The sequence below is a fragment of the Vanellus vanellus genome (assembly GCF_965231255.1).
Source record: "Vanellus vanellus genome assembly, chromosome: 16".
Lineage (NCBI taxonomy): Eukaryota > Metazoa > Chordata > Aves > Charadriiformes > Charadriidae > Vanellus > Vanellus vanellus.
This window is the reverse complement of record NC_138921.1, coordinates 2,487,682-2,557,756: the sequence shown is the minus strand read 5'-3', so window position 1 is coordinate 2,557,756 and position 70,075 is coordinate 2,487,682. Positions and strand designations below refer to the sequence as shown.

General features: G+C 55.0%; 2 protein-coding genes across 4 annotated transcripts in view; both read right to left on the bottom strand.

The window, feature by feature from the left end:
- The window catches only part of FBXO21 (F-box protein 21), a gene marked incomplete at its 5' end in the record, with an annotated part of 20,729 nt that extends 18,792 nt beyond the window's left edge, over positions 1-1,937 (bottom strand). The window contains one exon of one of the 2 annotated variants that reach the window (XM_082491532.1): positions 1,714-1,937. In XM_082491532.1, the coding sequence (XP_082347658.1) occupies positions 1,714-1,937 (224 nt within the window). The remainder of the gene's footprint in view (positions 1-1,713) is intronic. The other variant, XM_082491533.1, reaches the window with a different exon arrangement.
- A 10,621-nt stretch (positions 1,938-12,558) lies between these two features.
- On the bottom strand, positions 12,559-51,311 carry NOS1 (nitric oxide synthase 1; the record flags this gene model as incomplete). Of its 2 annotated transcripts, none has more annotated exons than XM_082491530.1 (27): positions 50,454-51,311; positions 40,893-41,025; positions 35,128-35,265; positions 34,514-34,659; positions 34,013-34,175; positions 32,675-32,766; positions 31,960-32,101; positions 31,107-31,246; positions 30,498-30,672; positions 29,312-29,413; positions 28,337-28,531; positions 27,096-27,181; positions 24,088-24,232; positions 23,548-23,652; positions 23,037-23,095; positions 20,166-20,282; positions 19,768-19,942; positions 19,224-19,362; positions 18,350-18,428; positions 17,605-17,798; positions 16,811-16,980; positions 16,345-16,555; positions 15,569-15,656; positions 15,164-15,285; positions 14,469-14,617; positions 13,637-13,831; positions 12,559-12,681 (listed from the first exon to the last, which is right to left on the bottom strand). In XM_082491530.1, exons 1-27 carry the CDS (start codon positions 51,179-51,181, stop codon positions 12,559-12,561), a joined length of 4,311 nt encoding a protein of 1,436 aa, XP_082347656.1. In that variant the 5' UTR covers positions 51,182-51,311. The 2 variants fall into 2 exon arrangements, with proteins under 2 accessions (XP_082347656.1, XP_082347657.1); XM_082491531.1 differs by having other exon boundaries at positions 40,893-41,019.
- Between the last annotated feature and the right edge of the window lie 18,764 nt (positions 51,312-70,075).

Genomic DNA, 70,075 nt, shown 5'->3' with positions numbered 1-70,075 from the left:
CTTTTGTATATCTATATATTTTTATTTTTATAAATAGAGAAAAGGCTAAATGTTTAAGTCACTAATTCTGTATAATGATTATTACCAAATGACCAAAAGGCACAGTTGTGTCTGTCCACACATGGAAGATATTTTACCACCAGTTAATAATAAAACTACACTGCAACTGCAGTTACAAAATAAAGTCAAAGACTAAGCAAATAACTTTACATTATATAACAACCTCTCTCCTCATGGATCCCTAGCCTTTCATCTACCGCTGAAACGCAGCCACATCGTAATAACAATTACAATCATTTATTTTAGGATGAGAAAGAGTAATTTCTTGGGTTGAAATTATATTGAAAATTTTAGGAAGATAAAGTGCAATTACTCACAGTGGAATCCAGCCAGGACGACGAGGTCAATGTGCAATCTCCTGCCAAAAGTTCTATTATCAAAGACAGAGGAGGACAGCAGCTTGTGCTAATCACCTACCACACTGCATTTCAGCTGTTGGATCTGAACCATTTTTAAACTTTCAGGTTCACTTCAGAAATTAGAGCCACTGAATTGGTGAAAGGATCTGGCCAGCCATCCCAAGCCATAGCTCAGTGAATTGGGGAAGCTGTAATTGTTCAGTAGCCTTTTTCACTGGAGGAAAGAGAATAATCCTCTCATTTGAGCCATGCTAAATTTTAGAAGCCAACTGGCAATTAGAGAAAGCAATATCGCTACTTTTCCTGTGCCAAAACACAGACAAAACCAGGTAGCAGATGAGCGTGCCCTATTCTAGACAGGCTGGCAGCCCCCGTGAAGGAGTGGTGTTTCTAGAACTGCTGAAATCACCGTGGCATAAGCACAATCAACAATTAACGCTCATGCTTTATTCCCAGCTCAAGTATTAACAGTTTCACTGGCTGCAACACAGCTACGTCCTCATCAGGTGCCCTGTGCCTACCTATGGGGGGAACTAAACTCACAAGCAGCAAAAGCCAACCCAAAGGATTTTGGTTTCTGTTGAAGACAGCCCTCCCAAAAGCACTATAATTAAACACCTCTCTTTGCCGTAAAGCATTAGCCCTGTGACATGAGAAGCCTTGACAGTTGTTTTGGAAGCTGCTAGCTAGCACTGCCTACCTTAGTGGGAGAAGGGAGGTGAACCAACAACCCCAGCGTGCATGTGGCCCTGTGTCCACACCACTGCCAGACCCCAGGTTGGATCTGGAGCCTTGCAGGTAATCCAAGTGCCTGGCTGGGGAAGGGGCCGCAGATATCGACCTCCTTTGAGCAGGGGGCCGCAGAGACTGACCCGCTCCCAGTGGCAGGCTCAGCCTGGTCCCATCCTGTGGGATTTGGGAGGGGAAGCAAGCCTTGCAGCAGCCCCTGCCATCCCTGCTTGGGAAGGGCTTCTCCTCGCCCGTTAGACACACAGCAGAAAGCCGCAGGGCTCGTCCGCACCCGGGAGGGGTTCCGCATGCACCTTGCGGGGCCGGCAAGAGAAGAAAGGCAAAGATGGGGTGGTGTGTGGGGACGCACATCCACCCGCCAAGCGCACCCGGGCCAAGGGGACCGAGGGCACCGTCCCCGCTGAACCCCTCCGGGGAGGGGCCCGGCCTGGCCTGACAGGGCCCGCCCGGCCCCGGGCCGCTGAGGAGACCCGTGGGGACCCCTCGCCCTTCCCCTCAGCCCCCCGGAGGGCCGTGCCGAGCCGTGCGGGGCGGCGGTGCCCACCTGAGGCGAAAGCGCTCCCGCCACACCTTGCCGCGGGGCTGGCACGCCTCACGCAGCCGGCGGCAGGTGCACGACACCCGTCCGATGTCGGCGGCTCCCAGCACGTCGCAGCAGAGGATCAGCTCCAGCAGCTCGCCCGGCAAGTCCGTCAGGCCCATCCCGTCGGCGTCGGCCTCCGCCGCGCCCCGCGGCCCCTCCGGGCCCGGGCTCTCCGCCGCCGCCATCTTGGATGTTTACCTGAGCGTACCCCCCCCCCCCGCGCGGGCGGGGTTAGGGAGCGTCTGCCACTTCCGGCGCAGAGGGAAGGCGGAGGAACGGCCCGGGGAGCGTCTGCCAAGTGCCGCCGCGCCGCAAAGCGCAGAGCGGAGCGGCGCCCAGCCCGTGGAGGCGCTAGGGAGCGTCTGCCAAGTGCGGCGGCGCAGGGGGGAGCGCGCCGCCTCGCCAGGCCAAAGGCAGCGGCGGGGCTTAGGGAGCGTCTGCAAAGTTCCTGCCCCACCCCTCAGGGTCGGGACGCGACGCGGGCCCCCCCGGTCCCCTCAAACGTCGCCGGGCCGCCCCGGCGGACCGTCCGAGGCCAGGGCCGACCCCGGGTCCCGGGGAGGCTGCGGGGAGCCAGGTGGACGCAAGAGCTTTGTGCCCGTCTGCCCTGGGCCTGGGGGGGGGGGGGGGGGGGGGGGGACGGACGACAGAGGGGAAGCCTTGAGGGAATGTGGCCGCCATGTCTGCGCGGGGACTGAGGTGACACCCGCAGGGTGTGCGGGGTGACGGCAGGGTGTGTGCTGCGGGTCTGGGGTGAGAGCGGGGCGAGGTCTGAAGCAATGCCACTGCCGTGTCTGAGGTCACACCATCGTCATCTCTGAGGTCACCCTGCTGCTGTCCTTCAGTTAACACCACCACCGCCTCTGAGGTCACACTACGATGGTGTCTGAGGTCACACCATGATGGTCTCTCAGGTCACACCACTGCTGTGTCTGAGGTCACAGTATGGTGGTATCTGAGGTCACACCATGGTGGTCTCTCAGGTCACACCACTGCCATGTCTGAGGTAACACTGCTGCCATGTCTCAGGTGACAGCACAGAGACTGAGGTGACACCACTGCCATGTCTGAGGTCACACCATGGTGGTCTCTCAGGTCACACCACTGCCATGTCTGAGGTCAGACCACTGCCACGTCTGAGGTCACAGTATGGTGGTCTCTGAGGTGACACCACTGCCATGTCTGAGGTCAGACCACTGCCACGTCTGAGGTCACAGTATGGTGGTCTCTGAGGTGACACCACTGCCATGTCTGAGGTCAGACCACTGCCACGTCTGAGGTCACAGTATGGTGGTCTCTGAGGTGACACCACTGCCATGTCTGAGGTCAGACCACTGCCACGTCTGAGGTCACAGTATGGTGGTCTCTGAGGTGACACCACTGCCATGTCTGAGGTCAGACCACTGCCACGTCTGAGGTCACAGTATGGTGGTCTCTGAGGTGACACCACTGCCATGTCTGAGGTCAGACCACTGCCACGTCTGAGGTCACAGTATGGTGGTCTCTGAGGTGACACCACTGCCATGTCTGAGGTCAGACCACTGCCACGTCTGAGGTCACAGTATGGTGGTCTCTGAGGTGACACCACTGCCATGTCTGAGGTCACATCATGGTGGTCTCTGAGGCCACACCACTGCCATGTCTGAGGCCACACCATGATGGTGCCTGAGGTGACCCCACTGCCGTGTCAGAGGTCACACCGACGCTGTGCCAGAGGTGTAACCGCAGCAGTGCCCGAGGCAGAACCACCGCCATGCCCCAGGGAACCCGGCAGCCGCGCTCCCCTCAGGCCAGCCTGCCGCTGCAGCCCTTCGCTCTGCGCCCCCATGCCCTTCACCCCCCGCCTGCTCCCTGCGGACGGCTTCGGGTCTCCCTGCCCTGGTCCCATCCACATCCTGCTGCTTGTCGGGGAGCGCTATGAAGCGATCTGTTTAAATAAAGGCACGTTGGTACCCCCTCGCGACAGCACGCTATGTTTCTGTGTAAAAAGCCGTACTCCTGGCTCGTTCCCCGGGCCACGTGCAGCTGTTCTTTTTCGCTCAGATCCCTCAGGTCCTCCCTGGAGTAACGCTCCTCTGTTCCTGGGGCTCCAGCATCAAAAATTGGCCTGGGATTGTGTGCAAACAGCCCTCCTTGCTCGACTGTGGCATTTTCCCCTGTGGACATGGTATAAACGATGTGAGACATGGTATAAACAACGTGAAAGGTGTAACGCCGTGACTCAAGCAACCTTACAAGAAATTGTCTCTGTCTTGCAGATAAATTGATATTGCTGATCGACGCCACCACCCTAATTTATGGTGCTCTGGCACTACAGGTAGCAAAGCAGAGCAAGGAGAGGCTTTTCAGCGTTAAAAACCCGGAGATAAGAGAAGAACAGGGTCCACGAGGTTTTAGTTCACTTTTTTATTTTGACTGTAATGCAAACAGGCATAAGTATTCCATAAAATCAGAAGATCGGAACTATACAGAAAGAGGTGCATGCTTTAGAACGACGTGGATATCTTGCGAACAGAGCCAGAGCCAGTCCGAGAGAGGGGGCTGGAGTACATTGGACGAATGGCAGAGATTTTTAGCAGCATCGAGAGCTCAGAGGTAGGGGAAAACCGTGTTTTCTGACCGCTTAAAGCACTGATATGATCAAACACAACGCCGGCTCACCCCTGCTCCCACCGTTGTCCTCCCCTCCCCTCTTTACTCCTCAGAAGAAATCTACCTAAGGATCACACGAAAAGCTACAAAACAAGCTAAACCCCCCACTCCACACATACCTGGTCGTATGGGATGCAAAGTGAGAGTAAAGACAACGTGCCAGGCTTAAATCGTGGCATCATTTTATAAACCAAACGAAGGCACAGTGACATGAGGAGGTGCTGAGGGGAGGGAGGAAGGAGCGGGTGGACCAGAGAGCAGCCAGAGGTCGGAGTCCCATCAAGCAGAGCAGAACTGACCCACGTCTGAAGGGTTTAGAAAACCTCTGCAATGGAAAGTTTGTGAGTTGCCTTCCCCAAAAGCTGCTGCTACCCTTCGCGGACCGGTCCCCGTTTCTCATCTCGGCACTGCTGCTCTGCGGGAAAAAGGCCACCAGAGAAAAAAAAAAAAAAAAAAATAACCCAAACCAACCTTTGAGGCTTACGCTTTTCAAAGGTGCCTAAGGGAATCGAGGGAATAAATCCCCGTTCCTATTACAAAAATTAATTGGCACTGAATATCAAATTCCCTGGGCGGCTGGCAGAACTCATGTTTCTAAGCTAAAAAGCGATGAGTCCCGGCTGAAAGTCATCTTACCCTGTCCGCCTCCTGCCTGGGGAATCGCGTACGCTCTACGAGAGCTGGGGATGTCGCTGCCGCCTGGGGAACCTGTTCTCAAGCTCTTTTCAGCACGCAGATCCCAGGGTTTGTGGTTTTGTTTTTTTTTTTTTTGAAGGCGTCTCAAGGCAGCAGAGCATGTTTAGCCTCGGGATTTGTGGCCGTTTGCCTGTTTTGGAGAATTCTAGCAAAGCAGAAGTTTTGCATTGAATTTCATTGGCGTCAAAGCCATCACTTCAATGCTGGGCACGGGGAGATTCTGAAACGCTGCCTTGTGTTTCTGGAGATCCTGTTGAGTACTGCAAAGTGTATTTTGTTAAGACGCGATTCCATGCCATGATCACACAGGGAGAAAAATAAATAAATAGAAAAAAAAGCAGGTTCAGAAGCGAGCAGCGCTAACGCCTCGTGTTGGAGTCGAATACACGTGAAGGCGGTTCTGTTGCCCTTGGGAAATTTAAAAATCCCCATTAGCTATTATTGTGGGGACAAAATATTCAATTCCATCCAAAACAATTTGACACACACGGGGAGTCCACCCGCAGCCCAGCCCCGCGCTCCCGCTCTTCCACCACCCTGGAGCAGCTCCTCGAGCTTTGGCCGGCGGATAAAAGAGAAGCCCCTGGTGTCTTGCCCCCTTCCCCGCCATGGTCACGAGGAGTTAGCTGCAGAGCCTTGGCTTGTAGGCTCCTGATAAGCGAGGGATTCTCAGGACAAGGCTCGCAGGTTCGATTTTCTCGCTTTTGAAGTGTTTCCTCCCTCCCTGCGATCTGGCCGGGTCGGTACACGAATGAGTAAGGCAGGAGAGCAGCCGCTCGCGCTGCTGCACAAGCTGCGGCTGCTCAGCTATGAACTCGCTATCTGGGGTTCTTTGTTGGTTGTTTTTTGTTGGTTTTGCTTTTTTTTTTTTTTCTTTTTTTTATTGTGATTTCGATGGTTCAAACTTCCATCACAGCCAAACATCTGTAGGGGTGGAGGCCAAGAGGTCCTAGTCCGCTTCTTTCCTGGCACAGCAGGAAAAAAACCCAACAAGGTATATCTGCATTACAATGCTTAAATATTTCATGAGTTGCCCTCGTACCTCGTGCTAAAATCAAGCCAATTTCAACCTCTGGTCAGGTGTGTTTTAATTCTAGAACCGAATGCTTTAACGCAGCAATCTCGTTAGCTTTCTCCACCTCCCCTGATGTCCCGGTACAATACGCGCGGCCGCATGGAAGAAGCTAGAGCCCAGATCCCCTCATCGAGGGCAGGATTCAAATGGATTACCAGGGTCGTGCATCGCAGGCAAGTGCCAGTGCAGATTGACACGTGCAAAAATCCTGCCCTCGGGAAACTGCTGCCGCCGCCGCTGCGAAAGCCTGATCCTGCGAGCTGCTGAAATCCCCAACGCCGCTGAAGCCGGCGGGCGTGGAAGGCAGTTCAGACGCGAGAAAGACGCAGATTCTAGACTAATTTTGTCCAAGTTCGGCAATACAGTTTTCGAGAGCGTTCAGCGCTGGCCGAATTTTGCGCCTCCTGTTATGCCAGGAGAAATCGTTATGACAAAGACAGAGTTACAGCGAAGTCGAATGGTCCTGAAAACGCATCTCCATCTGTTCCGTAAAGGGACTGCGCTCCCCTCCGGAACCATCAAAGCAATTGCAAAGTTATCAGAGCAATTCTGAAGCTGGGAACTGGTCCCCAGCGAAGGCAGGAACAAAATTTAGTTTGGAGCGTAAAATTCTCCTTCCACAAAACGCTGGGAACTCTCGGCAGCTTCTCCACGGGTATAAATCAGGGGACTGCAATGGCTTCAGCGGTCGTTAAGTCGGGAGGCAGCAGCTTGGGCTTGGTGCGAGTCCGTCAGGCTTCGGCACAAACATGCCCCTCGCCCCCAAACCAGCTTAATAAAAACGTGGTCTCCGGTACGTGGAAGGTGTTCCCAGACCCGTGGTGCTTGCAGAAGGTGGCGTCCAGTTTGCACCCACACGTTAACCCTGCGCAGCTTCCAAACCCTTATAAAAACCCCATCACCGGGAGCTTAATCGCAGAGCACGGCTGAGCAGGGCTGTAAGTTTGCTCTCAGTTACCCCGGGGGCAATTTGCCCACCAAGAATTTCACTCGTAAAATGAAGCCATCCGTTCCCCTCGTCCCCCAGTCTCTGCGTGCTGGGAGCATCTCTGGAGAGAGCAGGAAGGGGAGGGCAACCCCAGTGCGACAGTCTCTTCCCAGCACAAGGCACTGTAAGTCCGTTGCCACCCCCTGCACCCATCCTTGCGGAGCACCCTTTGGCTGGGCAGACGGGGCTGGGGAGGAGAAAGGAGCTTGGGACGGGGCGAGAGACGTCGTGTACTAACGGTGAAGGAACTAACGGAGCAATCATGGTTAGACCGGACACAGGTTCATGCAGCTCCTGCCTCTTCCCGTCTCCTCTTCCGCATAGGTGCAATCACGTTGGCGCAGAACATAACTGCATGTTTGCCGGTCATGCTCAGACACGTCAGCTCACGCTGCTCTGGGTGCAAACAGAGTCCCCTGTTCGGCCCTGGGGACGTGTGGGCACAGGACAGGGGACAGGGAGCTCGGACAGCCCAAACTCAAACCTCGTTTCTCTGGCCAGTATGAATGCGACTGGCTCGGTTCCTCTCGTGCAACTACCCACCATCGTGGAGGTGTCATCTTCGCGACTCTACTCCTGATGGCAGAAGTCTCATTATTTTCCCGCTGTCTCTCATAAATAGAAGAACAACAAACTCCCAGGCAGTCCTTCTGGGGAGATGAAACCTTTGAAGTCATCAACAACACAGGCAGTAGCTACCCTTGCACTGAACGAACAAATTATTTTTCCCTGCTAGTGGACACAGCGGGTTGGGAAAAAAGAGAACTGTTTCCCATGAGTTTTCAAGTTCATATATAACTTTCTGTGGACATTCAAAAAAACCTACGAATTAAAATCTTTGAGAAAAGAACCCTCGCTTCATGGCGTCTTGAAAATCAAATCTCCTCTTTTGAGAAAAGCCTTTGTGTTTAAATCCTGGGGCCCGAAAAGGAGCTGAGCTGCTGCAAAACAGGCGGTGGTGGACATCCTCCAGGAGAGGGACTGGGACATTGGACCAGGCTGGGTGTCCATCAGGTCCAGGAGGCAGGAGCTGTGTGGGGCTGTGCAGGAGCCTGGATGGGCAGCAGTGACCCGGAGGTGACAAATTTGTGAACTGAGAGCCCGAGAGGCACAACCCCTTCCATGCACGACACCCCCGAGCAGCTCATGGCACCGGTCTACAGCAGACCCCACCTTGCTCTCCGCCGTTTATGCATGCTGGAGATAGCGTAGCTACAGCCGCACGTCAGAAACGTCACACTGAGATGAGCAGAGTCTCGACAACTGGTGGAAGAGACGCGTTTGCGGAATGATAAAGCAGACCTGCAAGTTTATTTTCCCCCTTTGCTGTGGGAGAAAATTAAGCTTGAGGGGAGTGCAAAGCCCCTACAGGTAAGGGGGAGGGAGGAGAAGTTAAGACGTCTGAGACTGACTCAACAAAACCCAATGAATCCAAATTCCCAGTGGTGCAGCTTGTGAGGATCCAATGGTCCCAACTCAGGCAGAGGGAGCAGAGGGGCAGCCCGGAGCACTGGGGCACATATTAACTTCATGGACCTTCACGGCAAGGAGGGTTTTTCTTCTCCGGGGCCAGGCAGGCTGACCTTAGACCAGCATCTCCCTTCCAAAGGGCTCTGAAGGACTCACCTCCCCTTGCCGTGTTGAACTTGAGATGGCTTTGGCTCTCTGCCCCCGCGCAGACCCACTGAAGGTCCCACCAAAGACGTAACCCCCCCCGTGTTCCCTTCTCCGTTGCGTTTCTCCACTGCCTTCACTGGAAGGGGGAGAGGGTGATGGGAAGCCTCGGAGTGCCGAGCCGATTCGTCTCAGACACAGACCGCAGCAGCAATACGACTTCCAGATGGGAGATGTTAGAGCAGTACAGGCAGAAGGAAGGACAAGGGGAGGACTAATTGCCAGCAACACGGGGTGAGCTGGAAAGAGGACGAAGAGAAGGGCATTTCTTTGGGCACTGCCTCCTCTTCAGGTTGTGTCATTCTTTCTACTTAAATGAGGACCCGAGCACAGAGTGTAGAGTCAGAATAAATTTCCCCAGAAGAGGGGATGAGTTTGAATTCACTTTTTAGCTCTGATTCTGCAGCCATAGCGCTGGGGGGTTAGGACCAGGCTTGCCGTGTGTTCCCAGCTCTAGGGCCAGGGACTTGGCTGCCACAGACAGGACCTCTGCCCAAATTCACACACCCCAGCTCCCCTCATCTCACTGCCTGCCCTGGGATTAAGGGCACGACCCACAGAGGTGGACCAGGGGCTGCCCTTTTTCCTGTCCTGTCCTGCTGTCACCTCCAGGTCACCGAGTCCCCAGGCAGTGACACAAACCCGTCCTTCCCCCTGGCTCCAAACCCTGCTGCCAGCCCGGCGAGCTCGGCTGTGGCCACACCGTGGCAGCATCCATTCGCACTCTGCGCCACGCTAGATGCTCTGCTGGGACCAGCAAAACGGAGACCTGGATCTCCAGTCCTCCCAGTGCATGGAGGCCTTCTGCTCTTGGATTTTTGGGCTGGAGTTGCTTCAAGCATTCAGGGAGTCGAACTTGCAGAAGATGGTCACAGCACGTGGAGACGTGGCCAGCCAAGCAGGGGGAAAGGGCAGGAGGTCCTGGCTGGAGGTGGGGATAACTGCACAGCCTGGGGCCAGGAGAGCCAGGGCGGCTCCTACCATGGACTGGGAGAGCAGCAAACCTCCTGCAGCTCTTTTTGTTCCAGCTTTGGCTTAGGGCGGCTAATCTCAACCCTCTGAAAGCAAAGCTCACCGTTGCAGCTCCTGGACAAAGCCCTCTGCTGTCGGCGGTGCAGGTGCTTTGCTCCGTACCAGCATCAGGGCACAGTGCAGCAGAGCAGGGCAGGAGGAAAGGACCGGCAGCTACCAGCTCAAAACTTCTATCCCCGTATCCCTGCCTCCAGCAAGAGCCATGCCCTGCTGTCCTCCTGCTGGCACTGAGGGAGGACAAACCTTCTGCAGGGTGAGGAAGGGAGGAGAAGGAAGAAGGACACACAAGGTCACACATGCTTTACCTTGCGGACAGCTTTTCTCTGTTAAGGGACTGATACCTTCCTGCGATCCTGTTAACAGATTGCTTTTGGGGCCAGATTTTAGCAGCGGGGCTGAGGTGCGAGCGTGTCAGAGCCCAGAATCACGCAGCATCTTTGCAGCCGATCTCACCTCCCTTCTCACATGAGATGTCCCGGCAGAGACAGCTCGTGCCGCTGGCAGGTGGCGCAGAGCCTACAGAGGGGACTGGCTCGCCACCGAGATGCCACACGTATTTCTTTTGGCAGGCAGGTCGCTCCGTGCTGGCACTTTCTGCTCCCGAAGGTGTGGAAGTGACTGAGGTCTGCTCATCCCAGAACTGCTCATAAGACTGCGCTGAGGTGGAGCTGACGCTCTCTGGGCTTTCAAGAGTCCTCGGTCGGCACATCCTCACCGAGGACCAGGAGCCACTGTAACCCTTCAAGTGCTGCTTTCCAAATCGGCTTTGTTACCAGGAGGTGCCTCCGTCAGCCGGGGTTGGAGCTGCTTCTCTTCCATCCTCGTGGCTTTCCGGTCGCACCTGGGAGAGGGTTCACATATTCGCAGCGTGCAAAGCTCTGTGGTGCGGCTGGTGCCTGAATCTCTCCCACCAGCATCGTGGCTGCAGATCACATATCTCCCGTAAAGCCTTCTGGAGGACAGCCTGGCCAAGCAGCACCCATTGCCATGAGGTTTTTCCCTAGCGTACACGTCAGCTTGTGCATTCAGGGCTTGGATCCTCTGTGGGAGGACTTTCACGCCAGCAAAAGTGGGGACTGAGCAAAAGGAGAGGGTCACGGGGAAGAGGGAGCAGAGAAGGAGGTGAACGCAGCGCAGAGTCCATTTAGGAGAAGTCGTGACACGCGAATCAGAGCCATCCCACCCTTTGGATCGAAACAGACACGTTTGTACCCACACTGCTCGGGGACGAAGGAAGTTTGTAGGCACGAGGGCGTCACACATCATCTGCCCCCAGCCTCGGGCATGTGCCCAGGTCTGTAACAAGTCCAAAGGAAAGCCACAAAAACGCGAGGATTCAGCCAAGGCCCGAGCTGGGGAAAGGGGGAGCCTGGGGGGGAACAACCCCCGGGTCTGTTCAAGCAACAAGACTTATCTATCGCCCAGCCCCTGCCACCTCTGCTCTCCCCCAAAACACCAAAAACGCAGGTGATCACAAAGGTGGTGATTTCATGCAGCTGCAAAATGCCCTCATGAGAAGAAGGAGAAATGTGAAGTTCTGTTAAGAGCCACTGCAGGTTATAAAGCCATCATACTTCAGTGGGGAAATCCAGGGAAGGGAAAGGGGGTGAAAAGAAACCACCACAGGACAAAAGAGAGAGCAAGAGAAAGAGGAAGAAAAGGAAATAAAAATCATCATCATCATCATCAGGACACAACAACAGGACGAGAGACAGAGCGCTTTCCATGGGCAGTTCCCCCGTGGAAAAGGAGCCACCGTGTCCGTGAAATACAAAACCCAGCGCCCTCCGGCTGGAGGGGGCAGCAGGTGCTGGGACTGGTTTGGCATCCCCTTGGGGCGAAGGGTCCAGTTAGGAGCAGAAAACCCTGCAAGGGAAAGGGGAGAAAGGCTGGCCTTAGGAGGAGCGGGGAGGAGCGTCTAAGGACGAAGGACTTCCCAAGGGACCACGTTGTAGACGGGAATTTACAGACCCCTTTGCAGCTGGGTGAGGTGGGCAGGTGTATAACCCTTACCCCGACCTAGAGATGGGAAACTGAGGCGCTCTGTATACAGTGCAGAACCCAGAGAATGCGCTGCCCTGGGGAAAAACTCCTACCAAACCTCAGGGATGGTGGGAAACCCGCTGCGGGGGGCTGCAGGGGAAGGGACTGCACCCCGGGCTGCCGAGGGCCAGGACGAGGAGCAAGGTCCACGCAGCCGCTCATCCTTCATCCTAAATAATCCTTCTGCTCAGGCAGGGAAAATCCCACCGAGGCAGAGCTGAGCAAATGGCAGGACGCAGTGGAGCAAGAAACAAACATAGCAAATGTCAAGGCTTTTTTTTTTTTTTTTTTTTTTTTGTACTTCTTATGGTGGTTTTTACAACAGTGGGAGGAAAAGCCTCCAGATCTTTCCTTAACGGGGCACGCAGCAACCTGGAGACCTCTCCCACTGTGGGCACCGGTCACTTGCACCCCTGGAGCTGGCCAGGTCTCCCCACCCGGGGGTGGAATTTATGCTAGCGTGGTAACAGCTATTTCGGAGAGACCGCCAGGCAGCAGCCTCTGCTCCCCGTGCAAAAATCAAATGCCTTTCCTCAGCCTCTGCTATAAGGAGGACCACATACGGGCAGAAGTTAAAGCTCCCTTCCCCATCCCGCAGCCCACGCGCCTGGGAGACAATTGCAGGGGTTAAAATAAACACGTCAACTCACTCATCCGTATCTTTTTTGCTCTCCTCGATGAATGCGATAGACTCGGATCTAAGGCGGTTAGTCACTTCGTACGTACGCAGGGTGACTCCAAAAATATCCTCGTGGTACCGGCTGTCATCCTGAAACACAGGACGGGAGAGGGGCAGTGGGGAAAAAAAGGAGTATTTACAAACAGGCGGTGTTGCTGCGGCACCGGAAAGCTCTCGTGTTGTGGGTAGGTACCACATACATGGCACAAGCGCTGGTGGGACAGGCAGAGCAGAGGGACAGGGACAAGCAGGGAGGTGAAATGACCTTGCCAAGGTCACACCGGGGGGCAGTGGGGGTGCGTTTAGACCTCCTCAACTGCTGGTAACCCAGGGGCTGCCTGCCCATCAGGGGGACAAGTAGCCCAAGGACAGGCTGTGTATGAGAGCTTTCGCTTGCAAACCAGCTAAAAATGAGGGCCTGGGCTGTCTCGGTTGCTGGAGGGAATGTGGGGAGATGGTTCAGAAGGGGTAATCCCGCAGGAATTGGGCTGAGTTCTCCTCCTGGGCATCAGCAGAGCTGTTCGAGCATCCGTCCTCAGGCCTGTGACCCAAACTGAGCTCACCTCTGCTTCAGCTGCAACATCTGCAGCAATGCATTTCCCCCTGGGGCAGCATCCCCCAGCCCGGGGACAGAGGAGATTTTGGGGGGAGGACCCACAAACTGCTTCGTTAACTTGCTGCAATGATGGAGGAACAGTGAGGACTTAACCAGGTGAACAAGCCCTGTCTGGGCTACCAGGGGTTCCCAAAAGAGCTCGTAGCATCGCTCAGCACGGCACCAGGCTCATTGCAGGAGCCGGGCGCAGGCTGCAGCCTGGGGCAGAGCTCCTACAAAGCAAGGTCACATCCACCGCGCACCCAAAGCTTCGGAAGATCACGCTCCCGACCTTGGCTAGGTTCGGGCAGCGTGGGTGGGAGCTGCAACGTCCCCCCTGCCTCCAGCACCCGTCTCCTCGGTGCTGCCCGTTCTACAGGAGGAGGCACCAGGTGCAGCGCCAGCGGCAGGAGCTCACCACCGTTGTCTGGTGGTGAGGACGCTACTCACCCGCAGCTTGCTGATGAAAGCGCCTGCCTCCTCCACCGACAGCTGGCCCTGCTGCCTCACGATGCGCTGAATGGTCTTGAGGACGTCCCCGGCCATGGTGACATCCCCGCAGACGTAGATGTGGCCTCCCTGCTCCTTCAGCGCTTTGAAGACGGTTTGGGCCAGCTGCTCCTGCAACACGTCCTGCACGTATTTCTGAGGGAGGAGGAGGAGGAAGAGGAGCTGAGATTAACTGCAGCTTCTCAGCCCCATCCACCCGCACGCTCCGGCCGGCTTTGCGTGCACCATGTGCCGAGGAGGCAGCAGTGCAACGCCACCGCCTCTTCGGGGGAGCATGCCCGCGCCTCACGGCACCCGCGATGGTAGAAAAGGGATGGGGAACGCAGCGAAGCATCGTTTTGCTCTTGCATTTCCCACACCTTCACCGTATATATCATCGCCAGGCCTGCCGAGGTGGCAGTGGGGATTTAGAGCAGATGTTCACACTGGCTCTGGGCCACCCCACCAGCTGACGTCCCTCCTTGTCCACCCGCTTGGGAGGATGCGCCTTTCCCCTCCTCATCTGCTCCCACCTGGTAAGGACAGCTTTCAGCCCTCCAGGGCAAAGCGTGGGTGATGTGGGCACACATTCAGGCTGGCGTAGGGACAGGGATGTGCCATGGGAACGGGGTGGCACTGGGAAGGGCACCATCCTGCACACTTACTCAACCAGAGTGCCCTGGGGCACGAGCCACCGGGGCTGCGCCGAGGAACCGGCATCTCCACGTCGTGCCGGGCTGGGCACGGCCACCCAGGGCCGCACACCAGGACCCGAGCAGTGCCCACCGCGCACCTTTGGTTTGTCCGGTTCCCGGGAGTAGGCTGTGTACAGCTCTCTGAAGACACCTTGGGTTTTGGCAAAGAGCGTCTCCTCTTTGTAAATGTGGTCGATCCTGGACTGCCGGCAGCCAAACACCAGGACCATCGGACATGGCTTCAGACCTGGCAGGGGGGGAGATGAGGGGAGCAGTTAGCCCAGGGACCACCAATGCCCCCTTTTTGCAAGCCGCCTCCCTCCAGATCCGCCAGCAGCTCCAGCGCCCTGCACAAGACTGACAGGAGCCTTCCCTGGCCAAACTGGGATGGAGGGAAAACCAGCAAGGAGGAGGTAATGCACTGCCTGAGCCAGTGCATGGCCTGGGGTCACACGGCAGGGCCACTTGTGCCAGGTTTTGGGGAGAAATTAAACGGTTTTTTTTTTCCTAAATGGTCTAAATGGTCAGTGAAAAATGTATATTTTACATTAAATGACCTTTGAAAACCAACACCAGCGCTATAGTACTGCCATAAATAACTTGCAAAGTTTTACAGGAGGATTTTCATGGAGTTTGGGCTGACCTCCATGCCTGCGCCTGGGACAGCCGCTGCTTCAAGAAGCCCTTTGCCTCTACTGGGGCAGCCCAGGCAGGAGACTGGACCCCTATCCCCAGCCCAGATTTCCCGAGCACCGCTTGAGATAAGAAACGGGAGGAACAAGTGTCGACCCACCTTTGTGCTGGATTTCAAAAAGCCGCTGCTGCCAGAAGCTCCGGAAAGGGGCGATGCCGGTTCCGGGGCCGATGAGGATGCAGGGCACCTGGGGATCCTGGGGCAGGTGGAACCCGGGTGCGCTGCACGCATCGAAGACACCAGTTAAACCCAAGCAGGATGCTCCCTCCCTCGCCCCTGCCCACAGCAAGCTGAGACACCACCCAGAGAGGGAGGGGGAGAAAATTAGGTGGTATCTCAGAAAGCAGCATTTTAGTGCCGAAGAACTGCACCCGGGAGGGACCTATTTGTTCACAAATCCAGCCCTGTTTTCTCCACACCCTTAGGTCTTTGCAAAGAAGAATTGAGAGCAAAGAGAGGGCTCACCCCATCTTTTCCACTCTTTCCCTTGTGTGGACCACTTACCCCCTTACAAAACAGGGCACTACTTCATCGGTCTGTATCCGATTGAGCCAGGAGGAGCAGACTCCGTGGTGGATTGGTCCTTCTCCATCTAGGAGGAAAGGGAAAGGAGGTCTGCACTTGACATACCAGCCAACTACTCCAGTTGCTTTCCTTTCTGAACCCTCCCCTGCTACATCCCACATGGACACCTCACTGAAACATCTCCGCATCCATTCTCCAGGAACTTGGTAGAAGTTTGGCACTTGGATCCCTCTGTGGAACTACCCAAGTTCACCCAGGACCCAGCCCTGGGATAGTTGTACCTCCACAATACTTAGGAAGCACCCAATTTCTCTTTGGTCCTTTTTGACAGAAGCATCATGCTGTGGTGCTTCCAGACATAAGCCCTCCATGGCAGCCCCAGGTGAATGGCCAGTGTCTTCCCCTGTGTCCTGCTGGCTGCAGGGGTGACGGGACTGGATCCGTTTACACCATGACCAGGGAGGCTTGGACACATCAGTGCTTGCACAGGAACAGAAATCTGGCTAGTTGGGGCAATGTGGACTTTGGTGTGGGCAAACAAATGATCCCACATGGAGCTTGGAGCCACTATGGCTGGTCTGTTGCTGGTACCTGACCCAGATCTGGCATCTCTGCAATACACTGCCCTTTGATGGAAGGCCGTTCTTCCTAACATGGGACAGCAGTGTCATGGGTTGAAGGAATCATATGCCAATGCTTTTCCTCTGCTCCCCACACCAAGCCTGTCTCCACTGACCCCTGCAAGAGCATGGTACCTCTCGTGCGATAGGAGACCACCGCCACGGTGAGGTGGACCTCGCCTGGATACATCTCTGGGGAGGAACTGATGGAGTAGTAGCGTGGTTGGAGGAGGGGGAGCTGTGTGAGCAGCAGCGTGGAGGGCATCTGCACTGAGGGGAACTCCTCCAGCACCTCCACGATGGTGGGGTTCTTGGACCACTTCCATTCCTCGTACTCCTGCAAGCCCTGCAGCCAGGAAAAGAGGGAGGGGGGGAGGGAGGGGAGCACTGCAGCATCAACCTCTTCCAAGACAGATGCCTTTACCGACATTCCACCAGGCCTATGGCAAAGCTGGGGTGGGTGGCAGTGGAGGCGGGCAAGAGGAGCCCTGCTGGCATGGGTAGAGACTCAGCGTAACCACAGAGTGGGATGAAAATGCCCCGGGGTTGTGGTTGTCCCCAGGACCTTGAGGAACTTGGGGCTTGGGGTCTGAGGTTTTACCTTGCTAAGGACCTGCAGACGTTTCTTCTCCTTGTCACTGGTGGCCAACAAAGCAAACTGCTGCAGCAGCAGGGGTGTGGGAGGGGTGGTGATGTCCAAATAGTACTTAAAAGCCTGGAAGATGGTGCATGGCGGGACACGGTTCTCATCTGTCCAGTTACTGATGACACCTGCCGGGAAGGAATTCAGCACAACCATGGGATCAGCTGAGCATAAGAGCCAAGGTGGACAAATCCTTCCTTTCATTCCCCCTTATCAGCTCTGAGACAGTGAATGATGAAGAGCTGGAAAGAAGAGTCAGTGAGATATCCTCATGCTACAAGTGAGATGCTGTACAATGAGCACAAATATGACTCTGATACTTCACCACCTTCAGCCTCGGTCACTCTGACTTAATACTGTTTTCCATCTCCTGTTACACTGTGCATGGTGGTAGGGTATCAGACTTATCCATGAAATAGAGGGATTAAGATTCCTTAACTCTTCTTTCCAGTCCTGGACATTGTTCTTTCCATGAGATTATAAGTTAATTTTTCTGAAGAACAAAGAAACATCCTCTCACCAGGGACCTGCTCATCCTTCAAACCCTTGCTCTACACCTCGAGTGCAGATGAGTGATGGTTCTGGGCAGAGGAAGGTTGAAGGAGGGGCTCCTAATCCAGGCAAACACACCAGTGAGATGGGAAATGATTTCTCCTGGGGGCCACCTACCTCCCTGAGGAGCTACAAGAAGCACTACAAGGGACGGGTGAGGAGAAGAGAGGCCACCTCTATATAGAGATGGCCCTGGTTACCTAGAGCTGTGTTCCGCTCCTCCAGGAGTTCCACCTTCACCAGCTGGTTGGCCGGAGGGGCATCTTCAAGCCTGTCAATCAGGGCATTAACCAAGTCTTCATGGTTCCCTGGGAACACGCCCAAGTGGTCCCCGGGCAGGTACTGCAGTTCCTGGTGTCCGTTGGTGTGGAGGCGCAGGAAGATTGTCAAGCGACTACAGGGAAAGGAGAAAAAGCAGGATGTGTTTTGGGGGAGTCCTTCAAAGACTTGCTGAGCTCCGACCTCACGAGCCACTGGGTGTGCTGGGCAGCGGTGGTGGCATGTCCGAGCCCCGGTGCCCCGCTGAGCACATCACCAAAGTCACAGCAGGGAGCCAGAAAGGATATTTGCCTCCCCTCGCTGCTGACTCACCCTCAGGGGCTTTTTAAAAGGGAAAACCAGTTTAACCTCTCACTTCAGCAATTTTATCCTTTCTTTGCATGCACCCCGCCGCTCCACGAGTGCGGCCACCCATCTCCTCAGCCTCACAGGCAGCAGCAGATTAATTTAGGCAGTGGCACGGATTTTGCTGTATAAGGCGGCAGGAAACACCCTTCACGGGGTTAACGTGGCTTCCAGCCTTGGCAGTGGCGATTTGCACAAAGATGGTGTCCCACGGGACATTCAGGGGTCAAGGGACATTTGCAGCGCTGCGTGCGTGGATGCTCAGGTGCACCACGAGCGCCTTCAGCTCCTGCAGGTCCCCAGGGCAGCTGCATCTCCTACCTGGACTTTGGGCTCTGCAGGTTCTGGCGTGTGATAAGCCGGGCTGCATAGACGCGTTTTTTGTGGATGCTGTACAGTCCTGTGGAGGAGAAGAGTCAGTGAAGCAAGGCAGCAGAGTGTGGCCAAGGCAGGCGCGTTTGGGTTTTGCAGGGCTTTTGGCTCTCACGGTGGGTTCAGCCCGTCGGACCGGAGCTGGCTGACACCAACCGCAGCGAGCGGATGGTGGGCTCGACCACTGTCCTGCCTCCGTCTCCTGCAAAGCTTCGGTGAGCCTTGGGGGATCAGAAACCCCACGGAGGGGAGAACCAAACACGTGTCCCTTTTGTTAGTGGCTGAGGAGGACCCCGAAACCACCCGCAGGAGGCGTGGGGGACGTGCCCTCACGCGTGGGCACACACCTCTTGCTGCCAGTACCACCTTGGCTGGGAGCAAAGCGCCCGAATTTGGGAAGAGCAAAGCCGGTACGGCAGATCCTCAGCTGCAGGAGCCGTGCTGAGGGGCCAGGTGTCGGTGGGCTGGACCTGCCATTGCGCCGCAACGCTCAGCCGAGCGGCATTTGGACAAAAGCGAGCTTGGCAGGCTCCCAGGTTTCCAGCTCTTCGCTTCAAAAAATGGGGTCAGGAGGAGGGAGGTGAGACCATATCCCGATATCTCTGTTACAGATACAGACAAGGACCAGGCGGAGGGGATGGAGACCATCACAAACTTCTCCTTGGGCACGTGATGGAGGGGAAAGGCAAGACTGAAATGCTGGGAATTTGACACAGAATAAGTAAGGAGATTTGGTCCCTTTGCCCCCCACCTTGAGCCCACTATGTCTTCTCCTCCACCTGCCCCACACCTAGAGCCCTCCGGGGTGATCCTGGTTTTGTACCTTGCGTGAGTTCTGGGGCTTCGGCCACGTAGGTCAGGCGAAACTTGCTCCTCTTCCAGCTCCGGTCGTTGCTGATGAGGGAGTTGTTCGCTTTCTCGATGTTGACGTCATCCCCCACGCAGAACACGTCACACGCTGCCTGCAGCACACACCAGGCTCTCAGGCATCTGCCTGCTGCCCCCGGGCTTTCCGACCCAGCCTCATCACCCTCCTTGTCCCACCCCACCTCAGCCAACACATGGAGAAGGCAGCCCCAATGGTGTAAGGGCTATACCGGTGGCCGTGGGAAGTTCTTGTGGTGCCCTCCTCCCCCAGGCTTCTAGGATAATACAGGAATCCACCATGGTGTTCACCCTCTGGCAGTCAGTACAAACCAGAGCGTTAGCTCCACCAAAACGTGGAGAACCTCTTTAACGTGGGGTGGGGTGGTGGACGGGTGTCCCGGTGTAGGGAAGGAGAGGTTGGGTTTTAATCCAGCTCTAACCAGAAGCTTTGCTCTGTCCCTGTGCCCTTCTCCCCCCGGAGCACGAGGGAAGTGGGTTACCTTGAAGACCTTCTTGGCCCAGGTTCTGAAGGACTCCTCTTGGCCACAAAGCTCATCCCCTTCTCCCATGCGGAGGATCCTCTCCCCGCCCAGCTCCTCCAGGAGGGTGTCCACCGCCCGGGCAAAGGCGCAGAAATGGGGGTAAGCGCGCGACCCCAGCCCAAACACGGAGAACCTGCAGAGAGGTGGCATAGCTGTGGCTGCTGAGCCGGGAGGGACACCGACATCTCCCTCCTCCACGGCCAACACCAGCGTGAAGGAGCATGGAGGGATCTCCGCGTTGCAAAAATACGTCGGGGTTTAGGTAAGAGCTGGGGTAGGAGAAAGGGGCTTTGTGCAGCACCAGCTCCTGCTCTGTCCAGGCAAGACACGGCTGCCTCCCTCCCCAGCCTATTTACCTGACGTTGGCCAGGGGCCCCGTGCTTTCGAAGTTGTCCCTGGAGTCAGGGCCGTCGCTTGAGGATTTCCGTGCATCCGAGTAAGAGGAGACGCTGTTGAAACGGACCTTGTAGCTCCTGCGAACAGCAACAGCATCATCAGTGGTGACAAACGTGCACATGGTTCCCACCAGGCTGCGTGCTCAGAGGGGACCGGACCGTGGAGGAGACCAAACCAGAGCGGGTTCAAGCTCAGGGCTCGATATATCACAAGTAGGTACTGTGATCAACGGCTACAGCAGAGAAATGTGCCCCCTCCTGGGGGTAAGCCATAGCAGCCTGTATATTGCATCCCCCCAGCTGGACCTGGTCTGCTCCGTGAGGTCCTCCCGTCACCTCCCAGTGGGTTTACACAGGTGTTGGCCACCACATTGACCCCAGCGGTGCAGAGCTGGCAGGAACTTTGGCTTTACCTGTCCTTCCCTGGTTGCACACAAGGTCGGGTATATGCCTGAACAGATATTCTGACGGATTTTTCATTCATAGGAAGTTAAAAGGAAAAAAAAAAAAAGGAATGAGAGCAGAAGGGATGAGGAGGGGGAAGGGGAGTGGAGGAAAAAAAATCTGACAACAGCAGAAGTATTTCTGAATTGAACCATCTTCAAAAATTGCTCTACACAAGAGTTTCTAAATATACTGCCGGAGCAATGAAGCAGTAGTGTGTGGATGAGTCACAGCAGACCTCCTCCACCTGGCATGCCACGCAGAGGAGACAACCCCTGAGCAAAATAACTGCCAGGGTCATAGATCCCCATGCTCCACCTCTGCTCCAGAACATCCTCCTTTCTGCCCAGACCGCTCGTGCTCTTCTGCTTCACTCCAGCTGGATGGAGCCACTTCTTTCTCCACTGTCCCTTGGCCGTGTCCTCACCCGGGGTTACACGGCCAAGGCAGGGCAGCACAGCCCACCGGTGTAGATGGGCATGAAGCCCAAATTCCCCAGTTGGGCACTGGGCCCAAGGTTGGGGCACCAATGGCTTTTGCTGAAATGAATAGGTCTTTGTGGCAGGGGATGACTGTTGATGGATGGGCTGCATTAGAGAAGCCACTTGATCCCTGCCCTGCGAGGTCTCAGCCACCTTCCACGTTCCCTGGCGGACATGGGGTGGGTGGGAGTCCATGGGGTGCATGGGCAGGAGCTGCTCTATGCAGCCCTTTCCTACAGACGCCAGGCTGACGCTGCCCTTCTTCCCCAGACGTTCTCCTCCGGGCTGTCTTTTCTCATCGCTAAAGCTTTTTTTCATGCTTAACGTCAGCATTTCTTCCTACCATCCAAAGCTATGACCTCTTGGCCTGTCTTGGAGGGGGGGGCCACAGGGAGTAATTTATTCCCTCCACCTCTGCAGTCACCTTTGCTGTATGTGAAGTCTGCTACCACACTGCATTTCTGTCTCCTCTTCTCCAGATAAAATAGCTCTTGCCCTTTTGATCTGTCCTCTCAGGTCGCAGTTTCCAGCACTTTTGCTGTCAGGTAACCAAGCCACAGGCTGTCCTGGCTCTTAGAAACTCCTGCCAGTCCCTTAAATTACATTTAGAGGTGACTGGGACAGCCAGCACCGAGCTCAAGGTGCTTTTGTCCTCCTCCAATCTGCCCGGCTTGCCACAGGCAGCACCTCTCTACCCAACCCAACGTCGCACCAACCCAACCCCCCAAAAAGTGAAGGTCTTCAGAGTGCGAACCGCATGCAGTATGCCCCTTCTCCATCCAGACACCTCCAGGGCAACGTCCCGTTTTGTCAGCTGTCCCCATTAAGGCGCGAGGCCATTAGAAACCTAATGGGTTTTCGGCTCACGAGCCCTGCGGGGATCCACCAGCTGACTCGGCCGCGCAGCGAGGAGACCACTTCAGGGCTGCCGCGTCGCCAGCGGCAAAGAGGTACAAAATCGGTCCCTGCCCTGCCCGGCGGTGTCCCCCACCGCTCTGCAGCCCCACCGGCTTTGCTCTGCTCAAGCAGAAAGTCGGGGGGGGTGGTGGTGGTGGTGGTGTTAAATCGCGCTGTACCACTGGCCAGTGCCAATTCTGCCTTAATTAACGAGCAGCCTTTTGCCAGTTGCGAGCATCGCTGTGTTCACTCAGGAGAGACTCCAGTGTCCCAGTTAAGCAAAATATATTGTACTTAATAACTAAAATAAGAGGGGGCCCCAAACGGTTAACACTTTGCCGGCTGCCCTCACTGCCCAGCCTCTGGGATGCACAACGAGATGCTCGAGGCTCATCTTCTGCTGATGGGGGATTTTCTAAAACCCCAGACCCTGTCTCCGAGGTACCGGTTCCAGCCTCACTGTTACAAACATCACAGCCGGAATTTTCTAACAGCTCTTATTTCCCTTGGAAATATTTTCACACGACGCAAGAAGTTAAATTTGGTTCTTAAAGCCTCCCCCACTCCCACTCACATAGCTGGGAACTCCCTTCTACCTCCAAGTCTTACTATTTTGGCGTCTCCTGGACAGCCTCAGCTCTCAGATTCAATGGTTTTGGGGGAACTCCTGCTTTTATTTGTGGGTTTTTTGTTTGGTTGTTTTTTTTTTTTTTTTTCATACATGCCTGCCTCTTACAGCTGAAGAGAGAAGCTTTAAAATGCCACCCCAGGGAATTACAAGCTGGAGTCCACAGGCATGGCTGACTCAGTGCTTTTGACCTCTGCCTGCTCCATCCCCTGGTTCTCCAGGCAGGTCCCATCCCTCGGACCTTTGCAAACACAAAACCCGCGTGAGGATTTCACACCGTCCCCTGAGAGGAGGAAAGCGGAGCAGCAGGCTGTCCTGGCTGCGGGGCTGCCCTCTCGCCGGGGCTGTGAGTGGGAAGGGAAGGTTTTGGGGTGCTCTTACTTCCTCTCCTCCAGGTTGGAGTTGGGATTCTTCATCTCCATTAACGCGCAGCCGAATTTCTACAGAGAAGAAACAAAAAAGAACAAAAGAAAGGTCATCAGTTTTGCCAGTTTCTGCGGGAAACGAAGCCGTGACCGAAGCCTGGAGGGCGGCTCTGCTCTCCGCTTGCTGTTCCCAGCAACCTGCAACGCAGTGGTATGGGGCTGGATGAGGTTGGGGCTCCCCAGCCAAGGGGCCGGCACCTTTTGTGTACCGCTGATATCACTTGTACGGGATGAATTTAGCAACAGATTAGTTACTCGTCTCACAGCAGGGAATAAGTAGATATCCCTATTTCAGAGCAGGCTGGAGGCAGGCAGGCACAGCACCAGGTATCACACAGCACCTGGACCTGTTTTGGGCCATTCCAGCTCCGGCTGAGCAAAAAGAGGATGCTCTTCCACGTTCCCCACCACCTCTCTCCTGCCCGTGTGTCCCTGCTGTAGTCACCCGTCCCTGCGCCCTGTCCTACCTCTCCGTTCTCAGGTGGGTCTCCATTGCCAAATGTGCTGGTGACCACCAGGACCATGGTTTCATGCTCTAGGTGCACAATGTCGTACTCATCCATGGACATCACCTGGGAGTGACAGAGACGTTAGCAAGAGGCACCCAGTGGGGAGCTCCACCACCAGCCGGTCTCCTGGGACAGACCCCAGTCCACCCGGGGATGGGAGCAGCATCTCCTTGCTGAGCCCATGCCAGTGCACTGGCAGAGATCTCCACAACGGGAGGAAGAGAACAAGACCCTCAAGGGACACAGCCATCCCCACCCGAGAGGCAGAATACTACTGCATGCCACAACACCTGCAGGAACATTAGCTGGAAATGCCATTCATGTGCAGGCTTCAACCCGGCCCCACAAGCTCATACCCTGGGCACTTCTGAAGACCCTTGCTGGGTCAGCTGGGGAGCTCCACACGCGTTGAGCCATGTCCTTTCCAATGGCCATGTATTTCCTTGGGCCACCCAGCTGCACACGTAATCTTGCAGGGGCTGAGAGCTACTACAATACCTTGGCATCAAAAGCGTGCTTGAAGATTTCACACAGAGTTTTTGCATAGACCTGCGACTTCCCAGTTTCAGTGGCGTACAGGATGGTTGCTTTGACCCTCTTGGCCATGGCCTGTCCCATCAGCTTGGCTGAGAACTTCACGGCCCTAGGAAGCAAGAACAAATCCCAGTAAGAGAGCTTGCTTCCTTGTCAGTGCCCCTAGCCCAGATTATTCACACCTTTTTATTTATTATTAAATGAACAGCCTGCCTTAAAAACTTGCAGCATTACTTTTTTTGCTGTTATATGCCCAATAGAAACTATAGAAGAGCGCGTTCGTCTTGACTTGTCAGAGAGGAAGACTGGATGGGGCAGCTTGAACACAGGGCTGAAATACCTGAACGGGTATAGGAGGAAAATGCTAAACCAGGTGTGGAGGTGGTCTTTCTGCAGAGACAGTGAGAAAGAAGAAGGAGGGACAACAGTCGCTGAAAGCAGCGACCAGATAACCTCAAAGGAAAAGCTGGAGACCAACCAAAGCCCAAGCTATGGGAGGAACTGTGGCTTCTCCATCTCTTGGCGTCTTTAAATCCTACCTGGCTGCCTTTCTGCAGGAGGTGTCCTAGCCGAGCAGAAGCACCCGGGCTCCACACACCGCGCACAAAGCCCCGAGACACGGAGAAGGTCAGACGAGGCTGTCTGTGGTCCCTTTGATTTACACGCCAGCACCGCTATGAACTTTACTCAGAGGAAGAGCCCTCCTGAGGCTGAGAGGTTGCACATTTATCTGAGCGTTCGCGGGGCTGTGTCTAGCCAGCTGCCTCCTGTGGCTGTGATCGTGACTGGATGCGTTCGCTCCGGTTTTCCCCACCGGCTCCGCTCTGACAGCAGGGCAGAGGGGCCCTGAGAGGTCACCGGCCTCTCGAATCCTGGCCAAGGTGATGCAGCATGAGAAACATTGGCTCCTTATCAATCCTAACGCTACTGGATGGGATGGCATTGGTGGGAGCACAGAGACTGGGGACAAGGGAGGATGTCATCAGCCAGCTTTGGGTTGCACAGTGAAGCATCGAGCCCAGTGTGGGGAGTTTATTATTATAGGGCCATTCATAATCACGGAATTCAGACATCAACATTATCTTTCCTAAGCGAAATTATCTTTACCATTATCTTCACCTTCTCAAAATGGACCACCATGCCTTTAAATGGGGCCACCAGAAAGGCAGGTCTGGATTTAGCCAGGTGTGTTGTGATAGGGAAGGGGCAGTTTTCGGGGGGCTGAAAAGAGCACAAAGCATCTTCAGATGAGCTATGGGGAGCAGAGACTGCAGCTGGACTGGTTACACTGGCGGGAGAAGAGAAGCCCAGCTTCTCCTTGCCCCTCCTGCCAAGGAGGGAAGAAATGCTCTAGGTTTGGAAAATCCTAGGGAGGAAAGAAGAGGTAGAAACCACCCCAGGCTGGTATGTCCTGCCTCCTGTGGGCAGCTCCCCTCCGTGTTGAAGTCAGGCTCAGGAGCATTTACATTTGCTGCTATACCATCACTCCTCAGCGTAGTTCTGCACATTAAACTCACCCCTATCCTTTCCCACGACGGTAGTGTCCCCTGTCCCTGGGGCTAACGCCGGCCCCCGGGGAGGGACGGGGCAGGACGGGCAGGGACTGGAGGTTTGAACGCTCTGATTTGGCCAGAACCAGCACAGCCTGTCCAAACAGGCATCAAGATCACGCCGCAACTGGTGCCAAGTTCGGGACTGCTGGGCTCGGTCCGCCACTTCTCCAGCTGATTAGGCAGGATTAATGGTGAATTACAGAAATAATTCCTCCCCGCTACATCAGGAACAATGGAGATTTTTTTTTTTTTTTTAAATTACCTGCCGTGCTCACATTTTTATAAAATCATTTCTCAATCGCGCACACACAAATAAAAGCATTGTTTCTTCTAACTCAATGGCTCAATTAATCTTCCTGCGTTCTCCTCCAGCCCCGGAGCTGCAGCCCAGACCCGGGCACCGGTGTCAGCCTAAGGACCGCATTCATCAGCTGCTGATCACGTTTATGGATGCACTGTGGAAAATCGCTTACAGAAGGTGACAGCTGAAGAGTGGGAACAAACTGATAGTAGGGACTCGGGGAAAGTGAAGCGTGGGGAGATGCTGTGAACAGCACTAGGCCACCTGGCAGCCTGGCCACAACCGCCGGGGCAGACCCAGCCCTCCCCGGTCTCGGTCCAGCACTCTGCTGCCACGGAGCCAGCAGCTCCTACAAGAACCTCTCTGCCAATGGCCCACGGGGGAGTCATTCAGGCCAGGATCAGCCAAAGGGGCCAAACTACACTTCATTCCTCCACCCCTGCTGACTAAAAGCATTGGCAGGGGAGAAGGACTCAGGTGGCCCATTACTAGGGGTCAGCTGGCCATGAAGTGCAAACCTCAGCTCGGCCGTGACCCGTCTGCCACCTGTAGGGAGATTCCTCATTCCTATCTCCCCCCTCCTTGCAAAGTGGGTGTTGGGAGGTTTAGACAAGCACTGGACACATGTGCTCTTCAAGTAGCTAAAGAGTCATTGAGGAAAAGAGAAATATGGACATGAGTTTCATCTCGCTTGTGCCAGCACAGCCCTGAACAGTGATGGGTGAGCTCTCTGCCCCAGGAGGCTGTGAAAGAGGAAACAGGCAATAAACCCCCACCCAAGAAGTGAGAAAGCTGTTCCTGAACGCTGAAGACAACCTTACTGGAGAATGAACCAGCTTGGGAGAAGAGACTACACGCAACATCCAGTATTCACCTGGTCATACACCTTTTGGTGGTCTAATAGAGCGTTCAAAGGACTGCCTGTTTCTCCAAATGTTGCTCTCGGCAGCTAAAGCCTTCCGTGGTGTCATGCTTTGGGCCGGAAATCCAGGCTCACAACCCATCAGTTTGTACACATCCATAGGGTAGCATTATCAACCGGCACAGCAAACAGAGCTGCCCAAAATCAGGACCAGTCCCAAGCACTCCAGGGCTTTTCAGACCCCACTGGTACTTACTTTGCTAACTTCTTAAACCCAATGGCCCTCTTCTTGGTAGGTGTCCCGTTGACCCCTTTCCAGACATGGGTGTTCCAGGGGTCCGGCTAGGAGAGAGAAGAACGGCAGTGGTGGAGGGGCAGCGCTCGGAACTTCTAGAGATGCTGTATCCACAGCACTGAGCATTGACTTCCTCTAGTCACAGCGGGGAGGACTAGCTGACCTCTTCACAGCTCTTGAGCTCATGTACGGGTCCCTGATCCTTGGAGCCCCGGGGGCTTCTTGCGGGCAGTTGGGCAATGGAGTATGTACAGACAAATTGCAATATAATAAAACCTCGCTGGCTTGTAACAAGCATCTGGACAAATGCTTTCTCTCCTCTGAGATGGGCGTTGATAGACCATGAGCAAGAAGAAGGCAGGCAATGCCAGAAGGGGAGGGGTGATGGAAACACATCCTTCCTCCTCCCCAGCCCACAGGGTTGGTTTTTTTTTTCCCTTTGGGAAGGGGAGGCAGCTGAAGCAAGGAACGAGCGCACAGAAGCTAATTCCGCGCCCTCGCAGGCGGCTGTCTGTAATCAGAGCCAGGAACCATGGGGGCTCCTGGTGGATTGGTTATAGAAATGAACAGACTGCTCCTGTTTTGTGATTGTTCCTTAAGGGCTCTTGACTAAAGGTCACATTGTGTGAAAACCACCGGAGCGGGGATGGTTGGCTAATAAGGACGTGTTTGCTTAGGGGCCTTTTTCCCATGGGCTGAAGTGTTAAATACTCCAGCAGCAGCGTTTCAGCCCGCTGCTTGGCCTGCTGGGGAGGAGCCCCCCTCCTCCATCGAATTGTTGGATCTCCACGCTGCCAGGAACCATCCACTCAAACCTGCAGGCTGGAGGGAGGAGGGATACGGCGACTACCAGGTCATTTCCTCGCCCAGCTATCAAAGTGCAAAATTAGGCACTTCCAAAGGGAGGAGCTCTGCTTAGTTCCACTTCCAAGGGTAAAAGTTGGGGCCTCACCATGTCCCATGGAGGGGCAAAAAGCCATTGCCCTGGGAAAAGGTGTGACATCCAGTGGGTTATTACACCACATTAGGGGGAATCACGAATTACACTTGTTCATGGACTTCACGGTGTCCAGGGACAGCTTATTGAAGGGATTAGATGGTGTCCCTCTCCTTCCTGCATCTTCTGAGCTCCAGCTCCCACCCTGCTCTTGGCTATACCTTTGGGCATGCAGCACTGGTGGAAGGTAAGGCGCAGACAGTACCTGGTACTCAAAGGAGGGTGTGAGACGGTAGTTGAGCATTTCCTGGTGGAAAACTGGGGTGATGCTGCCAGACATTGGGGGGACAATCCACACCCAGTCAGCAGGACAGCCTCCACGGCACCGGTACTCGTTCTCCATGTGCTTGATAAAGGACTCAGTGGCTGAGTGGTGATCCACAATGGTCACCTTGTCGCTCTGTTGGAGGGAGAAGAGAGCAGAGCCAACAACTGCAGGTTAATACTCCCCAGAAGGTGAAAGCCAACATTTTACATTTCCAGCTGTTTGACCCAAATATGCCTCACTGCCATAGTCTTACAGGACTACACCTTTGGAGATGACACCAGGTGGCTGCTGACCTTGGTCTTCCCAAGGAGCACAGTCACCGAGCAATGCCATTTTCCAGGGCTGAGAAGCTGCCCCTGTCCTTCCTAAGTAGATGTACTACAGCATGGCTGTTCCTCCTGTTATTTGTCATGGGCCAAGCAAAGACTAAGATGGCATGAACGGGATGGAGCATCCTCTGCTCAGCTCCTTGGGGAATTCTTTCACGACTTGCACAACTCAAAGAGCAGTTCTGATCCAGCTCTGCAGAGGACTTCCACCCTCTGAAGCTGAGTTGCCAAGGACTAGTTTTGCTACTCAACCTTTAAGTGCAAGAGGGAGGAGAACCTGGGCCAATTCTTGCCTCATGGGCAGGACAGAAGAGCTGGATCTTGACCCCTTGGGGCACTCCCTCTGGATGGGCAGAGCTCAGATGCCGGTAGTGGTGTCTTTGCAACATCCAGGGCATAGAGATTACTAAATTTCACTGCAGGCTCCTGGAACAGCCCAAAACTAGGAAGGCACAGCGCAATGTCAGCTGAGTGTATCAGCTGCTGCCATTGTCTTTGGGCAGATGTCTCCATCCTTGTCCAATCCAATACTCGTGTCCCTCAAGCCTGACTCAAACACAACGGAGTTCTGTTACTCAGGTACCTGGAAGCTGTACAGCACAGCGATGTTGATCTCCACCAGGGCCTGGTCCTTCCACAGTGAGGAGGTTTTCCTCATATCCAGATTCATTTTCTTGGCCACTTGCTGTAACAAAACATGGTAGAAGGTGAACACTTCTAATGACCAAGAACCGTGGACTGAAGATCTCTGCTCGAAGAGGGGAACCCGAAGGAGGGACCCAGGCTCACACAAGGCACATGCAGGGCAGGGCAGCACTCTTGCAATGAAGGGCTGACATTTGCCTTCCTCTGAGAAGATGTGGTCCAGCCTTTTCCTCTCCATGACAGGAGCAAGGCCAGTCTGGCCTCCCTTCCTCCCCCACGCACAGGAAAATGACTAAATGCTGCTGAAAAGGGCCATCAAGAGCAGTTGCTCTTTGTGGGAGGAGGGGAAATGGGTGAGGGACAGCGGGAGATGGTGGTGATCCGTGTGCTGGGAGGAACAGGCCCTGCATCCCTTCCCATGCCAGACCCCAAACTCTGCTTTTTCTCAGCCTGTTTCTTCTACCTGGAGTGCTCCCCCTGGACACTATCACAGACGTGCCTGTGCACAAACACACACTCGCTCTCACCTCTCTGGTTTTCAAGCAACTGAGGAAGGATGAAGCCCCTCCAAGTAACACAGTGTGCCCCTGGGAAGGGCAAAGGAGTCACCCTTGTTGGGTGCAGATCTTCTGCACCAGCACCTCCCCATGGCTTGGCTTTGTCTCTGATTCACCCTCTCCCCAGTGTGGAAAGTCCCCAAGCCATGGCAGAGTGCTCCAGAGGGGCCAGCTGGAGGGTCCCCATGAGCGGGCATGTCCCTGAGGAGCCATCAAGTGCCTCAGCACCCTCTCAGCCCCACTACGTCTTTGCACTTGGCCTTACTCAAACACATGACCAGGTGCCATAAGATGCTTTGAGAAGTCTATGGGGACCTCAGCAGTCATCGCACTCGTTGTTTCAGATACCACTTGGCCCCGTAGGACACAAAAAGACTTGCCAGCCCATCATACCCTTGCCCATGTGGCTCCAGGAGAATGTAACTGCCCCATCTAAGGGGGACTTGGATAACCTATACTCTCCTTCTCAAGGCAACACTCTCTCAGTGTCCGGCCTCCTCCCCAGTAACTTCACACCCCCCCACTTCACCCCAGGAGCACCTAGCCTCCTCGGGGACGAGGAATTACCTCTAGTATGTTGTAGCGAGAGTTGTCACAATAGTCCCGGACTCCAATCTCTGTGCCCATGTACCAGCCGCTGAAGGGGCAGGCGGAAAACTCCAAGCCACCAATTTCGAGGAGCATGTTGGAAACTGCTGGCAAACCATACCACTTCAGGCCCAGGTCCTTAAACCATTCAAACCTGCCGGGGATACAACAGGGTTAGGCGATCCTCCCCTGCCTAATGCAGGCAAGGAAAGGGAGGAGATTACTTTGCTACCAGCCACCAGGCAGAAGGACACATGAGCAGAATGATTCCTGGAGGTAATTAATATCTCCCTTCGGGGCTGTTTATAGGGAGAAAGTGATGTATCAGAAACATTACAGAGTGGTGTAAGTCCCAGGAGACTTCAAGGAAAGGGAAACCAGCCCTGAGATAAGGACACAACTTGCTTTCTACCTCCAGGCTCTGCCAGCTTTACATCAGAGTGGAGGGAAGACCTGGAAGAGGGTCTTGGGTAAAGCACCCAAGCCACGGCAAGGACAGGCCAAGCACACAAGGTGGCTTAGCATGAACCCAGAGTCACTGAGGCCTGCTGATGCCCTCGAGCGGTTTTGGGGCTTACTCTGACTTACTTGGGATGCCGGATGGGCACTTCCAGCACAAGCTCTGGGGGGATTTCAAACAGCTCTGGATCGTTGCCGTTGGCTTGGAGGAGCAGAGGCAGGATATCGAAGCGCCCGTGTGGTGCCTTCCACCCTTGCTGAATGCAGATCTACAGGAAAAGCAAAGGTGGGGTTTAGGAGTCCCAGCAGGTCACCTGCTCTTCAAGCGTTACGGGCAGCGAGTTACATGGCACAAGGCAGTGTCTCCTAACAGCAGCTCTGCTCAGCCTTTATGGTCAAGCAATAATCTCCATCCAAGGGAGCTATGACATGGGGTTGCCTGTCACAGCTAACCCATGGCCATGTATGGGGGATTTGGGCTGAAAAGGAGCCTAGAACTAGATCCCCAGGTAGGATCACGGCTCTGGAAAAGCTCCTTACCTTATTTGTGCCTGTAATGGTGAAGGAGAAAACGAGTGAGAAAAGCAGAGGAGTTTGGGAAGAGCTGATCAGAGCGCTGGTGCTGCGCGGGCAGCGCCAACGGGCAAATCTCATTTCTGATTCCCAACTGGCCCAGGTCAGCAGTGGGCACACACGTCCTCCTGCAACAGTTCCCTCAGCACCGCTAAGTGACCCCTTCTCAGCACAAGCAAAAGTCTTTCGGTGCAGCTATGGCCAACTCCTGCCTGCTTGGAAACAGCTTTTATTCCTGGGAAAATATCCCAGAGTGGGACAAACCCAGCTTCACTTTGTGGTACTGCAGTGGGACCGATAAACCCTACCTGACCCAGCACCCTCCTCACTCCCGGGATGCTCAGAGCTTCTGCACACCCCCATCAGCCCCACACCCATGGTGCCCAGGAAGGATGGCTTCAGCCGGTACCTCCGTCAGCTCCACGTTTGCGGGGTCTCCCAGGATAGTGCCATCGGGCTGCTTGTAGCCAGCGTAGCGGATGAGCTGGGCGTTCCAGATGCGGAAGTCGTGCTTGCTGTCCGTCCGCTGCGGGAAGATGGTGATAGCAGATCTGGAAGGAAGAGGCAGCGCTGGTGAACGCTGAGGACGTTGCAAGGGCGCAGGAACAGGGGTCATCAGAGGAACGGCAAACTGTTGTGGGGGAAAGGTGCTGCCCCTGCCTGCCGCCACCCTGTGCACCACCTCTGCTGGTGCCCTGGACGAACCCCAAACATTGATTGCATTTCCGTCATCAGAAGAAGTCATGGCCAGGTGCACTCCAGCTCTGGAATTTGGGGGATTTCCAGCCATTCAGCTCCAGGCAGAAGCTGGCTGCTAACATGGGGTTTCAGAGAGATATGGAGAGCAGCCCGTGGTCTGCATTTGATGCCAAATATAGGAAAGGAGAAATAATTGGAAAATCTGCCCTTTGAGGTCCCATGGAGAGCAAGAGGTATACTGGGACCATCAGGACACTTTCCCCTGATATCAAGTCCCTCTAACACTCCCCATGACAGGTGTTGGCTACAACCATCCTATCGTGCAGCAGCTGCTAAAGGAGACAATGTCAACAGGGCCCAGAGCTGGGTTGACACACATCCAGAGGCCTTCAGATATAAACCCTGGTGACTCCCTGGTGGCTCACCTGAGATTCCCTTTGTTGGTGGCGTATTTGATGTGGTTGCAGATATAGTTGAACATCCCATGGGCTGTGGTGCAGTCCCTGGCATCAAACACCTGAAATAGCAGAAGCAATTGTGGTGATGCTACAGGATGCTCCAACTCCTAGGGCAGAGCCAAGCAGAAGAAACACAGCACAGGGAAAGTCCTAGAAGCCACCGTGACTTGTTAGATATCTAAAGCTCCATAATTATGTGTTCCCTGCCTTTACAACATGTGAATGTCTAATCCAGCTGCCCTTTCTGCTGTAGAGAGGTGAGTCATCTGCTGCTCGGGCAAAAACTTCCCCAATCCAGTGCTCTCAACGTGCTGCTGTTCCTGGCTTTATCCACCAACAGTTTTGGTTTCTGCTCTTTGTCTCTTGTAGCTCAAGACTCAAAGCTGAGATAGGACAGGTATCAGTCAGGCCTGAGATCCACTGAAAGGATGGGGAGTCATAGAAAGATAGCATGGTTTGGGTTGGAAGGGACCTAGTCCAACCCTCCTGCCATGGGCAGGGACATCTTCAGCTAGATCAGGTTGCTCAGAGCCCTATCCAACCTGACCTTCAATGTTTCCCGGGATGGGGCACCTACAAAAGAATGGGGAAACCAGGAAAGAAAGTCAGCAGAAGGCTTGAAGACAACTTCTTGCAGAAACGGCTCCTCCCACGGTTCAGATATGCCAAAAGAAACAGTGGAAGAGAAGAACTAAAGGCTGAGCTGGGAGCGAAGGAGGCCCAGCCGCTCGGCCCCAGGCAGTGCCTATACCCCTTGTGAAGCAACCACAAGAATTGCTCAGCAGCACTTGAGCTGTGCTCCAGGTTAGAGAGGGAGACGTCATCTCCGTACCGAGGGATTCCACTAGAGATCACTAATTCAGATCCTACGTGATGCTTCCAGCTAGTCAAAAGGGCACTGAGCCAAATCTTCTCTTGCCACAGCATCTCTGTACCAAGGACGAGTGTGTCCTGCTGCCTGTCTCCAGGCAGAGCAATAGTTTTGGAAGCAGCATGTAAGATATCGGAGCAGTATCTGGTTTTGGAAAAACTTCTCTAGAGAGCCAGCTTCCACTTGGCCCCGTTTCAGGCACAAACACCTCAGCTACACCTACCCCACAGATGCTTTTCCAGCTCCTGCTGACTTCCCAGCCTGTGCATCCCCCGAAGCTGTCAAGAAGAGCGTAGCTGCTGTGTGCTGAACACAAGCTGTACCTGTGCTGTGCTTCCCCGGCTGTCTGAAGAGCAAAGTTTTGCCTCTCCACAACTCCACTGCGTCCTTTGGCAGGCAACCTGCCAGCTGTCGCCAGCTGTGCCGGGGCTCACCTGCAGCTTGGACCACTGAATCCTGCCCACGCAGCGGGCTGCATTTCTCCAGGCATGCTTGGCTCCGTAGATCAGCTCTGTGTCCCGCAGCTGGTAGGTGTCAGTGGCTTCAATCTCCTTGGTGACTTCCTCCAGCCTTTCCATGTGGGCCTTGGAGCCGGATCTGCCCGTGTGGGGAAGGGAGGAGATGGCAGTCACCAACCCAGGTGGAGGGCAGGGAATCCTGCTGTTCTCCACCTGGGCACGAGTTCTTTCTGCACATATACGCGCACACGTGTGTGCTTTCAGACAACACATGACCAAGTGCGAATGGGAGAGGTGGGTAATTTGCACAGAGGCACACGACAAATGCTAGGAATGAAACTCTCCTGAAGAAGCAGCTGAACATGGAGCACCACAGTCTCACCCTGCTTTGACTTGAAGTGTGAAAGACCAGATCATATGTGACACCTCAGCATAAGCAGCAGCCAGGGCCTATGACCTTCTACAGCCAATGCTTACCTCTTTATGGAGGAGTAGTACTGGTCAATGAAGTCTTTAGCCAAGAGGAGCACCTCCTCTTTTGTCCTGGTATCTTCTGACTTGCGGACGTGTTGGCTAGGGGTCATTACGGAGCCCATGCAGATCTGCTCGGTGCACGCGGTGGCCTGAAGAGGCAGAAGGAGACACGCGTGTCTTGGGTTACTGCAGCACTTTTGGTTACACGGGCTGGGCTGGGGGAAGCCAACGATTAGCTACGCAGAAGTTGGTGGCATCTTTGACAAACAGGGACATTTCCAACTTAACTTGTTTTCACACCTACAGGTAACGTTGTGTAAGACAGCTCGAGCGTGTGCAGCCATCTCTTGTCCCACCCAATACGGACGATTGGGGCCCACTAGATTCTTGCCCCAGCTTGACATAAAGTCATATGCTTTTCCTGATTTATCCCAGATGGGCTTCCCTCTCACCCAGCTTATTGCACCAGAGGTTTGAAATTTAGACAGCACTGGAGACAAGATGACTGACCTAAATTCATCCAGTTCTGCATTTCCATGTAAAGCCATCTTGGAAACCCTGCGATCCACTCGATTATGCTCAGACAACTTTTGGCCAGTCCTATCGACTCTACTCACCATAGCTGTCTTGAGGTGCAGAGTGTCGTGAAGCACAGAGCCCGTCTCCCAGTTCTTGATTTTGACAAAGCGCGGGCATTTGGAAGGACTTCCATTCACTGTGTTCTTAGTTGGGGACTGCCGCCCGGATGGCGGTGGCTGGACAACAGTGAAGACCAGGCACAAGGTTAGTATTCATCGACAAGATACGGGAGAAAGGCCACAACAAGCAGCAGCATCTTGTATTAGTGGATGCCTGTGCTTAAATCCTAGTGATAATATAGCGAGAAAAAGGTATCCGATCCAAACACTGGCAGCGTTTGGGATCCTACAATGGAGCAACCAACCCTCAACGCAATTGAGAATCTCTGTTTACGGAACAGCCAAATCTGTAGACGAAGAGTTAAAAAACAGAGACGGAAGTGGCTTAGGGTAACGTGTTCAAGGTTCCCAGTGGAAGACTTACCTCTCTAAAATATATTAGATGTTTCTTTTTAAGGAGCATCACCTGCTCGGGTTTTACATGTGCCAAGCTCTGCCTCATTAATACGAGCACTGGGAGATAGAGCTAACAGCCGATCGGTCCTCTGAGCAAGCCAAAGGCACGTCTCCTTTGATATCAACGCTGGGAAATCGTAGGAATAAGGATGGATAAATTATGCAAGCGGGAGGGCTGCTGAATTACGCATAGTCGGATTACTTCAGTCTCGGCTCTGAGTCTCCAGCCCTCCCTCATACTCTGCGTCAGGATGTGCTCATCCAGCACGTCTTCAGTTATACGCCAACATAAGGAAGAGCCTCAGCCAGCAGAGAGCTTGTAACGAGGAGAGCTGGCTGCCAGCGCTTGTATTCGCACATGTTTTCACAAATAATATCTGATGTTTCTACTGTGACCCTCATTTGCCCCAAGCACTGAAAAACTTGAAGAGCAATCAGGGCCTGCCAGCAGATCATGGGACAGCGAGATCCGCGGTGGCCCTGGCCAGCAGAGACGTTTCTTCTAGGAATCAGATCTTATAGTAGGGCATAATTCAGTCACTGCAACCGCAACAGTGTCGCTGCAGGTTTCAAGGGGTGACCTGGTCCCACACCAGAGGGTCCTGTCAAAACCTGCTTCTATTTAGCACCGCTTAAAGGCTTGCTTCTCTGCAAAGCAGGGCTGGGACCGAGTTGTGATGTAGACTTCTTACGTGAATCCTGTAGCTTCTTGTCCCTTTCTAATCCATCTGCAAGGTTTTTTTAAAGGCGGCGCTGCCTTCAGCAGAGCTGTGTGGCGTCCCACCCTCCTTTTTGGTGGTTCTGGGCTCATGTCCATTCGCACCGCATGGACTAACACCAAGAGTACAAATCCAGCGTTACAGCCTGAAGGACCAACTGAAGAAGAGCTGGCTCACGGTGGAAGAAGCTCTTGTTTCAGAACAAGCACTTTTGCTGCTGAGCAAACCCAGGAGGGAAAGCAACAGGGACCACCAGGATGACAAAAGCAGATGAGGCTCCAGATCTAACTTGTTCTTCCTTTGCCAGACAGAAGATTGCTCTGCTTTTCCGAAGCAGAGAGAGAGATCGATGCCTGATTGACTGCGAGACTGATGCCTGGGGGAGCAGACACCGCTGCATCGCGCTGGTGGCAACGTTGGCCATATTTTTTTGCCCAGTACTTATTTTTACCATATTCTCCACACTTTTTTTTTTTTTTTCTTGCAAAACAGGGATTTTGCTGTCAAGCAGCCTGAGGCTCACAGCGCAATGCCACGCACTGAAAGCACGTGCTGGGAGCAAGAGGCAGAGGATGGAGGGGGAGGGAGAGCTTTGCAACCTGACCACTTGGTAGGACCCTCTTTGGTCCTCCCAGTTTCTGAAAAGCCACTCGCTGCATGCCCTCAGGCTATGCTGTCATGGGTCTCTGTGACATTCCTCATGTCACAAGTCCTGTGATCTTCCCGCGGAGTGTTTTGAAGTCCTAGCCCCTGAAGCCAGATGACCACACAGTGGATCTCAGCTTCCCCTTTCCGTGCTGCAGAAAACAAATATAAGACTTCGTATAGAGCCCAAAACCAGCAGTAAATAAAAAGAACCTCCTAAACGTAGTCCTGGAAAAGCACTATTTTTAAGTTCTTTTTTTTTTTTTTTTTCAGTTTTGAGGAATCTGAATTATGGTAGTGGCAGTTCCTGGTCATTTTTTTTCTGTTTGTTTTACTCTTTCAAGAGAATTAAACCATCCCTGAGCCACTAACAACATCCTGTGCTCTCTGCACCAACCTGGGCCACCCTTAGGGACCGAAGGGAATAATCTGCCACCTTCCTTCTGAGCGTGACCGCTCATGAGATTGGTAAAACCTAGCTGAAAACTGCCGCTCAAAAATGCAAACAAAACCCAATCCCGACCTGTACTTCCACTTGCCAGACAGAAATTAGAAGTACCAAGCAGAAGGTGTTGGTTGTACCCGGCACCACTTTTTTATTCCGAGTTAATTTTGGTTTGCTGATGGGGCTTCAGAGCATCTTAGGAGGCGTGCTGCTGAACACCACCTTGCTGGAGCAGGTACGGCCGAGGAGCATGTTACGAATCCAGATGTAGCAACAACCCCATCCTTCAGGTGAGCGAGCTCACGGTCCAAGCTGGTGGATGTCGGCTGCTTAACATCTGCCTACAGATGTTCTACCTTAAGCCTCTCTCAAAGCTGCTCCCTTTCCTTTTTTGTCTTTTCCCTGCAAGAACCGGCAAAAGTTTGACTCTCTGCTGAAAAAGGGCCGCGGTGCAGAGGCACGCGGAATCCCTGGGGATGGAGCAGCCGAGGAGACACCACCGACGCGAAGCAGAGGTGCCAGGTCTGGCAACCGCAGCGCAGAGCAGCTGCGGAGAGAGTGACACCCAGAAGAGACTGGGAAAGAGCTCTGTGCGTGTGTGCGTATATGCCTTCCCTGCACAGCAAAGCCGAAGCCAAATATTACCCCTGGTTCTGTCAGGGAGGTTGTGCGAGATCCTTTCATGTTTTAATTAGGCAGCTGTGCTATTAGTGACTCAAGAGTGGGACAAGCGGAGAGACTAACGTCGCAGTCGGGGCGCAGATGCATTATGCAAACATCTTTTGCAGGGAGCGTGTTGGCACTTATCGGCAGCGCACAGCTTGCGAGCTGTCTGCGGGTCTTGCAGAGGCAGAGGAGAAACGCACCCAGCCCCGGGCACCTCCCGGGGCCAGAACGGCAGCGAGCATCTCCCTTTTTGCGGACTCGAGTGGGCTCTACAGATCCTCAGCCTTCCTCCCGCGTCCCGGCTGGGCTTCGGGGGGTCCCCGCGACGGCGGCGCTGCTGAAATGCATCGACCGTGGGAGGCTGAGGTCTGCGGCATTAGCCCAGGTCATAGATATATCGGCACGCTGACATTTCCTTCCAGACTGCATTAACCCCGCTAGCTGAAAGTGTGGTTTTCGCTTTTATAAAGCTGTAAATCATCCTTAGAAGCGCGGAGCTGATATGACTCCCTTCCTCTGGCAGCTACATGGACACACACGCCCCCGGTTACCCTGGAGCGCCCAACAAATCAATCCGTACGGACTGAAATATGACTCACGCGGGACCTGGGCTGGTGCAGTCACTGCATCTTTCCATGGGTCAGGTTTAGGGCCGAGGGGAAATTTGGGCTCCTGGGAAACCAGCAAAACACACTGCGTGATTTCAAAAAAAAAAAAAACCCAAAAACCAAAACAAAAAAACCCCACCCCAAAACAACAAAAGAGGGACAGGGATCGATGCCTACCGGGTCTTTCAGCACCTTATTACGAGCCTCAGTGAGCATTCCCCACCTGGCCAAGTGAATCCACCAAATCTGGCTTTAAAGAGCAGCGTGTATAAAAAGCTCGCACTCGGCTTGACTCTATTTGACACTATTTATTGCAGCTTGCAAGAAGTTCGGTTGCCTCCACCGCACGCAGCCCCTGGGCAACGGCTGTGGGGAGCACGGAGGAAAAAGCAGACCGCCTCCGGAAGAGCAGGCGCACCAAATTGGGGATAAGAAGGATAAAAAGAAAGCCGCACATCTAGTGAAAAAAAAAATATATATAAAAATTAAAGTGTTTAATAACAGCTTAAGACTGGAGGTTTTGGCAGCCCTAACAGGGAAAGAAATTAAGCTCTGAACACAGAAGGTTATAAAGTGCTTATAGTTACAGACATGTACATGCAAGGAGCTTAGCAAAGGAGGCGGAAAGACAGTGTCTGTCCAGAGCTGGGGCAAAGGGACCAGAGCGGTGACCTGGCCTTGGGCGAGACGGGCTCGTGATACCTGCCACAGCGCATTAACCGCTCGGCGGGACGCGGGGCTGCCCAGGAACAGCTGAACAAAGTGTGTTGCAGCTCTTGGATGCACCCGTTTGTGTGTGCCGATGTAGGACGATACCCACCGTAAGGTTCTCTATGCTGCTGGGAGATCTGGCTGCAATCCTGAGCTGCAGCCAGGTGAGAGGAGGATGGCAATAGCTCTCAAACACCTCTGAGCACCCAACCAGGTTGGTTAAAGCTATGCAGCAAGTCTGGCATGGTCAGGAGCATCTCAGCCACCCTACGTGTGCATCAGCGCCTGCGCAGTGCGTCTCGCGTGTCCCATGAGCCTCCGACACTGTGCGCGCTGCAAAAGTGCACATGAACATCATTCTGCTCAGGAGTCCCAGGAGAAACAGCGGTGCTCCTGGCACAGGGGGAGTGAGGCCGTGAGCAGAGTTAAATTGAGACCATGTCACCTCCATGGGCATGAAGAGACCATGTCACCTCATGTGACCTCACCCCCTCTGCATCTTGCCAAATGGCTGTGAAATGGGAAAGCATGAAGTGGCAGAGCCATGGCCTGGGAGGTGCTTCTGGACACTGTTGGGTATCAGGGCCAGGCTCGACATCTGGGTGTCAACCACACCATGAGCGGCACCTGCCCTGTGGTGGTCTGCAGGTGGCACGTCAGCGAGGAGAGTTGCACTGCAGCTCGTTGGAGCTGGGAAGAGGCATCAGCCAGAAGTATCTGCTGAGGACATTCCTGAGCTGAGGAAACACCGATTTTCTCGGAAGTCTTCATGTGACCACTAAATCACTTTTCTCCCCTCCTTTGGAAAACAGTCCTTACTATGTCACCCTGAGAAATACGGTGGGGCGAGGAGACCAAATGGTCCCCAGACTGGTCCCCCGTGTCCTGCCCTGCTGCTGGTTAATCCCATCAGGGAGACACGTTTGCCTGAACAGGCTTGGCAGCGCTCACGCACGTCATGTTTTCCCCAAGGTGATCTTTCTGGCCTGGCAGGGTCTGCCTTACGTCTCTGGCTTTGCTACAAACGCGGAGTTAATCCACTTTTGGCAAGGAAGCCCAAGAATTTATGTCTATGGAGTGTTAGGAGATGAAAAGGCACCGTACAACATATTATCTGAAGTGCTCTATTGAATTACCATCACATGAATCAAAATGACTTTAACGATGCAACTCGGCTTTTTGCCACAAAAAGGGACGACAGTCCCGAGGGAGGTTTCAGAGTCCTGGTCCTCGGCTGCGCTCCCATCCCACTCTGGCCCCTTGGATAAAGAGCATCGTTCTCCAGTGACTTTTACACTGCCCAAACCACAGGGAATTTGGCTTTTGGACCAAAAGGGCTCTACACCCCATGAACTCCAGCTTTTGGGATCAAAGGTCTTCAGGGTAGTGCGTGTAGACCTTGCAGGTTCTCTGGGGTGTGAGAGCCCACCAGGATGGGTCATGAACCCCCAAAACCCCTTCCCACCCAAAGCAGCACGAGCCATGGGCTCTTACCTGCTCTGCTTCGGAGTAGGGGTTGTTCAGGACCACAGGCACATTGCTCTTCCCCCACAGGTCACCGAAGACACGGTCATTCTCCATCCGAGCCGGTAAGGCTTTCTGCGGCTTGTTTTCCCCTTCCCTGAAACTGAAGGGTTAAAAACCATTAGCGGGTTGGAGGGTGGATGGGTGCTGGGACCATGGGGCTGGGACCCGGAGCGATGGCTTCAGGACCTGCTCCAGCTGCTTCCCGCAGGAGCAAAAGCTCACACGTCACCCCACGGGAGGGGAGGAAACGCTCGACCTCGAGAGATGAATCACCGCGGCGGGGGCAACCCAAACACAATAGGAATTTCACCGCGCGGGTGAGCAGAGTGCCTGCAAAACAACAGGAACCACCTGCCCAGACGGGGCAGACCCTTGGCACCCCAAAAACCCAAGCCAGAGCCCTGCGAGGACAAGCACAGAGCTGGGGAAAGGAGAGGCACGCGCAGTTCCAGCTGCAAAACCTCATGGCAAAACCTCATAGCAGAACCAGACGGGTTTGCAGAACAGCTTGGTGTTTATGAGAGGAGGAGAGGAAAGAAAAAAAAAAAAACAAGAAAAAATAGGTGGCTCCCAGAAGGGAGAGACAGCTCTCTCTCCTCTTCCTGACCTTTACAGATGCTGCAAATGCCGGTGAGCGCGAGCGATTTTACTCGAGCAAACTGATGGATTGCCTCCACGGAGCTGGGAGTTGGTAAGGCTGAGGGGCTGAGGACGTCCCCAGCGCTGGCTGCCTCGGCCGGCGCAGCGAGCCTGGCGTAACCCACGGTGCACACAGCGTCCCGTGCACGTTTTGCCTGGGGAACGTGCCGCGGGATGTCGGTGAGGCTGTTAAATGCCATCCAAGCAGGCGATGCAAAACCACTGCCATATGAGCCCTCACGAAGGAGAAAAAACAAACGGGGTTGAGAGCCGTGATGCTCAGAGAAGGCAGGCTGCGGCGTCCGCGCCGAAGGCACCGACCGCCCTGGTGAGGCCACGTATGGGACAGAGATCCATGGGTTGAGCTGCACGGGAGCACGGGCCGGGATGGGCAGCCAAACTGCCTTCACCCTTTCTCAACAGACCATCGGGGTGATGCGCTCTGGCAATTGTTTTGTTCCTGCTGTAGGTTCTTAAAAGTCTTCCAGATGCCCACTAGAGTCAATAATGAGCTTTCCCATTAACGAGGGCGAGCTTTGGGCACCGATCAAAGTAGGACACTCGCACTCGGGATGTAATTCACACCAACACGGTGCTCTTGACACCGTCGCAGGAAGATGCGTACATACAAATTCGGTTTCACAACCCTCCTCGCCCCCCCAGCTCGTATCTTTAGGTACAGCTTAAGGAAAATACTTCACTTAAAGGTGATCTTCCTGTGCTCTAAGCTTTCTGTAGTTTTTCTGCCTTTACAGAGCAATGTTCAGCTGCCAAAATACTACACCAGGCTCCTGGAGGCCCTCCAAACGTTGGCTGCCTTAGGGTGGAAGTGGCCAGCTTGGTGCAAGCGAGGAGGTACAGGTGCCATAGGGGCGGTTTTTACTGCCTTTTCTGTGCCCCCTCCCCCCTAGGAACAGAAAGCTGTTCTTTTGTGACTTGGCTCCTACGAGTACGCGAAAGGGTTTCAATCAGATAAAACAGGAGAAACCCCACCCGCCGCACCGCTCGGCCGCGGCCAAAGACAACAGGTCCCGGCGCTGCCAGGAGCACTCGGCAGCCACGCAGGTCCCAGGGCTGGGGACAACCGTGAACCAGTCCATACCCACTCCACCCTCTGCCAGCTCACCCACAGGGGAAGCTCCGGGTCTCTCGACACATCCAGCCTACCTTCATCCAGAGAATTCCCAGCAGCAAGACAGAGAATTAGCAGGATGAAAATTCAGCAAATCTGGCTCTTCCTCTAAGACAAGGCCAGCTATGAAACCTCCTGGAGAACGCTCATTTCCACGGCCGCACTTCCCTGCCCTCTTGCTCTGAGCCCCATCACACCGGGGAGGGTGGAGGCAGGTCAACGCGGAGTCACTGAGCACATGAAACGATGGCCATACACAACCCATCTCCTGTAGCTGGTGAGCCCCAGCGTACTGCTCCCCACAACTGGCCCAAAAATTAAGACACAAGCACTAAACCCATAAGACGATGGAAAAAATCCCTGGGCTTCACTGGTGCCTGAGGTTCGGCAGAGGGAACCTGCCTCCTGGGGGACCACGGTGCCTCTCCAGGGGCACAGACTTTGCCTCTATACAGACAGGAGAGCCTTGGGCAGGCAGCCCCCAGCGTGCCAGATATCCCACAGGCGCCTCCAAAATGACACTGAGCGTACGCCTGCGGGCGCCTGGCACGACCCGCTGTTTCCAGGAAGGTGTTTGCAAACCCGTCTAAACCGGAGTCTGCCGGCGCGAGAGAACCTCGGGGAGGAATCCATCAATCGGCAGCAGCAGCCGGAGGTCTCGGCCGGGAGGCTGCACGCGTAATCTCATTGTCTGCACACCAGCGAAGCCATAAATGCTGGTACCTGTGCCAACGGCACGGAGAAAGACCAGATGCTTGAATTAAGTCATCGCCGTCGTTGGCTACTTTGCGTATTACAAGCATTGCTGGAGCGGGGCCCTGCTCCCGTTCGCTGGCCTCGAGCATCACCCGACAGCGAGATGCACCGTCCCAAGGCACAGTGAAGTCCAGGTGGGCATTGAGGGTTGGATGCTCAGCAGCGAATGCTCCGCATCCCATCTCCTGTTGGCAACTGAGGCAGAAATGGGCTGTGTATTGCTCTTCTTGATGGACTTATGGCTGCGTCAGCCAGGCAGCGAGGTGCTGCCCTCACCCTCGGCCGCTGCTATAAAAGCCCGGTCAAGCGTAGCTGCAACGAAGCCATTAGGACTAAACTCGTGGTTGTCTCTCTCGCCCCCTTGGTGGTGTTGCGCTGCAGTTCGCTCGGTGTCGGGTGAGGAGGTCTGTCCGTCCCTTGCAGGGCTGCGGGTGCGTGCCCCTGCGCTGAGCGAGCGCAGACCTCTGCCGGATGAGGCTGCCCAGAAGTATCCGGCTCTGTCTTTTGGAGAGAGGCAGGGAGAGAAAAGCCCATTCAGAGCAGCCGCAGCCTCACCCCAGATGGAGGGAAAAAGTTAAAAAAAACCCATCAATTGCTTCATTTTACAAATATTTCCTGCCCATTTCTTGTAACTGCCTTGTTTGCGAGCTCAGGCAGGAACAGGGTCTTTTGGGTCAGTTATTTTCCTCTCTTGACTTGGCTTCCCCAGCCACCAGCAGAGATGCGGGGCGACCTGCCACGATCACACGAGGATGCCACTCACGCACTCAAGGAGACCGGCAGGATGGCCGGAACACCGTGCCTGAGCTCAGCCTCCAGATCACATTTCCAAAAGCACTTTACCGACACAAGAGCCCTTCTCAGGGGTTCCGGGTGGGCGATGGGGAGGGCGCAGTTCCCCTGAGGCGAGCAGGGGAAAGGGGGGCTTGCCCTTGGCTGCCTTCAGAGAAATCCTCAAGACTCACCGTCAGACCCGACCTGGGTGCTTTGGGGCATTGAACAGGAGGATTTTAAAAATCACCGCTATTGTGTCTTGGAAGAACTGGAAGCAAAGCTGAAGGTCTGTCCTCAGAGGCACTTGTATGGCTGAACCCCCTAAAAAGCCAGATTCAGGATGCACAGGTCCTTCTGACCTGGGTCCCACCGCCACAGCCACTCAATACTATTTCAGCGTTAACAAAATCTTTCAGATCCAGAGCGGGTTTTGAGGAAGTGACCCCATTTGATGTGGTCTCTTGTCCTGAAAGCAAAATTTGCTACTTAAAAAAAGAAAAGAGGAATCCTGCCCTCCCCCACTGGCACACAGGCAGAGCCCGGGATGCTGCCTCACCTCGGAAAGAGCATCTGGCTGTTTGGAGAAATGAGAGGCACCACTGTTTTCTTTTGACTAATTTGATGATGTTGCAGTGCTCAGAGTGATGAAGCAGAAGGGAAGTTGCTGAGACAGCCCTTTGAGAAATTTCTCCAAAGCTTTTCCAAAAAGGGAGGGGAAAAAAAAATATGAGCAAAAAGAAAGTTTGTCACTTGGCTCCTTTGAATTTGCTTGGCAGAAGGATCTCTCTGATTTCCCAGGCAGAGAAGAGAGGTACCACTAACTGCTGCAATCCCCAGGGGACAACTTGGATGAACTGGTAAGGACGTGGATGTCCACACTTGCGATGACGGCTCTTGTGCCGTGATGCCGATAGCAGCGCCCCGTGCTGCGACCGTGAGGGATCAACTCCTTCCAGACCCCTGTCCTGGCAGCTGAAAACCCTACGCTGGCGCTTGGGACCTGTGTGGGAAGCTCACATGTGCACACGCCGCTTGCTCTGAGCTGCGGGAGAAAAATACCTTCTCTTTCCTTTCTCCCCCTCTCCCGGTGTGTCCTTGGGGATGGCCGCAAGGCTCCACTGCGCATTCCTCCTCCTTCCAATGCTAGAGGCTCTTGCCTTACCTCTCTTTTGCCCCATGGAAAACCATACTCCAGAGGGCATCACACCCTCAGAAGTTGACATTTCTTTGGTATCACACCCCCGGGGCAGCTCAGAGTCTCCTTTGCCGGAGGGTAAAGGCAAAGGCTGGCACAACGGTCCGCGTTAGACGGAGAGGCAGGAGCAGGGATGGGACAGGAGCTGGGCTCTGCAGGGTGCAGAGGGTGGAACAGAACTCAGGGAAGAAGTGGGAATGTTGGGTGCAGAAGGAATAACCCGAGAAGGTGGGATGCGCTCCCCGCAGAGGCAACGGCGACAGCGTGGCCGGAGCGGGTCACTGCAGAAGGATCGAAGCAAGAAACTACTTCCTAAATGAGAAAGGGGAGGTTGAACGGCACTGAAGGAAGAGGACGAAAGCCTCACCGACCACCACATGGTGTGGCTTGAAGGAGGTCTTGCACCCGCAGAAGGTCAGAGCGCCGCTGGGCTGTGCCCAGTGGTGGGGTTAGGGACGAATGAGCCGAGCAAGGTGCACAGCGCGGCTGCGGAGAGAGCCAATGACATACGAAGTTGGTAAACGCCGTTGAGTAGGCATTGACGGATAAAGACCTGGGAACAGATCCAAGCGAACCCAAAGTCCCACCAGCATCATTGGAGATTCAGCCAGCGTTAGAAGCAACCTACAACCGCCACGCTGGTCCCTTCCCAGCCCTGCCCAAAGAGCACCCGGCGGATTCCAGCCTCAGCGTCTTATTTGGAGCCCGAATGCAGCTCAGGTCTGCCGGGAGAGCGCAGGCTCCTACGTGGGCCATGGGTTTGTCTGCTGGGACCACGTACAAGGAGAACAGCCATCCCACGGGATGCGAGAAGCAGCACCCACAGAGCGGGTGAAGGGTGCTTTGGAGACTGGTCCAAGAGGGCTCCATGGGGGTATATTTGGGTGGAATATCTTATTTACAGGCACAAGATGCATCTCTGGATTAGACTGGTGTAGTCAGAGTGACGAGGAAGAAGAATCTGGGGAGGGTTATTCACTGCCAAAGCTTCCTACTTCACCATTTTGCAGAACGGCAGTAACATGATAGTTTCAGGGAACCTTTTCATTTCAGAGGTTTTAAAGTTTCGTGTCCAAGTACAGAATAATGAAGACATCAGAAATGCAAATGAAATGTTTTGAGCAACACAAAGAGATTTTGGCGGCAGCGAAGGAGGTGGGAGGAAGAGAATTTTCTCTTCGAGAACTGCAAAATTACGGGGTTTGTTCCAATGCAGGATGGAGCCTGAAACCTTGAAACCCTTCATAAACAGAATTCCTGCTCTCAGCACACTTCTCCCTCTCAGCGCTGCTGATGCTGCTTTTTGGACCGAAACTGCCATGTTTCCATCATGCTGTTCATGTTATGGAATAGACCTGAGAAGAAAAATAAATACTGGCAACTCGGGGGGGGGGGGGAGAGGGAGGGAAGACGGGACATGACAATCTTCCTAGAGCTCAGAGGGAAAAACAGACCTAGGTTAGCTGGCAGAGAGTGAATCAACTCTATTTTTGTTTTCTAGCCCACGGTGAGCCTCGTGGCAGAAATGCCAGCTCTCATCATACCTTGCGCCCCACTTCCATGCTCTGTTTTATGACTGGCTTCATGGCAGATGGCTTGAGCCGAGTCGCAGACATTCTGCCGTGGTCGCAGCCCATCCCATGGGTACCTACCACGGACCTGGGGCACCTTACAGCTGGAAAGCAGCAGGGACCAAAAGCCAGATCGTGGCGGGGATGACTGCCCCCAGGAGTGCAGACTATGGGTGCAGGGGAGGGAGAGGAACAGATTTCTCCCCCCCTCCCCAGTTTCCATTTTTCCTTGCAAGAGACATGGGCTGGAAACCCTAAGTATCAGGTGTAATTTGAGTTGCTTTTGGCAAAGCCCTATCCTTGAACAAGAAGTGTTTGGCTCCTTATGAATAGCCTCAAACTTGTACCATTCCTTTTTAGCTCTAGGCAAGCTGTCACAGCTCTGCGAGCCGGACCGGCTTTGACAAAACGCTACAGGCTGTGAAGGTCAGCACCAGGCGAAGACAGAGATGGAACAGGATTGGTCCCAAGACCAGCATCGCCAGCTAGATTGACGGTCAAGTGGTCGAGGCTGTAGGTGTCGAGCTCAACCTTGAGCGAGGTTTTGCACCCTCCTGGTATCTAGGTAGAGCTCTATTCCTGTTTTGCCTAACGCCAACTTTGCTTGCTCCCCCCCAGCCCGGAGAGGTCATAGCCTACAGCGCGAGAGCTGCATCAATCTGATAAGACTTATTTTTTGGGGCATTTCTTTGGCATCGATCAACACAGTCTCCACGGTTATCCACTCCCCGTTGCTCCCTGACCTTTCTGCACTTCTCCTATGGACCAAGAAAACTCTCACTGTAGAAGACCTTCACCATGCCCCAGCTCTGTCTGAGACCAAGCAGAGGAGATGAATCATCTCCAGCACGTCGCAGGAGTGGGAGGAGAGGCGGCAGTGAAATGCCCTTTACCCTATGGAGCAGCTCTCGACAAATTTTCCCTGCAGTATATCTCCTTTCTCACTTCTCCGCTCCAGCCCAGGTCTTCTTGCTCATACAGAGTCCTACCACAAGAGTGAGGCTGCAGCTTTTCATCAAGCGAAAGATTGAAGACTAATTTTGAATGAAAAGTGGATTTTCAGTCCCAAGGTACATAGATTACATCATAGACTTGGGTTTTTTTAAAGGATATTGAAAAATAAAGCGAGTGGAGTTTTGGTGAAGTACCCACTTCACTAATATTCTTGCTGGTTTGAGGTCCTTCAGTTTAAGTGTTTCGGTTTAATCTCTTTATTGAGGAGAAGAGACTCCTCAAAGAAAAATCACATTTTTCATCCTTTTCCCCCAGCCGGAGCAGAATTTCCTCAGAGAACCCGCAGCTGGTGGGAAAGGATGGGGATACTGGGGGGACGGGGTTTGAAGGGTGAAGCTGTACCTTGTATCAATGCTCAGGATTGTGACCTCCGGGGGCTTCACCAGCTCATGAGCCCCAGCTCCGTCACACCAAAACCAGGGGACAGAAAGGATTTTTAAGCACCCCTGCACGTTTTGTTGGACCTGTATAGTCAAGCACAACCCCTTCAAGGTTTCAACTCTTTGGTTGCTTAAACCAGGTTCCCCCTGAGATGGGTTGGTGCTGGGTTAAAGGATGCGTGTTCCGGATAGGTAACCCTCAGCCTTCCAGGGGGAGCGCTGGGCTCGGGGGGTGGGGTGGGGTGTTAAATTGCCTCCTATCACACAGCAGAGACCAAACTCAACACTTTCTGAAAGCAGCCAAACAAAAACCGCAGCGTGCCGAGACCTGGGGGTGCGTGCGACGGGAGGGGATGGCAGGGAAGGATGTCCCCAAGCGCTCCTCTGTCCCACCGCTCTTCCCCAGACATCTGCAACCCACCGCCGGCACCGAGCTGATTATTTTTTCCCTGTCTGACTCAGTGTGACCACCTTAACGGGCTTTGAGTAACCGTGTCCTCTGAGGAAAAAAAAACGCGCAATTCGGGAGAGAGCAGAAATGATGGCGCAAAACCATCCCCCCCCCCAAAAAAAAAAAAAAAGAAGGTGGAAAAACACACGGCGTGGGTGTTGGTTTGCGATGGGAGCCATTGGGAGCTCAGCCGCCGAGGCGAGCGGGCAACCCACCGCAGGGATCCCACTCCTCTGCCTTTCATCTCTTGTTTCTGATAAGAAAATAAAGAAATACCTTTTTTATTATTATTTCCCCCCCTGCCCCGTCTCCGTAGGGAAGCAGGTGCAGCAAGGGAACTTGAAGTTACAAATCCCTCTGTCACTGAAGCGAGACCGCCAGCTTCAGTGAACCCTCCCGAAAAAGCCTCCTGGCTTTTTACAGCCAATCAATAACCGAGGGCAGCCACAACCTGCTGCGGCACTTGACACTGCTAAAATGTGTTCGGGGACTTGGGGAAAGGCAACGGGAGAAGGCAACCTATCATTGCTAATAGACGGCCAGGAGGCGAGAGAGCTGGTACCGAAATAAATAAATAAATAAATAAATAGCTACTAACAACATATTTGCAAAGGATGAAGGACCACAGGGAGTTGCTTTGGCTCTGGAGCGATGGTCTACATCTCAGGGAGATGTCGAGGAAGATTGGGAGGGCAACACCGCACACATGGCCCCTTGCGGAAACAGATACCAGAAATGAAGCTGTTCCAGCCGCGTGGTGGAACTTCACCCTCCTCAAGGGGCCATGGGACCAACAAACATATGTCCCCACCCTCGTTATACATGCCTACGCATATTGGGATAATTAGCTGGATCTAGGAAGAGCGGAGGGGATGAACAGGCAGCTCCGCTGTTGCATTTCAACACGGGATGGCCATTTCTGAAACATCTCCCCCTTTCCCAGAAGACGGGAGGTCCCACTGCCCTCGCACAGAGGTGCCCTTGGCTTCGGCCAGAGCTGGACCGGGGGGTTCCCCTCTCCCCTCCCCAAAGCCAGAGTCTGACTACCAAAAGCACAGCAAGTTTGGAAACTCATTTCTCCTGGGAAGCACCGTGCGCTGCCCGTCTGACCTTCCTTCTCCCTCTCTGGCTGTTAATCGATAGCAGATTTCAAGGGGAGAGCTCCAAAGCAGAAGAGCAAGGACAGACAATACCAGGAATCTCATTTGGCAGATGGGGAAACTGAGGCACGGGATTTTGTTTAAAGCTTACAATAAATTAGATTGACAGCGCAGAAGAGAAACAAATCCCAGCCCAGCCCGTGATCCACTACATCGCGTAGCTCAGCTTTCCGGGACACATCACTCCTGCTGTCTCCCCAGTTTCCCACGCTTCCATCTTTCTCCCTGTCTTCCACCACCTATTCCCAATTTTTCATTCCTTTTGCCTTCCTCTCATCAACTGCTTCCCCTCCCCCCCCCTTTTTTTTTTTGCACCCCTTCCTCTCCATCTGCATCCTGCTGCGACAGACAGCAGCCATTTCTGGAGAGGTGCCCACCGACACCTAAACCAGCCACGTTGGGTAGCCAAAACCAGCGCATTTCACCAAATGTAAAAAAATGTATTTAGGGACCTACCAGTCCACCTGGACTTCTATATCTCTTGTCTCTACCTTGGAGGGTGCATCTCCATCGCTGTCCTTACTGTCGCTCTTCAGGAGATCCAGGACGGGCTCGATTTCTTTGAGCAGCTCATTGTCTTCCACGCCACCGTTGAGGCAAGGGTGACCACAAGCACCCTCCTTCCCCTTCCCGGTGTCCTGCCCTTTGCTGCCGGTAACGACACCGTTAACGTGGACCATCGGCTCTACCTCCCGCCCAATCTCTCTTGTCCACAGGGAGCCCATGGTGCGGTCGGCTGCTGGCAGCGGCTGCTCTTTGCCGTGCAGGCTTGGGTTGGACAAGTCAACCACCTTCGGAGTCGGGCAGAGGGGTCGGGTGACACGGATGGTTTTTGGTGTCCCGTCGCCTGCAAAAGTGGTCTCCAGGTGAGTGGTGAAGCCCTCGGGGCCCCGCAGGATGAGGACCACGTAGGTCTCGGAGGCGATGCTTCTCAGTATCTCCAGCGCAGTCTCATAGCTCATGTCCACCAGGGGCTTGCCATTGACGGCTAAAATGATGTCCCCAGCCTGGATGAGGCCACTCTGCTCTGCAGCCCCTCCCCGGATCAGGTCTGAGATGATGACGGGCGGCTTGCTGACGCGCTCCTTCACCAGAAAGCCGAGGCCGCCCACCTTGCGCTTGAAGAGCCTCACCGAGATGACGTTGGGCTGTATCTGCTGCACGCTGAACACATTCTCTTCCATGGCAGCCCCCCCTCTTCGAGCCTGCAGACCAGGACCTCGACACCCGCTGAGCACAGAGAAATTCACTGCTCGAGATGTTTATCCACGCCGGGGCGGGGAAAGGGGCAACTTTTTGGCTTTTAAGCAAGCGGCCTCACTGCAAAACTCCTCTGGGCTTCGGCTGCAGTGTGGCTTTCTGCAGCATACTCGCTGCCGCCTCGCTCCCGAAGCGACGTGCAGGGGGAAAGCAGGATGTATCACCGGTGGAAAGCCGGGCTAGGGGCAGGGCGGGCAGGGCAGGCAGGGCAGGCAGGGCTGGGCATCGCTCGGCCAAGTCGGGGCTGGTGGGGACAACATGCCAGCTTCCAGTCAGCCTCTGGTGCTGCGCCGGGCAGAGGAGGGCAGGCAGCCCATTTGCTTCATCGACATCCCCGAAAAGAGTCCGCGAGCTTCTTTATCTGGAAAGGAGGAAAAAAAAATAACAAAAAAACCCCAAACCAAACCAAACCAAAAAAAAAAAAACAAACAAAGGAGAAAGAAAAGTGAGGTAGGGCAGGCGTGAGTGCCGGCTCGGCACGGGGCTCGGCACGCCACAGACACCCCCATGCATCAGCCCGTCCCCACAGATGTCATCCCCCGGGCTGCGTTTGGGAGACAGGCTGCAGCCTCCCATCGCTCTGGGCTTTGTTTCCTCCGCTCCCCCTCGCAAAAATCGGCACCATCTGTTCGGCGGGGGCCGGGAAAGCGCGGAGAGGAGGGGGGGGGAGCGGGGAGAGCCCCGGGGAGGGGGGCTGCTGGGCAGCCTTGCTCGGACCCTCCCCGCTTTGCCGTTGGGTCGCAAGAGAAGAACCGTGATGGTGCAAACGGGTCGAGCCGCACGGAGCTCGGCAGCGCTTTCTGCCGGCTGAGGGTCTCGTCTCCGTGCGTTTGCCACCGTATCCGACAACCCGATGGCTGAGATGCATCGGGGTGACCAGACAGGGGCCGTACGTCCCTGCCCAGGATGAAACGCGTTCCAGAGGTGCTGTCGCACTGAGACTGATCGGATGCTTCAGGAGGAAGAGTAACAGCCACAAGCAAAATGACGCAGTAGAAGAGGACATTCAGCTCCGCTTACCCTGAGTTACAGCAAAGCGTTTACAGTGGCAAGAGCTTTTAAGCCTGGCTACAGGGATCACAAACTCAGCCCGACACGGCTCCTCCTCTCCCCGTATTTCAAACCCGGCACGGGGACACAGGAGGCAAAGCTAGCGCTCCCCCGTGCCCAGCCCTGCCATCCAGTTCCGAACAGTTCCCAAACAAACTGCTTTCGCTGATGGGAAACCATCTAGAGGAGAAGACGCAATGAGTTTTCCCAGCTCTCGGGGGAACCTCACGCAGCTGGGCATGACTTTCTACAGCCCTCGCTTGGCTCGGGGAGCCACGTCTCATTGACTCCTGATGGGACCCCGGTTCTTACATGCCTACACTTGCATTGGAGAACTTCAGCTCCCAAATCCTCCCCGAGTTCCCCTCCCATTCCTCAGATGCTCTGGAGAACATTTCTCTCTCTGACTGTGCCCTGACATTTTGCAGCAAGCTGTAATGCAGATTGCCTTCTTTTCTTTTTTAAATCCAAAATTTGGGGAGAGAACGGAGGGTACTAGATCTGCGGGCTGGAGGCACTGACACGCCAAGGAAAACACTCTCCTGTCTCCCGGAGGCAGCACATTCAGGGCAGCGCTTCTACCTTCAGACGCTGAGCACAGACACCCCCCCCTCGGCCTCTGCCAGGAGCTCCCCGTGGCACCCGGCCGGGAAAAAACAGGGATATGAGGAGCAGGGCAGTGACACCAGCCCCAGTATGAACTCATTTGAGTGTTTTAATCCTCATGTGATGAGGGCTGCTGACCCCAGACCGGCTTTTTACAGGCGAGTAGAGAATAAAGCAATTAGAGCCCAATAAACTGCGCCGGTGGATTTAACCCCTATTGCCCTTCTCCTGCCATTACTCAGCCCCGCAGAGCGGCGGCAGCATACAAAGGGTTAAACGCCACCTGAGGAGGTCAGTGGGGAGTCACCTCCTCAAGGGTTAATTAGCCCAGGTGACATAAGCCCTAATTGCTGGGTGACATCCCGCAAGCGGCCCTGGCCGGCGGTCACTGGCGCAGGACCTCCACCAGCCGCGCTGGGCTGTGCCACCTCGCAGGGATCCTCTGGATCTCGCATCTCCTCTGGATCCTCAGGCCACTTCGGGAGGGGACATCACATATTTGGGGATACAGGGAAGGTCCCGCACCTCTCCTCCTTCCTTTCCAGCCCCTCCATCCCTTCACCAGCCTCGCTGGGCACAGTGGGACCCCGGCCGAGTCTTCCCCGGCTTTTGCAGGTGAGAGCCCTCAGGCTCTTTGGTGCTGGTGCCAAACCTCGGGACCCGCTTCCTTCTCCCTGCCAGGGTCTGCCTTTTCCTCCCCCTGCTCCCAGCAGCCCCCCAGCATCATCCCTGCATCCTCCAGCCCCTCCGCTGGTGCCCTGCCGAGGAGGGCACCGTCCCCCTGACACCCGGCCGAGCCGCCGATTCACTCAGGACTCATTTCTAACGATGCTGTAAGGACAAACGAGGCTCTGAAATCGGTGTAAGTACCGCGCGAGCGTGGGACCGTCAGCTTCCCCGTCCAGGGGACAGCCCTGTTATGTGCTCCGGATTAGTCACCAGCTACGTGGTGCTCATGAACTCCTCGCGGCTGGTGGAGTCCATATTTGCATCGTGCCAGTCTCGGCACGGCTGAAGCCACCTCGGGGACTGCCCGGTACGAGTGTCTGTCACCACCGGGCATTCCCGGCAGCTCTGACAGGCGGATGCTCAATGGCTGGAGGAGCTGCCGCCTTTCAGCCCGGCTCCAACCCCAACCGCAGCGCTTGCAGGGGAGCGGGGCGATGCTGAGCTCGCTGGGAGGGGCCCTCATCCCCCTCCCCCCCCCCCCGAAAAGCTGAGAAACCCCAAAGTGTTTACAGTCCCTCACTCTTCTCCTACCGGGCCAGTTATTTCCTCCAAAAAGCTTATAGCAAAGCTTACAATTTGTTACATAGGCACAGCTCCAGCCTGCAAGATCCCAGGGAACATGATCGCTGGGTGCACGTCGTTCCCTGTCCCCAAAACCCGCCGACACCTCAGCATCCCTTACGAGAAGAAAGAGAGGAAAAAAGCAGATGACAGGAGATACCCAAGCACCCAGCCAGGGATTGCTCCGAGGTGGGGGTGAGCCCCAGCGTGTCCCCTACAGACACGGGGGGGACTCGCTCCCGGACCTTGCAGCCTCTCGCCCGTGGGTGGTCGGTGGCCAATCTCTACCCTCGCCTCTGCCGTGGGCTCTGCAGCAGCCACCAGGGACTGGCTGGAAGACGGGGAATGACATTATTTGCCTATTCAGGATTTCCCCCCCCTACCTCCTTCAAACATTTTCTTTCCAATTTCTCAGCCGCCTCCCAGAGTAAGGAAGGTCAGGAAAAGCAGAGGAGCGGGCAAGGAGATTGAGGGCTACCTCCCTCTAAGCCCTTCTGCTCCTTCGGAGCAGAGTTGGACCAACCATTTTCCAGCTACAAAATCTTGCACAAACTCAGACTGAAATGATGGGAGGGAGAGGGAGAAGTTCAGGGCACGAGAAGGCAGCAGGGGACACCCGGGAACGCAGGGAAGATGTCCCCATGCACCCAGCATGGGTCAGGGTTCCCCCCCCACCCTGTGCCCAGCTCCCGAGGTGTCCCGGGGACCTCTGCAGGTCTGTTCCCAGGGGGGGGACGCGTTTCGGATGAAACCTGAAGCGCTCGACCCCGTGCGAAGCGACGGGGAGACGCCGGCTGCGGTGCGGATGGCTGAGCCGTGCTCAGCTCTCCCTACCGAGCACCATTAGCAGTCTGATTTATGAACCTGAGAGCAGTAGTACATTTGCCAAGTGGTACGTTTAAAGCTACCGGAGGTGTCATGTCTAACTCCTTAAAACCAGTGAGGGCAGCGCGGTCAGCAGAGTTTCACCGGTGTGAGTGCTACTCAGGTGCAAACACTTACTTCAGCCTTGAAGGACGGTCGGGAGATGGCCGATGCCACGGGCAAAGCCGAGCTCAGCTCCCTGCTGAGCCACCCCGCTTGAATAAACACCCGCGGATGGTGGCCTCCCACTCCCTGCCTCGGTTTCCCTTCCCGAAGCGTAAAACCAACTCAAATTAGAACAAGAGCCACAAACCCTGCGGAGCTGTAAACTTCCGGCGCTCCAGACAAGCGTTACAAAAAAGCGTTAACTCTGCTCTCGACACCGATCCACGCTGACATCGCTTGTTCGGAGGCTTTAATCAGGGAAGAGCAGCAGAACGGGCTTCCCTACGGCAGCGACGAAGCCATTGGCTTATCCAAAAAGCCCCACGAAAAAGCAGTAACGCAAAGCTTTTAGAGTCACCCGATAACATTTCAAGCAACAAACTCCAGCACATATGTTAATTGGATGATTTGATTTAGAAAGCAAAGCGGAGGAGAAATAAATCTTAGGAGCTTAACACAATCTCTTAACTCTCCCAGCCGGGAGCCGCAGGCTACGGCGAGCTCGCGCCTACCGACACCGACCCTTCGGCGCGGGCACTCGCGTTGCCCTTGCCCTCGCGAATCGATTTTTGAGCCCCGTCTTTGCTGCGGTAATGGCTTACATTTCTCCGTGCCAGCTTTAAATGGACACCATTGTCTTATTTAATTAGGTTTGGGTTTGTTTTTTTTTTTTGTGGGATTTATAGCGTTCAACGAAGAACCCCAGGGCTGATGGATTTATGCCCGTTTAATTTTTACGACCCGTGGAGCGTCAGTGCATCTGATGAGGAGCAATGGGATGCAACATATGCACAGTTACTGTAAACCTGCGTGTTTGCGCATCCGAAAATGGAGCATTAAAGTGATTCACTGGCAGCCAGCTCGCTTGTGCCAGCAGTTCTGCGCTCAACTCCTGTTCGGCTCAGACCGACGCCGCGCTCTATCTATGGCCTTTTAATCCTGAGAATATATAGATAATGGTCCCCCGGCTATCTCTAATTATCCACCTCCCACCGACCTTGCCAAAATCCACCCGGAAAGGAGCGAGCCCTTTTCCCTTTACAGCCAAACGACGTGCTCTGCTTCTCCCTTCCCATCCCTGGCGCGCGAGGCAGGGAAGCGGCTGTTTCACCTGGGCCGCGACATTTTCTTCACCTCCAATAAACCTGATTTACACCTAGGAGTGAATTAAATAAGGGGCACTTCGCCATCTGTACGACACCCTGGTGCCAGAGTCCAGTGGATGCTGCAGAGCTGCTGGACCGCTCCGGGCAGCCGCGGGAACCGGTGGGCTCGGGGAGGATGCTGCTGAAAGGATGAAGATGTCTCAGCCCCGGAGATCCCCCTCACGTTAGCAGGGCACGGGTGTTTGCACTGAAAACGTGCCTATCACTGGTAAAAGAGCAGTTAATAAAAGAAATCGTTGCTTTCCTGATATAAATAAATCTATGTCTTGTGCCTGGAGAGGGTTCGTTCGCCTCTAATCAGGGGGTTGTTTTTCTGGGAAGCAAAACAATACGCGCACTTGCGCCATGGCCATATCGTTGGGCTGAAGGTGCCCCAAAGCCCCGCGACCTGCGCATTTATCCAGCTCCTGGCACTTGCCTCTGTGTTCATCCCAGCCATCCCTCTCCGGGGAATTAAACGGCCAAGGAAAGGCTGGGCGCGCCGGTGCAAGCCGCCGCCGGCATGCTTTCGAGGCAGCCGGACTAGATGATCGTTGTAGGTCCCTTCCAACCGAAATACTCTATTCTATTCTATGCTATTCTGGCCGGCGTCCTGCACACTCCTAATCACGGAGCAGCAACGCCGGAGGAGGCAGAACCGCAGAGAAACTTTGCTGTAATTTAATGAAGTCCCTCATCCCTCTCCCCTTCACCCCATCCGATGCCAACGGCACCTCTCCGAGCAGACCGCCGGCAATGCATTTTAATGTTGCCAAGGCAACTGTGTTGACAAAACTTCCTTCCCCCCCCCCCCCCCCTTCTTTTTTAGATGACAGAAACAAGGTTTTGTTTTAATTCGGAGTTCAAGGCTTAGCATATTTCTGTAACACGCCTGCCATTTCTCTTTTACTGTTTCGTACAACATTTTCTTGGCGCCTGTGGTGTGCGGCTGAAACAGAATTTAGATAAAACCGTCAATTCTGCCGCTAACCCCATCTAAAACTGATGTTCTTATTAGGGCTTGGCCCATCTGTAAAACATAAATTTCCCCACCATCGCTTTGCCGAGAGGATTGGAATTACACCAGCGGCCCCGGTTTGACAAATGGGACCCGCATTAACACAACACCGCTTTGTCCTAAATGACAAAATAGGTAGATAGGAAATAAATGAGAAAATGCCACTTGATGGATGGTCTCGAAATCCAATCGCAGCACGAGAGGGGAATCGTGGCTCCGTTTAGGAAAAAAAAAAAAAAGAAAAAGGGAATTTAAAAATCGCAGCAGGTTGGCTGGAGCTGTAATAGCTCCAGAGCCGCCAGCCGGCATCAATAAAGTCAGCGGCAGAGCGTTGGTCCAGGAATTAAACTCCCGGCTCGTTTCGGTGGCTCACGTTCTCGTCCCCTCCTTTGCTGCTGACTCCCCCAAATCCTTCCAGCATGGCATTAAATGCTCCTACTCTATCAAGCCAGTGGGAGAAGTAGCCCAATTAGGACGCTAAATGGCAATAAACCTTATTGCCGCCGACTTTCGGAAAGGCTGACTCATATCACTATTTAAAAACCTCGGGAAAAGATCGGGCTCCTGACGGCACGAGCCTGGGTTCCTCGGGTCTGGAGGCACGAGCCTCCTGCCAGGTGCCCGTGAAAGCTTGCCGCTGAAAAGGCTGCGGGGTTTTCTCCGTCCCCCGAGCATCGCTACCACCATCGAAAGGCGCAGGAGGGACTAGAGGTGCCATTCCCCACCCGCGAATGCGCTCCACGGAGCCAAAGGAGAGCTCTCGCCCTCTTTGCGCCGGCATCCTCCCTGACTGCGCAAGGCAAAAAGCGAAGATAATTTGTTCCCCCGAGTTTCTGCCCGCGCTTTTCTTAGGGTTTTGCGTTAGCACTTGTTGCCATAGTATCAACGGCGGTGGCAAAGTTCTCTGGGGGCCTCCTGGGCCCTGTTCCTTGTCCCACGTAGGGCTCTGGCTCTAATTCGGGCAGGATCGGGTTGGGAGGCGGATGTGGAATTTTTCTGCTTCCTAATTTTTGCTAAAGGCGGTGCCGGCAAGAGCGAGGCCGTTCCTTAGAAGCGGCGTCAGCCTCATGGTCCTCGCTCTGCCGGCATCCCCGCACATGGGGAACTGTGGCAAGAAAGCCATGAGGGCAGGAGAAAGGGATGGAAAGGGTCCCCGATGCTCATCGGTTCCTGCGGCTTTTCCCCGTGGGACAGTCCCGTGCTGGTGATGCCACCGTTGGCTGAAGCAGCCCCAGCCCTTATCTTGAAAACAAAGAGTTTTTCCTCACACCAGAGGAGAGGATTTTGGCTGCCCAAGACCCTACTCCTCACTACTGGCACCGTGGGGAGAGGCAGCAGCCGGGTGGGCTGTCCCACCACAGCCACGGTCCCACCGCACCACAGCAGGACCGGAGGTCTTGGCCGAGACGTGCCAGGGATGTTTCCAAGGACGCGTTCGCTTTGATGGTGTTTGGGGATGAAACGCGGGTCCTGCTCCAAAAAGACTGAGGTTTTATGACTTTCACGGCAAGGAAGAGCTGCACGTTTTCAGCGCGCCTGAAAACATAAGCCCGAGACTCTGCGAAATGGGATTAAGACAAGCCTGCCCTAGAAGGGCGCTGCAAGATCTCGTTAAGCGTTTCTGAATTGTCATGTCAAAGAGAGGCCGCGGAAAGATTTGCCTTAGCATAAATACCTCCAGCTTTTGTACATACACACAGAGCAGCTTGCAGGTTTCCACGCTCTGCGTATAGAACCAACGTAGTGATAACATATGGGCTTTCCAGACCACGTGTTTCTCGTGCCCACAGCCACATCCCCAGCCCTTGCTTGGCATCACATCGGTACTTGGCTCCGCTCGCTTTACAGCTACCACGGGTGCGTTGGGTCAGGTATCGCCCGCGACCCATGGCAGAGTTAATTTGGAACAAGCGGCTGTAAGTAAACACGCTTTCATCCGGCTTCAGCCAGACAGTGGCTTACAGATCCTTCCCTCTTTGGGACACAATATGTTTATTTTTGGCTACGTACAAGAGATCAGATCGCGTACATAGATGTGACTTAATGCACAGATTCAGTCAGAACAGTGTGAGTAGAGCAAAGGCATTTCAGCTTCATTTGGAGCTTCCTCTCAAAACCAGTTCCTTGCTATCGGGGTTGTATTTCTTTAGTAAAAATTGATGGTATCAACAAGTATCAAACAATATCGCCGTTACTCAGGAAAGGTAAACGCTAATCTATGTGAGCCGAGCTCATGTGACTTATCAGTTACTATATATAGTTGTTTTCAGGCACTGATTTAGGCAATCTGGCAGATTTCCTAAGCCTTTGTACAGATCCACTACTGAAATGGAAAATACAAAATACACGAGCAAAGCAGGGGGGAAAAAAAAAAATGAAAAAAAATCTGACAGGGCTAAAATGTCCCCGAGGGTCAGGGAGGACCAAACCCACCCCATCAGCAGACACACAACATTAATTGCAAGTGAGGATTCAGCCCAAACTCCTCTGCCTAAGATGGCCTCTCCGGTACTCGCTCACCATCGCCGCGCTGCCAGAGGGAATAAACAGAATTCAGAGGGCACAAGGACTTGTCCCTCTCCTTTGCTCATGATGGCATGTAATGATTGCCCAGTGCAGGTATATGATTAGAGAAATATTCCCCCTCCAACCCCACGTCTGCGTAAGAAGTGACTCTGCACTGGGAGTTTGTTTGCAAACATATGCACGTTTTAAAACGGGAGAGCATATGCCGGAGTTTGTAGCATCTTTAAGAAAATATTCTGGGCAGTACGAGCTGGAAGAAAATACGGGGAGGAAGGAAATGCTGATGCAAACCCAAACTCTTTCAAATAAGCCTTCCCCACCCGAGACCTTTTACCAGAAAAGGCACAGCCAGCCAAGATGCGCAGGTAGAAATCTCCGGGAGAGGGCTGTTTCGAACAGTCCCCCTACCCCCAAAGCCTCCCCCCAGCTTTTGTGTGCTCAGCCCTGTAGATCCCGTTCCGCCCTCTGCCTGAGCCATCAGCATTGGGGGATGTAGAAGAGGAAGAGGAGCTGGCATTAAAAGCAGTCGAGCCTCCTAATCACTGCAACTGTCCCCTGCAATCTCCCCCCGTCTCCCACTCCAGACAGCCTGTGCTCCCACGGGAAGGAAGGAGACGCTTCCCCTCCATTTCAGTGAGAGGCGGCTCAGCTCCTCGGGGACTCGGCAGATAATTGTCAAGTCGCCTGCCAGAATTTCCTCCTGACAGTCATAACTTGAAAACGCTGGAAGAAAATGTCTGCACCTGGGCTGCAGAGTCAGCACGGAGCTCAGGGAGCACCGAGCTGAGGCAGGGAAAGGCTCTGCGGGACCGGAGCTGGACGGGATGATGCACACCCACCCTGGCACCAGATGCTCCAGATGTGCCTGTACAGAGATCTCTTTTCCTCTGCTTCGCCAGTAAAAACCAATAGTTTTCTACTCTCTACCGCAAACCGAGACCACAGGCAGGGCAAGCAGGGTTCATCTCCTTCGATCCCTGCGACAAAAACTCCCTTCTGCATTTCGGGTGCCCCCGGAGGGGACTGTCGAGGTCCCTGGTGCACGGTGGGGAAGGGGCACGATCGGGACGGACCCCCGGCTCTCCCTGAAGGACAGGAGCCAGCCGTGAGCGGGACATCCCAGGGCTTCACTGGGGGGGCTGGAGCCTCATTGGGGTGTCTCTTCCCCACCTCGAGCTGGGTGGGGGGGGTCTTGCTCTCACCCCAATACCTCAGGGGTGGCGGGGACGCTCTAGGGACAACGGTGACACCCCGACACCATGGAACAGGGGCAACAGCAGGGATGACAGGGGACACCTCCCAAGGCCAGCACTGGGGGTGGTGGCGTCTCCTGAAGCCCCAAGCTACCCCCGCCGGTACCCGGGCTGTCGGGGCTGGGGGGGTCCGGGGGGTCCGGTGGGGCGGCGGCGCCCGCAGCGTTCAGCACCCGGGACAGCTCCGGCACCGCCCGCCGCGGTCCCGGGGGGGGACGACACACAACCCCGACCGCCCCCCCCCCGGGAAACCGCCCCCCGACCCCGGGGAAAACTGCCTCCCCTGGGGGAAAACCGCCCCCCCCCCCCCGCCGCCTCAGGCAGGCTGGTCCCCCGTCCCTGCCCTCCCGGACAGACCTCACAACCGCCCCCCCCCCCCTTCCCTTCCCGCCCCCACCCCCGGCCCCTCTCCCGTCCCTCCCGGGCACGCTGCCCGCCTGCCTTCCCCGGTCAAATTGCCCCCCCCTGCCCTCCCGGTGCATACCGTCCACATGCCCCTGCCCCCCCCGGTAAACCGCCCCCCCGCCCCATACAAACTTGCTGCAAAGAGTTGCGGGGGAGGGAGATAACAGCCAGCTTCGCTCCGCTCCCGCAGCTGGCTCCGACCCCCCCCCCCCCAGCCTGAGGGCACGGGGGCGGGGAGGGAGGGGGGAAACCGAGGACGGAGGCGGTGGAGGAAGTTTCCAGCGGAGCCCCGGGGTGTGGAGGGGCTGGGGGGGGGGGGGGGACCGACGGCGGCAGCACGGTCCGGGGTGGGGGGCGAACCGGGTGGGAGCCGCGTCTCGGCCACCCACGGCCTCGCTCCCCGGACGAGCAAAGCGGCTTTAACCGGGCAGATCCCACGCGTGCCCTCCGCTCCCCTCCCCGCCGCGGTGCCCGGGGAGGGGGGGTGGGGGGCTGTGCGAGTTCGGGCACCTCCGCCGACCCCCCGAGTCGCGGAGCCCGGCTGCCCGCACCGGTGGGGTTGGGGTCCCGCCGCCACCCCCCCGGCCAAGGGCACGGCGGAGCGGGGCAGCCCCGGGGGGCTCTTCCGACGGGAGCCCGAGGGAGCGCACGGTCCCGCGGGGGCTCCGCGCTCCTCCGCCGGTCCCGCAACCCCCTTTGCCCCGCCGTAAAGTTTCCCGGAGAAGCGGGGCAGGGGATGGGGAGGGGAGGTGGGGGGTGTAGGGGGGGGGGGGGGCAGCCCGCCCGCCCACCGCCTCACACCTACCGTGCGGCGGAGAGGAGCCGTCCCCGTCCCTGTCCCCATCCCTCCCGGTGGCTCCGGGCTCGGCTGGGCTGGCAGGGAGGGAGCCAGTCCTCGCTGCGCCCCTTTATCCCAGCATCACCGAAACGAATCCGCTTTGACGTCCAACCGGGGTTTTTATGGGTGTGGAGCGAGCCGGTGCAGCCCTCATTAGGAGACACTCTGCTCTCCAAATCATACATCTTTTATATAACCTCATTTCCAGCGTGGCTTTGCTTCCCCCCTCCCACCCCTTGCTGGGGAGCATCACACCCCCACCATCTCCCCCCACCAATTAAAGAGCAGAGACACACACACACACACACACACACACACACACACACACAGCCCCCACTTGTTGCCGGGAAGCTCCACAGCCTGCCCCGAGGGAGCGGGGGCTCTGCCAGCCCGCGGGGTCCCCTGCTCAGCCCCACTCCATTGGTCCGTGCCCCCAGAAAGCTGCAGCCCCCCACCTCCCTGCACCCAGCCGGGTTGTGCTCTGCAGAAAAGCCCCCTCCCCCCCTTTCTCTGGCAGCAGGCAGCCCCCTCCTGCCAGGTCTGCCCCTGACCTCTCTGTGCCTAGAACAAACGGCACCCGTCCCACTGGCATCCCCCAGTGCTCCCCCAGCCCAGAGCTGGGCAGCGCTGCAGGCTGGGGCAGTCCTGTCCCTCCGCTGCCGCCAGAGCCGAGCCCGGGCTGCACACCGGGGAGAGAGAGAGAAGGGGCTCCACCTCACCCCGTTTCCCCTTCTGACTCTTTACTTGCCCCCAGTAAGGCCCAGCGCAGCCCGAGGCTTGACATCAGCCTCCAGGCTTTGGCAATTGTGCTCATTCCCATGGCAACAACAAACACACAATTATAGATATATAATATTATATAAACCCAAGCGGGCTCTCGGGCAGGAGTGTGAGGTTCACCCGCTCGCAAACCTCCTCCCGAGCCCGGGAGGCAGCTCCCACCGGAGCACGGAGAGGTGGCTTCAGACCGGTTAAGAAGCGCGGCCCCGTGGGTGCTCGGCAGTTCAGGGTGCCGACCGCCTCGGCCTGCCTGCCCCGCTGCCTCTCCGGAGGCAGGCAAATAAAGCGCGGCACAGCAGGCGATTCAATTACAAAACTTCCCGCAGGGAAGAGGAAACGGAGCGGCCCTGTTCCTCCCCGGCACAGGGGGAGATTTGCAGGGGTGGCGAAAGGGAGAGAATAGGCAAACACGGCAGCAGAATTGAGGCTGGGGCTGCGTTCCCCATGCTCACCCCTCCTCACACTACCCGCACATGATGCTGTAATACGCCGTCTAGGGCTGATGAAAACATAATTATGCCTATTTAGATGCAGGAGGACTAATCGTAATGGGGAGCTACCCGACGACATCTGCTCTGATCCATCGATCAGGGAAACCTGCCCCATGGAGGGATGAGGATGTCCGCACCGGCAAAGAAGGGCTTTGCAACCCAGTCGCAGGCTGAGAATCGTCAGCCTCAGCCCACGCCAAGAAAAGTCCAAACCCTTCTCCTTTCAAGGCTCGCATCTCCGAGCACGGCCATAGTGCGGCAGGGGTAGTGATTAGCAGGGAAACCGGACCGATCCCCCTTGGATGGGGATGCGGATGGATGGGGGTGAGCACAGCGTGGCCGGCGGTCCGGCTCACGCAGGGCTGATGGGTGCGATGGCACCGGCGTGGTGTTGGAGGGGACTCTGCACTGCTGAAGCCCCCCCGACACACCACACACGCTCCGGCCACCAGCGTCTCGCTGCTCTTGTGCCCTCCTGCCAGCGGCAAAACTGTGCCGGGGGAAACAAAACCCCCGACTGCCACAGTGCTCAGATCCAGGCGAGCGGGGAGTCCCTGTGCTACTCCGGGACAAAGATTTGGCAGGGCACCTCACCCCCACCCCCCCCACCCCACCGCTGCACCCCTTGGTGGCACCCCAGCCCTCCCCGCTAGCCCAGAGCTTAAGAGAACCAGATGAGCTGCGCTCATCCGTGGGCCACGTCCTCACCAGGGCACGGCAGCACTTCCTTCACCCGCAGAAAACTTCACGGGACAACGCTCGTTTTGCCGAAGCCCGTCAATCCGGGCGAGCCGGGAGCAAAGCGTCAGCGTGAGAAGGGAGCTGCTGCCCTGTGCGTGTCCTGAGCACCCCCACCCCCCGAGCCAGGGAGGAGCCTCAGGTAGCCTTTCCCTCCAGCTGGTAGCCATGAGTCAGCCGGAGAGGAAGGCTCGGAGGATTCGTAAATAACTAATGGGACAGATGTTGGTCTGTGAATGGAATCTGAGACCCTCTGCAGCCCATCTGCACCCAACGAGCCCGTTCCCACACGGCTCTCGGCGTGACAGCAGACATTCCTGCCAGCCTTCCTCCGGCAAAAAGCATTTGTGGACCAGATTTCTCCATAGGGAGCACGTTCCCCTGCCTCATCCGAAGAGACCCCAGCTCCAGAGGAGCCTCCCCCCATGCCCAGCCAGCCTCATCCCTGGAAGTTCCTTCTTCCCCCCTTCTCACAGCCGGGAGCAAATGCGAAAGCGGCGCTACCGAGCAAGTTATCCCCCAAAACTGCTCGGGAGAGGGAACAACCTCCTCTGTGCCCCTCGCACAGCTGCTCCCCGGTCCCCCCTCTCCTCTGAAATCAGCTCAGCGCCGCTTGTTTCTGGCCATATGCTGCCAGCGGTTAAAGAAGCCAAATATAAACCCAGCAGCTAACGCTCACTCAAGTTTCCTTTCCTTCCCCCTCCCCCGCCTCCTCCCCGAATCTGGGCTCTCGCTGCCCTTCCTTCATCCTCACCCACCTCTCTTTCGGGAGCCGGCAGCTCTGTGGGCTCCAGCGGGGAGGTTGGGAGGTGGCAATGGGTTTTTCCTCAGCTCTGCTGGCCGGGGCTCGCAGCTCGCCGGCGGGAACGTGCCGCTCAGGATGCTCGGCTCTCTAAGATCCTTAGGAAACCGTGGCCTCGGCACAGATCACACACACACACACACACACACACACACACACACACAATATCCCCGGCAGCCGCGGCTCTGGAGTTATTCGCCTGCTATTTCTACGCAACTCAAAATGTGTTCAAGGGATTACTGCCCCGGGGAATAAAGAAACGGCTAAACATATTTATACTAAAGCTTAAGGAGCCTATGGAACCGCACGCACACACACACACACACCACACGCACCAGCTGAGAGGGGGGTCTGGCACAGAGGCTGCAGTGATTTGGGACAAATCCCAGGATTGTCTCTCTGTGCTCTAGTTTAGAGCGAGCGCCTATGCTGGTGCTTGCCTGGAGGTGGCAGTGAGCCTTCGCTCTTCTCCTCCTCTCCCGGAGCACAGGAGGGCCTGGGAAGTCCCCAGTTGAGCCGGAGCTTTGCCCTCTCCGCCGGCTCGGCCCGCGGGTGAAGTGTTTTTTTGGGGGGCGTAAATAAAGGTACCCGGGCGGCCCCCCGGAGCATCCCCGCTGGGACCTGCGAGGGGTCGGCGCTGCCTCCGTCCTCCCGCCACTGGCACTCGGGGTTCTTTGGCACCCTCACCTCTGCAAGGGGACAAGATTGGGGATGGGGGGGGTGGGGGGGTGATCAAATCCAGGCTGCTTTTCAAACCTGGGAGGACACGGCCAAGGGAGCTCGCTTGCGGAAACATCCCTGTGCCAGCTCCCAGCTCCATGACATGTTGCGTTTGGGGTTTTTTTTTGTTTGTTTGTTTGTTTTTTTGTTTTCTTTTGGGGGGGGGGGGGGGGAATTCTTTGCTCCCCGCTTTCAGGAGCTGTAACAAGTCCTGAGCTACCTGGCGGAGACGCGGCGACGTGAAATCTTCCAGCACAGCCACCAACGTCAGCTTTTCCCCCGAAACCGCCCTCCCTTCCGACAGGACACCTGTAAATCCCACCAAAAGCCAATTTTATGTCTTAAACCTCCCCGCACCGGGGGTTAGAGTTCGACACGTGCGGCTGGAAGGGTTCTTTCGGAGAGCATGTCACAGCCTCCAAGGGTATAAAGTGGGTTATAAAGGGTGATCTCTCTCTCTCTCACATGTACGCGTGGGCACGCACACACACACAAAATCTAATAAAAAGATATTAGTCGAAGAGTATTTGGCTTCTGGCATTCAGCTAACTCTAGCTTCATACACACACCAAAGAAATGAAATTATGGGAGCCCACAAACAAGAAATTCCAGGGGGATGAATTAATGTTTCATCGCTATTACAGGGCAGAGAAGTACCTGTCTGTCTTCCCTTGAGTTTCTTTTAGCTTGTACTTCAAAATGCGAAACCCCCTCCACACACACACACACACACACACACACACCTTTAAAAGGCACGGCGGAATGTTTCCTCCAGCCCAAGCCCTACCACCTTTCCAGCAAAAAAATCAAAAATCGCTTTCATTATCATTTTAAGGACGCGTCGGAGAGGTAAGAAACACGCTAAAGTTCAAGGACTTTTTGCAAATCCAGAGTCTAATTCAGACAGACTAAAAAAAAAAAAAAAAAACAACCAAAAAAAAAAACCACTTGAAGACCTCCCTTCACAAGCTGAAAGGGGTTCCAGTTACTTCTGAGTTATTCAGATGCAAACAGTGTTTTGAAACACAAGTGCCTGAGCCATCCACCAGCAGCTGTAAGTTTGGGGGCAGATGCTCGGCAGCGGCAGAGCTACACGACTCCACTGAAATCAGCAGAATCGAGATCATTAAAGCCAGCTAAAACCAGCCAGTTCCCGGTGGTTTATACCATCCGAGTCCCTATTTCAAGCCCCATCCCTTTCTAGCGGGATCCAGCCCCCGAATGGCACCTTTGAACCTTCGGATCAACTATCGGGGGTAATCACAAACTGGAAAAATCACTTTTTGCATCAACCTTAAACAGTATATTTAGAGATTTATTCCTTTTTTTTTTTTTTTTTCTCCTTTCCCCCCCTATTAAGTGACACATTGCAGAGGGCTGTAGGTTAAAGACTCATTCGAAGAGACCCAAATCCCTAATCTTAAAACGAAAAGTTATCACCGGAGGACCTTGGGGTGGGTGGTGACAAACACAGGAAAGGGCCCTGCGTCAGCCGGCGCCCTGGGTAAATAGGGACGGGGAGGAGAGCGGAGGGCTTGGAGCAGGCTGACAAGCCTGATAAGCCAAATCTGCAAAGCACGCCTTGCAAAAAAAAAAAAAAAAAAAAAAAAAAAAAAGAAAAGAACAAAAAGCAAACCCAAAAGCAGAGAAACAGCTGCTGTTGAGTTCTTAATTTCTAAAAAAGAGCAAGGAGGGGAGGGGAAAAAAAAAAAAAGAAAAAGAAAACCACCAGAAATATTCTGCTACCCACCAGCAAAGCCCCCTCGCGTGCCTCCCCACAGAATGGGTGGGATGGAAGGCTTCAGCATCCCCACAAGACCCATTTAAGTGAATATTTGGGGCACCCCACGAGGGTGCAACCCCTCCATCCTATCGACCCCACCTTCTTCCAGCCTCAAAAGAGCAGCAAAACCACGCAGCCCCAGCTGCAAAGACCACGGGGAAAGGCGATAATGCAGAAGGCTGATCCCAACCCCCCAAATCACTCATGGCCCCAGCAAAAAAAAAAACCAAAAAACAAACAAACCCAAAAACCCTTGGGGGATGCGCAAGCACAGGGAGACACACAGATATTGGTCACCCAGCTCTGAACCAGCACCGTTCGGCCGCAGCCAAACGGCGACCCAGGATCTCTCCCAGCCCAAAGCACGTGAGTCACCATCTCCCCCCAAAAACGGGAGAAAAACAAGAAGTCAAGAGACAGAGCTGCAGGTTTGGTTTCTTTTTTTTTGTTTTCCCCTTTTCCTTCCACAAACCGAACAAAAGAAAGACGGCGCTCAGCCTTCCCGCCAACTGGGGAGAAGTTTGCAGAAGCTACGCCAGGAATCCAGATTTATTTCTGGAATGACTTTAATGGGATATTGAAACGCCGCCATAATTTAAAGGTATTAAACAGCTTCTCCCGGTTAAACCACAGCGAAGCCAACCCTTCCCCAAACCACTTCGCTTTGAGCCCACGAGCGCAGCCGGGGCTGGGAGAGCTCAGCAGCCCGACGCCGAGCCCCGGCAGCAGGATTGAACACGCCAGGCACTGAGTTCACAGCTTTTTGTTGTTTTGTTTTTTTTTTTTTTTTTTAAAAAAAAAAAAAGCAATTTACAGCTTTTTGGCTACCTCCAGACGAAGCTCAGCCCCGCTGATTCACCTACCTCCAGGCTGTAAAAGGCTCCCCGTGGCTGAATCCTGGCTGGCAGGCAGCCCCTCTGGTTTTAGGCTCCTGGAAGTAGGGCTGACCCCACTAATGAGAAGGATTTGGGGCTGAGCAGCTCATTGGTGTCACCTGGGAGAGCTTCGTTAGCACCGAGGACCCCATCCCTGAGCGGGGCTGATGTCGGCCCTAACAAGGTTGATGGAGACTTTGCCCGCGGTCGAGAATCTCCCTGACGTTTCCTTGTGAGACCAATGGTGCCGCATGGATTTCAGCCCAAATCCCAGCCCCCTGCTCGGCATCCCGCTCGATGCAGCCACCTGGGGCCCATTTTCACGCAACTCACGAAAAAAAACCATCTGATTTTTTTTTTTGAGGTCTCAACCCTCCCGTTACATTTGGTCGAAATGAGCTGGGTTTGTTAGGACGAGGCGGACGGATAAACCAGAGCACGGCTGGGTGAACCCTGTTTCCTAAAGAAAGTGGTACCTATGGTGGCCCCAAAAAGAAAACCGAGCCCCCAAAAAAACCTTCCAGTGCTGTCAGAGAAGGGAAATTGTGACTGTGTTCGAAAACTGGAGGATTTCCACTTCTCAATACCTCTGGCGGGTGACGGTAACTCCACCAAAGGTGACATCGTTGCCCACAAAACCCAAACCGGCTGCTTTGGAGGCTAAAATATGCCACCCTCGCTCTCTACCTGGACTTACCCTCCCAGGCTGGGCCATGGTTGAGTCCCAGGCCAAGAGCGGTTTCCTGATGGGCACACACAGACCTTCCTAGTCCCACCGCCTGGACCCGGGATCCTGCCCACTTTGCAGAGGGAAAGGAGGTGAAATCCCAGGAAAACCTGGCTCTCCGTGCCGGGAAAACACTGGAGGGGCCCCAACTGCTTGGATTTCCAGGCTCCTGCGTTCCCTGCCGCATCTTAACGCGCTTTTGGCTCTTACGAGACGACTCGGTTAAGTCTGGATTAAATCGATCGCTGCGACGTTAACATCTGACCTAGGGTTTTGCCTACGGCCAGCCGGAGCTGTGCGCTTTCGGGCTTTGCCTAACGAGCTTGAGGATATCCTCGCCTTTCCCTAATGCTTTGTGCAGAGCTGGTGGGTAATCTGTCTGCCGGCTCAGGGGTCACGGCCGTAGGACCGGCCGCTCCGCGGCTCTCCAGCTCCACCTGGTTGAGTTTCTGCTCCCAGCCCGGCTCTGGACCTGCTGGTGGTGGGTCCCGCCCTGGGAGGTGGGAAGAGAGGTCCCAAGAGGAGAAGCGCCGCCATCACCCTTGGGCTCCTTCACTGACCACTTCAGCGCAGGGGACAGTCCCTTTGCCACCTTGGCAGGAGCCCTTTGGCGATGGAAGTTGGGTTGCGGCTACAACTCCTCCAGACTTCACCAGCGTCCCCAAGAGAAGGCTGTCACCGCTGCACGTCAAATAGGTTGAATCCACCCTCTCACCTCACCACTAAATACTGGAGGAGAGCC